Below are 72089 nucleotides of genomic sequence, written 5' to 3' on the forward strand. Positions count from 1 at the left end.
AAGAAGCGCAAGCTTGGACCAAAGACCCTGGATTGTGTTTTCCTGGGATATGATTTTCATAGCATTGGTTATAGATTCCTGGTTGTAAAATCTGAGGTACCTGACATGCATGTCAGTACGATCATGGAGTCGAATGATGTGGCTTTCTTTGAAGATATCTTTCCCATGAAGGATATGGCTACCTCATCTAATCAGGAGATGCCTAGTTCATCGAATCAGGAACCATCTACAATTACCGAACCTGCCATTTCGATGGAACACTTTGAAAGTCCAGTGGAGGAGAACAATGAAGTTCCTACTAGGAGCAAGAGACAGAGGACTGTAAAGTCCTTTGGTGATGATTTCCTTGTGTATCTCATAGATGATACTCCCAGTTCTATTTGAGAGGTCTATGCATCTGAAGATGCTGACTACTGGAAGGAAGCGGTTCGTAGCGAGATGGATTCCATCTTGGCAAATGAAACTTGGGAGATAATTGATCGTCCTTAGGGGTGCAAACCTATAGGATGCAAACGGGTATTCAAGAAGAAGCTTAGGCCTGATGATACTATTGAAAAGTACAAGGCTCGGCTCGTGGCTAAGGGTTATATCCAAAAGGAAGGTGAAGAATTCTTTGATACTTACTCACCTGTGGCTCGACTGACCACTATTCAAGTTCTACCTTCACTAGCTGCCTCACATGGTATTCTCATTCATCAAATGGATGTTAAGACTGCTTTCCTAAATGGAGAGTTGGATGAGGAAATCTATATGGAACAACCGGATGGGTTTGTACTAGATGGTCAGGAAGGAAAAGTGTGCAAGTTGCTAAAGTCATTGTATGGACTCAAGCAAGCACCGAAACAGTGGCATGAGAAGTTTGAAAGAACTTTAACAGCTGCATGCTTTGTTGTAAACGAAACTGACAAATGTGTGTACTACCGCCATGGTGGGGGCGAGGGAGTTATCCTTTGCTTGTATGTTGATGACATACTGATTTTCAGAACAAATCTGAATGTTATTAAGGAGGTCAATGATTTCTTATCTCGTTGTTTTGAGATGAAGGATTTAGGAGTGCCTGATGTCATTCTAAACATCAAGTTGTTGAGAGACGATGATGGTGGGATTACTTTGCTTCAATCTCACTATGTGGAAAAGATCTTGAGTCGCTTTGGCTATAGTGACTGCAAGCCCTCTCCAACACCATATGATGCGAGTGTGTTACTTCGAAAGAATCGAAGAATTGCTAGAGATCAATTGAAATATTCTCATATTATTGGCTCGCTTATGTACTTAGCCAGTGCTACAAGACCTGACATCTCTTTTGTTGTTAGCAAACTGGGTCATTTTGTCTCAAAACCAGGAGATGTGCATTGGAAAGCTCTAGAGAGAGTTTTGCATTATTTGGAAGGCGCTGCGAATTATGGAATTCACTACACCGGGCACCCAAAGGTGCTTGAAGGGTATATTGACTCAAACTGGATCTCAGATGCTGATGAGATAAAGGCCACGAACGGTTATGTATTCACTCATGGAGGTGGTGCTGTTTCTTGGGAGTCTTGCAAGCAGACCATCTTAACGAGGTCAACAATGGAAGCAGAACTCACATCACTAGATATAGCTACGTCGAAGCAGATTGGCTTCGTCGGCTCTTGAATGACTTGCTGGTTGTTGAGAAACCTGTACCAGGTATCCTTATGAACCGTGACAATCAAACTGTGATCACGAAAGTGAGCAGCTCAAAGGATAACATGAAGTCATCAAGACATGTTCAGAGAAGGTTAAAGTCTGTTAGGGAAATGAAAAACTCTGGAGTTATTGCATTGGATTATATCCAAACGTCTAAAAATCTGGCAGATCCTTTTACTAAGGGTCTATCACGTAATGTGATAGACAATGCATCGAGGGAGATGGGTATGAGACCCACAATATGAGTTGTTCATAGTGGTAACCTATTCTTTGTGATCGGAGATCCCGTGAATTAGATGTGGAAGACAAGTTGTTGATCAACTAAGAGGAGAGTATCCTTACTATTAACAATACCACTCCATGAAGATGCAATACTCTTCTAATCTGCATGGCAGGTTGATGTATATCTTCATGTGTTCTAAGTGGCTCTTTTAAGCAGAGATGTTGTCCTGCAGAACATCTTTTGAAGAACACACCTATATGAGTATGATTGTTAAACATCGCAATCTATGAGAGTAGGGTTCTCTCTAGTAAACTCATTAAAGGTCTCGGAGTATGACGCATAAGCTCCACCCGCGGGGAAGACCCATGGTAGCCACGTATCGGTCAAGGCTTTATGTGAAGCTAGATTCGCAGAAAACTTGCAGTTCAAGGCCCAGTCCACTGTTCAAGTTGCTTACTAGTGTAGCATAGAGTTCTAGGTTGAAGTTCAACTTAACAGTCTCCACTGTAGTACCGGTATATAAAACAGTGTTTTGGAACCAGAGGAAATTTTGTGTGCCTCTGGGATCTGGTGGGGGATTGCTGGAATTTTGTCTATTTTTGGGCCTAGCATAATAGCAGTTTCAGAAATTCCTAATAAATCAAAGAGGCCCACGCAGCTCATTCGTGCAAGGCAAGAGGTGGAATAAAGTTTAGTTCCACATTGCTAGTTTAGAGGGAGTTGGACCTCTTTATAAGGGAGGCTCTTTCTCCACATGTATGAGGATGAGAATAAGAGGGACATCCACGCGCGCTCCTCCTCCGCCGCCCGCCTCGCCACGCCACGCCTCGTCACGACGCGGCGCGGGTTGCGGGAATGAGCCGAGCCGATGTCTAAATTTTTGCCATGCATGATGGGTATACAAAAGGTCACGCGGGAGCTGAAACGTTTTCTGATGTGGACACTGAATTCGAACTGCGCGCCTCTTCGGCCGCTGCCTGTTCGCTTCATCTCCCTCCGTTGCTTCATCTCCCGTCGCAGCCTGTTCGCGTCCCTCTCCTGAAAAAGAGGTTCTTCTGGCAATATCACAAATGAAGCCGAATAAAGCACCGGGACCGGATGGGTTTCCAGCTGAATTCTATAAGAAATGTTGGCATATTATTAAAGATGATCTTATGCCTATGTTTCATGATTTTTTCAATGGTCATTTAGAGTTGTTTCATCTTAACTTCGGTACAATAACGCTGATACCTAACAAATATGAGGCAGTTTGGATCTAACAATTCCGGCCTATATGTCTGTTCAATGTGAGTTTCAAAATTTTCACAAAGGTTGGAACCAATAGATTGACACAAATTGTTCATTCAGTGATCCAACCCAGCCAGACAGCGTTCATGCCGGGGCGACACATATTGGAAGGGGTGGTCGTGCTGCATGAAACGCTTCATGAGATCCACTCGAAGAAACTAGATGGGGTTATCTTCAAAGTGGATTTTGAGAAGGCATATGATAATGTAAAGTGGCCTTTTCTTCAGCAGGCAATGCGCATGAAGGGTTTTAGTGAAGCTTGGAGGAACCAAGTGGATACCCAAGTCCAGAAGGGTAGTGTCGGAATCAAGGTGAATGATGATATCGGTCACTATTTTCAGACACATAAGGGGCTGAGACAAGGGGATTCCATGTCTCCTATTATGTTCAATATTGTGGCAGATATGTTGGCCATCATTATTGGCAGGGCCAAGCAGCATGGCCATGTAGAGGGTTTAGTTCCTCATCTAGTCGATGGAGGAGTATCCATTCTACAATATGCTGATGACACTGTCTTATTCATGGAACATGACATGGCAAAGGCACGTAATATGAAACTTATCTTATGCCTCTTCGAACAATTATCTGGTTTAAATATTAATTTTCATAAGAGCGAGTTATTCTGCTTTGGGAAGGCCAAAGACGAGGAACACACTTACAGACAATTGTTCGGATGTGAAATAGGTGCTTTACCATTCAGTTACTTGGGTATTCCGATCCATCACCATAAGCTATCCAATAAAGAATGGAAGTGTATTGAAGAACTAATTGAAAAAAAAAAACGTAGCTGCTGGAAGGGCAAGCTTATGTCATATGGAGGTCGGTTAGTCCTGATTAACTCAGTACTGACTAGTATGCCGATGTTTCTACTTTCGTTCTTCGAAATTCCAAAAGGGGTTCGGAAGCGACTTGATTTCTTTATATCTTGTTTCTTCTGGTAGTCTGATGAGGCCAAGAGGAAATACTGCCTCGCGAGATGGGGTATCCTTTGCCGACCTAAAGACCAAGGGGGTCTCGGTATTGAGAACTTTGAAATTAAGAATAAATGTCTTATGAGTAAATGGTTATACAGGCTAGAGACTGAGCCGGAGGGTATATGGTCACAAATCCTGCGCAATAAGTATTTACACTCGAAGACACTAGCTCAGGTTACCATGCGATCGACTGACTCGCCATTCTGGAAGGGACTTATGAGAACGAAGGACTTGTTCTTTCGTAGGGCAAATTCTTGGTGGGCAATGGGATGTCAACAAGATTTTGGGAGGATACATGGTTAGGAGAGATGCCCCTGGCCGTCCAATACCCTACCCTATATAATATTGTGTAACGTAAGGAGGATTACGTAGGCACAGTCCTTCAACGTAGGTCTGGTGGGGATGGGGTGGCGGCGGCGCTGAGAGAGGAGGAGGGGAAAGTGGGAACCCTAATCTCCTCCCCCCCTTTGACGATTTTTATACCACTCCACAGCTGGCTATATCTGAGCTCCGCTTCGTCACCATGGCAGGCTGGAAAGCTCCCCCGAATTTTGTACACCTTTTTGGCGCCCACGCTTCTCTGAATCACTCTGAACCCGCTCCATAACCACCATGGCTTCAGTTTCACCAGAGACCATCAAATCCTTTCTTGGTTGGAGCTCAACAGCCTCTCCATGAGATCCATGGTCTCCTGTGATTAAGCACGATAGAATGCTTCCCATCGCACTCTTCTGGATTTGAGTCTTGAAGTTCTCCCCGCCAGCGCCCACGCAATCACTTTCGATGGCGGGGTGGCTTAATTTGGCGCAATCAGAGGTATCTCTTCCTCCTCCGCGTACACCAAAATGCGCGTCACTAGCTTCTGGGTTGATTCTGCACCCCTCCTGGGCAGCCTCAACACTCTTCACAGCTTCTCGCCCCTCTCCATGACCCGCAATTCTTCTTCCTCCAGATCTGGTGTTGCCCCTCTCACACTCATGGCCGGCGTGGTAGGCGAAGCAAGCACGAAACTCTCCTTCCATTCTCACTGCGGGCCTCTGACTGCAAACCACACCATGAACACCTGCAAGCCCCGGATCCAGCCAAAAGTGCACTGCCCACTCGTGATGCTCGGGGCCATGTGTGCCACTGTTGTAGGATGCCCCTGGGCTCAGTCCATGGCTGGTGCAGGCGAGAGGTATGGCCAGGGGTCGACCTCCTCGGAGTCCGAAGGCGGCGCCGATGGTAATTTGCCCTCGATGCACTCCCATCTCGCCCGCCTCTGTGGATCTGCGCTCCTTGCCTCCGCCCTCGCCCAATTGACGAAATCCTTCGGGGAAGCCGTCGGGTGTGGCATCCTCCTCTTCTCGCCTCGATTCCCCTCGAAATAGTTACTCCTCGCCAGATTGAGGAGTTCCTGATCTGTGATGTCGTTGTAGGTTTTGATCCCCCATGACGCCCAGACCTTCATCTCTGGATCTGGCTCTTCCTCCGCTTTCTGCTGCAGCGCCCTCCACTCCCGCACACAAAGGAGGTAGGAGGACGCGTCGTCACGGATCCGCATGGCTTGCTCCGTCCACCTCCGCATCCGCGTCGCCCGCAGCGTCTCCGGCGACACCAACCCAATCGGGCACAACATCTCCGAAAATGCCCGGTACACAAAGGGGGGAGGCATGTACGGGATCGTCGAGCCCGGGCGGGGCGGCGAGCAGGTAGATCTGTCGACTCTCGGCATGGGGCGGGGTGTGGGGTGGGGGGGCTCGCCGTCGCGGGGAAATCGGCGGCGAGGGGGAGTAGGTGGGGAGGAGTCGCGGTCGCGAGCGAGAGCATGGGTCGCAGCCTATGCGGCCAAAAGTTGGTCCTACTTTTGCTTAACCGGGTCAAGATGTAAATTTACTCGTCTACGTTCATCGAAAATAAAAACATGCAACACGAAAGTCATGTGGAACTTCGAGATGAAAATATTGGTCAAAGGAAATTTCAAACGATCGACCGTGCATGATAAATTTGACAAAAGTCATCCAAAATAGCTCCAAACATGAACACGAAATTGAATATTTACAATTAACCAAACATGGATGTGCTTCCTTTTATATATGGACCTTATCTTAAATCTAAGCACCATCGTGTACATTAGACGGAACTAATAAGTGGGCGAGATTAGGTGTTAAATCAAACACACCACATACAACCTCACATACAACTAGTTATCATAGAGGTCGCATCTCTGGACACATCCTTTTTTTTGCATTGCTCGAGCTTGCCTCACTGAAAACTGTTGATTCGGTCGTTTCTATCGTGTTTGGCTCAATGCACACAAGCAAACAATACAATTTCATCCCGTGCAGCAGAACTGTTTTTGTTGGCATCACAGCCGTCCATTCAGCTCCCGATCCAGCCGTCCATTGCACGTTCACGCGGATCCATGGGCCCACCGCCACTTCCTCCTCCTCCCTCCCCTCGAAATAAATACTCTGCAAATCTCGTCTCCTTGGCCACCAACGCACTCGGCAATCAGCAGCCAAGCAATCCCCACACACATCTCTCCACTACCCGATTCCTTTCTCCAGCTCGCCATGGACGCCTCAGCCACCGTAGCCACCGGGAAGGGGAAGAAGGGCGCCGCCGGTCGCAAGGCCGGAGGCCCCAGGAAGAAGTCCGTGTCGCGGTCCGTCAAGGCCGGGCTCCAGTTCCCCGTCAGCCGCATCGGGCGCTTCCTCAAGAAGGGCCGCTACGCGCAGCGCGTCGGCTCCGGCGCCCCCGTCTACCTCGCGGCCGTCCTCGAGTACCTCGCCGCCGAGCTGCTGGAGCTCGCCGGCAACGCCGCCAAGGACAACAAGAAGAGCCGCATCATCCCCCGCCACCTGCTGCTCGCCATCAGGAACGACGAGGAGCTCGGCAAGCTGCTCGCCGGCATCACCATCGCGCACGGCGGCGTGATCCCCAACATCAACCCGGTGCTGCTCCCCAAGAAGACGGCCGAGAAGTCCCCCAAGGAGCCCAAGTCGCCCAAGAAGACCGCCAAGTCCCCCAAGAAGGCGTAGATTCCTTGCTTAGTTAGGCTGTAGCTGGGATGTATGGATGGGTGTGTTTCAGGATACTTCAGTTCGAAGTAGACTGTTCTTGCTTTGTCGTTGTATTTTCTGACTGCGATTTCAATGAAACAATAAGTTGCTTTCATACATTTTATTCGATCTGTGTTTCATCTGCCCTTGGCCCTTGTTGTCGATTTTCTCAGAATTGTTATCACCCATGTGCTTTGAATTACGTCCATCCAGGGGCCTGGGCGGGCAACTGCGAAGGTAGGTGGGAATCAACTTCTTTGGCGCGTGACTAAAAAAAATTGGTGTTGGGGTTTCCCGCCCCAATTTCGTGTATCATTAATTGAAAACGAAAAATTGAAAATCCGCGTCTATTTCCCCGCTCCAGTTTCGCGCCCAGTAAGATTGGACGAAAATTTCGATTTGGCGGGGAGACTGAAAACTCTATTTCCCCACTCGTTCTGAATTTCAGTTCTGGGAGTTTGGCGGGCAACTGAAAACTGTATCCTCTGAATTTCAGTTCTGGGAGTTTGGCGGGCAACTGGACGAAATTTTCGATTTGGCGGGGAGATTTGCCGCTCGTTCAGAAATTCAGGTCTGGGAGTTTGGCGGGCAACTGAAAACTGTATCATCTGTTATTTTTTAGCGGTGAGATTTCCCGCTTCAGTTTCGTGCCCATCTAGCACATCCTTTTGCAATCTTGGAACCATCTACCAGGTCCTCATGTCCCGGATGGATAGTTGGATACATGGAGGAAGAAAATAATCAAAGACTTTTGAATTCCATATTCAGGCGCTCCAAGAAACTCACGGTGGCGGAGGGCCTGCCGTGGCAACCGCCGGGTAGCTGATCTGTACCCGGACATGTCGGAGCGGGGGCCGGGCCATTGAAGCACTATTCCTTGGTCACATTTTCAGTTAAGCGAGGGCGGAGATCGCCTTAGATGGCCGTGGAGGACAAACTCAGGTAAATTCTCTACAAAATCAGAATATAATGCCTTCTCAGTGGTGGATACATTGTGTAGATCATCACCATCTGTTTCCATGATACTAATCTGTACAATGAATCTCCTAAAGGGGCATAATGATCTGTTTAACTATGGAAGTATCCGCCAGCGACTGGTCTGGTGCCACAGCACAAGAGAAATCCAGACTTGCGAATTTCATCCAGATTCGGGAGAGTTAGCTCTTAAACCCAGTTAACAGCACTAATAAACCATCGGTAGAAGTGGTCAAAGGAACACTGCATTCCAGTTGCAGATTCAGGTAACAGCTCAGATGGTACAAGGTCCATTTTTAAGAAACAAGAAATGACCCACCAAATAGCTTATATCCATGACATTCGATCCATGCATGAAACATGGTATAATGCTTATGAATACAGAATGTGGCAACAAGATGAACATGGTACTTGGTACAGATACAGGGTTAAACTGGTATTACATTGCATAGTTATACAAACGCGTAGCTCTTCACATCACCTGCTCTTCTTGCTGTTCCCAGATAACCATGAAATCCGCACAGCATAGGCTAAGATCAAAGCATTTCCATTCAAAGAATTATGTAAGTTGCAAGGCAGAAATTATCAGAGGAATGCACAGAACAAATGGGCAGGGAGAAACTATGGTTCGCGGAAGTTCAGGTGATAAACACACGTGGTTCGACAGTTCAACAGCTTCCCAGATAACCGAATCATCTACTCTACCCACAACCTACCACTAGCAGTTGGCTGCTAATGCTATTCGCGGTGAACCAAGAGAGTATCTTGCAAAAATACATTAATAGCATGGCAGTGATAATGAATTTCTGATGATACCAATTACACATCAACACTATATGGCCATACTACATGAAGCAATTTTTGTGTTTACAAAGACAGTCATCGTTTCTCCATTTTCTAGAAAGCACAGACTACTAAAGGGGATTCGTAACCAACCTAGAATTATCGCAAATAATCAGTGAAACTGACAAATCATTCCGCCATCACAGAACAGCGAATAAGATTGATTCTTACCTAGTAATAATTTCTGAAAACAACTTAACAGGCAGAAGGTGCGCATAACCCAATAAATGAACCACCTTGCTGTTTCTGAATACGAGGTCCCGGCTGTTAATATTCCCACCATGAGACGATCTTACAATTCCATTCGGATGAGACCAGTGCAGGCTCGCCTCCAAACATAGCAGCAGAAGTTTTGATTAAAATGACAACCAAACACCTGATCTACAAACAGAGAATTATGCAACAAAAACAAAACCTCGAGAGTTCATAGGAGCATCTGCACTGAGAAGAGTACAGTAAAGCAAAAACGGAAGCGGTTCGAAAACCAGCACTCAAACCTTACAAACTTTTGTATGTGAAAAGATGATTGATTTTTCAATACAAGCATGTTTTGCAGTCAGCATACATTTTACATCAGTATATAAATTTGCATCCATGATGAGCGGTAATGGCTTTGATAAACCCTTTTTGCATTCATACATTTTGCAGTTTCAACATAGATAACTTAGTGAGACAAAAACAGGAAATAAGTTCTAACCAGAGATCGAGCAGCCATAAATTGAGTCTGGACAAAAGCTAATACAATTTTCGAGCATATCTTCTAGAGAAGGGGCAAAGACTACACAATATTCGGGCATTAACCCTGTCTATGAGACAAGGATTTGAAAAGATCGGCCATTGACGAATCATGGACATGCTTCACCTGAAAGAACATTGCATTTAATTCTAGAACACGAGCAGTCGAAGGGATTATCCAATAAATCATGAATCTGTTTGGTTTTACCCAAACAGCTAAACTCACTTCTAAATTCAGGTTCAGCATCTCGAGAAGCTCTATCTTCCACTTGTAGCAGCCTGTGTTGATCGTCCACCCATTGAATATCGTTGCCCTTAGGGCTTGAAATTTTGATTTCCTTCAGCACTTTTGCGTTCAAAATAAAGAATTTGGCAAAGTCAGCATCTTGGTCACGGCCTTTGTAATTTTCAAACACCAATTTTTTTAGATGGATTGCGAGGCATTCGATTGGATCTAGTGGGTCACACAGGCGCACATTTTTCATATCCATCTTTGGGTGTTTCAACTGAAAAAAAGAAGAGAAAGGTGCCATATGTCAGAGCCATTTCTAACCAGATTAGGTTACTATCAGCTAACTTACCTCAAAATAAAATTTCACATTGACAAGGCAATCAAAGACGAATACTCACAGTGAAATAGAGCTTTTCCAAGCGGGGAAAGCACCTGAGGATGTTTAGAACTGCATTCAACTGAGAGCCAGAAGAGTAGAGAGCCAGAACCTTCACAGTGCATATTGAGTTTGCCAAGCTGACTGGGGACACTCCCTAAAGAAAACAATGAACATAAAAAATAATGAAATGCATGTAGGTACAGCAAATGCAAGATTCAAGAAGGTTGCTACTGCTACCTTGATGACTAGAGTTGCAATCTGGAGTGTGGATACACATGGTGAAAAAAGGCCCAATATTTTCAGTTTAGGCGCACCAATTACGCGGATAGTCTCAAAACTTATGTCCGGAGAATAAAGTGACACAAATCTTTCGAGGCTGGGAGCATCCTCAATGACTAGTTCTTGCGTGCAAGCACTACGAGCACGGAAGCCAATGCTCCTAAGAGTTAGTGAGCGAATGTGGAGGCGACGCGCAGTAAGAATGTCCCACAACTGAAGGCTCTCCAAGGCACGGCATCCAGAGAGCACCTGGTCGAATACATCCTCCGAGATGGAAACGCACCGTAGGATGAGCTGCTTGAGGAGGGGGAAACTCAACGATGGTGAGATCTCACTGGGGAAATTGCACGAGCCGATTTTGAGCACGAGGAGGGTGGGTGCAAAGCGGGGCGCAGATGACGACAGCAGGAAACTGAGGCGGTTCTCTCGACCATCTCCCGTAGCAGATATTGAGCTCCTGGAGTCCGTCAAGGGCTCGGGATTGGCACCAGCCGTCGAGCTCAATGTGCCGGCTGTCTATGTCGCCGGGTGTGAACTGGATGAATGGGAAGTGGAAGCGACGGGCGGGGCCAGGGTGGTCGGAGAGGATCCTGTTGATGATGGTGGGGCGCCAGCGAAGGTTGCTGCAGAGGCTGCTATTAGCCTGAAGGTGGAGGGGCGCGGAGCACTAAAGGTGGCGCCATCGGCGGGAGAGGGCCTGCGTGCGTGCGCCGTCCTTGGTGGGAAGAAGGGAGATGATGGTACCGATGGCGTCGGGGAGGTGGCTGATGGGATCCTCGGCCACCTAGTTGCCATCGTAGTTGCCACTGCGTGCCCGATTCCTTGGCCTGCTGCCAGCGATCCCATCGGATTCACGCTTTCTTGCCACGGCGGTCGGTGCCGCCTTCTCCATGGCTGGCGACCGGGAGATCTAGGGTTTGGGCAGTGGTGGCGGAGGGACGCGTTTATTTAGAGCATGGCTAATAATAGCCGGATGCTGGCTCTGTCACATTGCCATAACATTTAGAACCAATTTGATAGCTCGCCCATAGGAGAGATAGATACTATGTCATTAATACCTGACAATCAAGGCTGGGCTATAAAGGAAAAAAGTTAGGAAATTGCAAGTTTGCCACAAGGATTCATTTTTCATTTCACGTGGCATTATTGCAGTTAGAAATTAAAAAAACATTTATGTAATTGAAAAAGACATATGATCTGTTGCCAAAGAAAAGAGGGGCATCTGATCGGTGGTTAATTTAAGTGTGTCATATGATCAAATTCCCATGTATTCAGCCCTAAAGTGTATTCAGTGACCTATGCTTTTTTTGTAAAGGTGTGCTGTAACGCCCTCGATGCGGCTATATCTCCCACGTGTCGAAGCACGACTTAGAGGCATAACCGCATTGAAAGCAATGTCGCAAGTGAGGTAATCTTCACACAATCCATGTAATACATAAGGGAAAGAGATACATAGTTGGCTTACAATCGCCACTTCACACAATTACATGAATAAAGCATTACATCATCCAGATACAATCAAGGTCCGTCTACGGAACCAAAATAAAAGAAGAACCCCAAATGCGACAAAGGTCCCCGATCGACCCCAACTGGGCTCCACTACTGATCAACTAGAACGAAACAACACAAAGGGCAAGATCTTCATCGAGCTCCTCCTTGAGCTTGGTTGCGTCACCTGCTCGGTAACATAGGCACCTGCAAACTGGTTTTGGAAGTATCTGTGAGCCACAGGGACTCAGCAATCTCGCACCCGCGAGATCAAGACTATTTAAGCTTATAGGAAGGATGGAGTAATGAGGTGGAGCTGCAGCAAGCGACTAGCATATATGGTGGCTACAATCGCAAAAGAGAGCGAGAAGAGAAGCAAGGCACGGTCGTGAAGCTAGTAGCGATCAAGAAGTGATCCTAGAGCAACCTACGTCAAACATAACTCCAACACCGTGTTCACTTCCCGGACTCCGCCGGAAAGAGACCATCACGGTTACACACACGGTTGATGTATTTTAATTAAGGTCAACTTCGGGTTTTCTACAACCGGACGTTAACAAATTCCCATCTGCCCATAACTGCGGGCACGGCTTTCGAAAGTTCAACTCCCTGCAGGGTGTCCCAACTTAGCCCATCACAAGCTCTCACGGTCAACGAAGGAATAGACCTCCACCCGAGACATTCCGATCAGACTCGGTATCCCGGTACAACAAGACATTTCGACAGGGTAAAACTAAACCAGCAACACCGCCCGAATGTGCCGACAAATCCCGATAGGAGCTGCACATATCTCTTTCTCAGGGCACACTCAGATTGTCCAAGGTACGGGTAGGCCAACCCAGAGTTGCCCCTGGTGGCCACCGGCAGCTGACAGGTTGGACCAACACTCAGAGGAGCACTGGCCCGGGGGGGGGGGGTAAAATAATGATGACCCTTGAGTCCGCGAAACCCAAGGGAAAAAGAGGCTAGGTGGCGAATGGTAAAACCAATGTTGGGCATTGCTGGAAGAGCTTTACTTAAGGCGAACTGTCAAGGGGTTCCCATAATAGCCCAACCGCGTAAGGAACGCAAAATCCGGGAACATAACACCGATATGACGGAAACTAGGGCGGCAAGAGTGGAACAAAACACCAGGCATAAGGCCAAGCCTTCCACCCTTTACCAGTATATAGATGCATTAATTAAATAAGATATATTGTGATATCCCAACAAGTAACATGTTCCAACAAGAAACAACATCTCCATGTTCCAACAAGGAACAAACTTCAATCTTCACCTGCAACTAACAACGCTATAAGAGGGGCTGAGCAAAGCGGTAACATAGCCAATCAACGGTTTGCTAGGACATGGTGGGTTAGAGGTTTGACATGGCAATTTGGGAGGCTGACAAGCAAATGGTAGGCATCGTAGCATTGGCATGGCAAAAGAGCGAGCAAACTAGCATAGCAAAGATAGTAGTGATTTCGAGGGTATGATCATCTTGCCTGAAATCCCGCAAGGAAGAAGAACGAGTCCATGAAGAAGACAAACGGACGTAGTCGAACGAATCCTCACAACTCCGGAACGAAACTGAAGCTAACAAGAGAAGCAAACCGGAAAGAAGCAAACAATCATGGTAAACACACAAGCATAGTCAAGGCATGATGCACAATCAAGTATGATGCATGTCCGGTTTAATGAGGCATGGCATGGAAAAATGAAGCAAACAACACTACAATTTAAGTGGAGCTCAATATGCACGAGTTGCATATTGACGGAACACCACATCAATTATTTAGTTCTCTCTCGGTTAGGTACTCAACAATATTAAGTGTTGTTAAACATGGCAAAGGGTGAAGCATAATTAAACTACATATCTAGTCAAGGTTAAATGAGGCCGGAAGCAACAAACAACAATTCCGGAGAATCCCCATGTCATTTAGCAGTTTAATGCGAGCAACAATTTTAAACATTTTAAATGTTGTTATCATGATGCGGATGACATATACAAGTATTATGCAATTTTTTTTTAAGAAAATGTTGACATGAGCATGTTATGAAGCATTTGGTCACCATGGCGGAACAAAAAGGGTGCCACGGCGATGAAACGGAAAATGACGCCACGACGACATATCAGATCCGGTAGCTTACAGAGATACCGGTGCAAAAGGAAGTAAGCGAGTCATGCAAGATGGTGGGGTGCCCCCGGATTCCGGGTTCCCACAGGATGGCAGCATGGAAAACGAGTGACAATTCGGACACGGTGCAAACATACGGTTCATCTCATACATGCAAGGGCATCTCATCGCGGTCGTCTCGGGTTATACCTTTGAAGCGAGCGTTTTCGGACGGAACGAGTTCGTAGTGGAAGTAGTCGTTCACGGAGCGGTCGTCGTCGGAAGTAGTTGTACATGACGTAGTGGAAGTCGTGGTACACGTTCGGAGAGGAACTTGACGCCCACGGGGTCGACGGTAGAGGTACTTGACGCATCATGTAGTCGAACTTGGCATATCCGAAGGGGTACTTGACGAAATCCACATCGAATGTAGTCGTGCACGTCGTAGTCGGACTTGACAAAAATCACACCGGCGGTAGTGATACACATCTCGTAGACATCCAGGGTCATCGTAGAGGTACTCGTCGTCCACGAAACTAGCAGTGGAGCACACATGCCTCGGGTTTGATCTTCAGGAGCAGCAGCGACTGCAAGTACATGGGGAGGCTACATCGGGGCCCAAGGCAAACAGGCGGGCAACGGCAACGAAGCACCAGAGATGGCAGCAGTGCCATCGGGGGTGCCAGGAGGTGGAGCTCAAGCAGAGGAGGCTCGGGGTAGCGTGGTGGTGTGGTAAAACAGCAGCAGGAGGATCTGCGGGGAGGGAGAAGGCGGAGGATGGAGGTCCGGTGAGGCAGCAGAGGGATGGTGGCGCGCGAGAAGAGCAACGGCAGGATGCGGCGAGGAGGAGGCCGCAGGTGAGGGAGGAGGTTGGGCACGCGGCGCATGGTGGTGGAGGCGAGATCTGGGCGCGGGGTTCCGTTCCCGGCGCCGGAATGGAGGGGGGCGCACCGGCGAGGAGAGGACGACGGCTTGACACGGCTCCGACGACGGGGCGTGATGCAGGGGACTCGGGCAGGGGGTTGAAGAAGACGACGCGAGGCAGGGGCGCCGGAGTTGGACTCCAGTTACGGCGCAGGAGGCCCGACGCGGCGCTCGGAGGAGAGGGGCGCCACGCGGCCATGGCAGGGAGGCGATGGTTGCGGGCGCACGAGGAGAAGGGAGGAAGAGCATCTCAGGCGCTCGGGGTCGAGCTCGCACGCGAGGCCCTCCGGCTCGAGGAGCTGGGGAATCGGGCGCGGGGACTCTCCTCTCCTGGCGGCGCTCGAACGGGAGACGAGGGAGAGATCAGGGGAGATGGGGATCGAGGACGATCCCGATCGGGACGAGTGGCTGGCGGCGGAAGGGGACGAGGAGGGGGAATGATCGATGGGAGCGCTCGGGCTAGGGTTAGGGTAGCGGTTGCGGCTGGGCCTTGGGCCTAGGGAGACTGGGCCGGCCTGGTGGGGAGGAGAATGGCCAGAGGCCTGGTGGGCTGGCAGAGGCCTAGCTGGGTCTCTCCCTCACTCTAATGAAAAATAAAATAGAACAGAGAAAAGAAAGAAAAGAAAGAGAGGTTAGTGGAAAGATTTGCGCATGGGGATAATTTTCCCGGACTCGCAAAAATGCGCTTGTTCCAAGAAAAATAGAAAGGCCACGATTGAAAGATTTAAATTCAAATTCATTTGAATTTAATTCAAATGATTTGAATAGGAAGTGAGGGTTGGGAAGGTCCAAAAATGTTCGGATTTTTGGTGGAGCTCCGGAAAATGATGAAAGAAATTATGGGCAAGGTTGGAGACCAAGAATTGAGATAACAAAGGCATTGGGATTTATTTGCAAGTGGGTTATGGTTAATTCCAAATAAATGGAATATTTACTATAGCTCTCTAAATATCGAGAGGATATGTTTTAAAGAGAAATCACCATGTGAATATCCCTCGATTTAAATAGATCAACGATCTATGCAATTTATTTAGGTGAGTTTTTAAAAATTAAATGACATGATGGCATGATGCAATGCAAATGATGTAACAAACAAAACAAATCACACGATGAAACTTGAAGTAGCTGGAAGTCTTCTGAAGCATCGGTCTTGGGGCGTTACATGTGCATTCTGTATATCTTCATTGTTCTATCAAGCCCAAGTCTTATATTCTAACTAAACAACGCATGTTTCTGGCGAGTTTCGCCAGGCAGAAAGAATCAAAATCTTTTGTTTTTACTTGACACAACTGCTACAGAGATTCAACTCAAGCCGCACCTATCCCATATCAGAACTATGCAACCTTTGGCTTTTATTAGACACAACCGCTACATAGATTCAATTCACTACAGCAGCAGCTATCCCACATGAAACTATGTGGATATTTCACATCCCAATCGAAGTGAGAAGCGCAAGCGACAATAAACAAATCAATACTGGATGCAGCAACCAACTGTTAGAGGACCATAGCTTTCAAGTGGAGAGTTGACTTGTACGTGCACAAAACGTAGCAGTCATTAGATTACATTGCAGCTTTTGGCAGTAAACTAGTGTTGCATAGCATGGCCCATCAGGATTTACAAAAGGACCTGAGATTATATTTATATATATAGCAGCCATGTCAAATTTGGGGTTTGGACAAAGAAATAAAATCATTGGGCATCAATCTGATCTATAAAACAAGCAAAAGACAATACAATCTTCAGATACCAACCCATGTCTTATGGTAAAACGAGCAGTCAAAGCGATCCGCCACTGTCAAACCATGGATATGGTATTCTGAAAGAGAATCAACCTCATCTATAAAACGATCAGCGGAAGGAATAGGTTTTTGAAAAGTCATGGATATCCATGTAGGCATCAACATTAATGGAACTACTTTTAATTTCGAATTAGCAGCTCAACAAGATCTGTTTCCCACTTGTAGCAGCCCATGTTAATAAACCAAGCGTTTGCCGTTGTAGTTTCTAGGGACTCCGAATTTCATTTCATTTAGCACTTCTGCATTCAAAATAAAGAAGCTGATTTGTGCAGGGCGACCGCCCCCCATCTCCTCTCGACCGCAACTGCACCGCCCACGCGGGCGGCCGGCCGCGCCTCCCCCCTTCCTCGCGAGCCCTTCCCCTCTCTCCACCTCCTCCCTGCCGCCGTCGCCGGCGCCCGCCGCGGGCCTGGCCCGGGCGACGTTGGCGGCGGCGGCCCCTGGCCCTTACCCGTCTAGGGTTTCTCCGGCGTGGGACGGAGCGCTCCGGGCGGTGTCTTCAGGCGGCGGCGGTCCTGTGCGGCGGCGGGGACGAGCTCTGGGCGGCGGCGGCGCCGTTGGCGGCGGGGCTGCGCGGGCTGGCGGCGCCCGCCCGACCCAGATCTGGGCCCTTCGGGCCCCATCTGGGCCTGGACGGGCCGACGCCTGGCGTGGCGTTGGCGTGGCCATCAGGAAGCGGTGGCGAGCGGCGATGATCGGCGGGGGCTGGTGGCGTCGACGCCAGCCTGCTGCAGCATGGCCGACGGGGCTTAGCGGGCCCATTTCGGGCCTGGCCGGGCCAGGGGTGGCCTGGTATGCCCCGCTGCCGTGTCCGGACGGCTACCGCAACGGTGCCGGAGGCGCGAGCCTCCCGCACGACGGTGGTGGAGGTGGTTCCCTCCCGCTCGGCCTCGGTGCTGCTGCTCCCGTCGCTTGGATCTTCTCTCCGGTCTTCTTGGCCTCGTGGTGGTGCTCGCAGCGAGACGACGTTGGTGGCGGCGCAACCGTGATGGCGCATGGTTGGGCGGTGATTTGGCTGGTCGGCTCCGATTGGCCGGTGGGGTTTGGCGTGCGGGAGAAATCCTTGCCGGTTCGCTTGGCTCCGATGCGGTGACACCGGCAGGTGCCACTATACCTTCTTGGACAGCACGAGTATGTGTAGATTGGGTTCGTTTTCCCATATGCTTTGCTCCGGATCCGACGCATAAATTTCGTCAGTGCCTCCCCTGTTGTTCTCCGGGTACACATCATCTCTGTTTATTGCAGAGACGTGTATCAGGAGAACATCGGGGAGGTGCTGCCGAAATTTTGCATCGGATCCGAAGCATAGCATGGGAAAATGAATCCAATCTACACATACACGGGTGGGATTAGGACCTATCATTACCTATTAGAGTGTAGGTTGCATGGACATAATAAAATTGACAAAGTAGATCAACTGATGAATATATACATGGTGAATTACATATATAATTGTTGTGTGTCCAGTAGCTCTGAAAGTCAAGATGAGTGACCGTGCGTGGATGTATACCGGTCACACTGGTCAGAACAAATGGAGCGCTGAATGGTTCACAAAAACCAAGGGGTTTGTGCAAGCCGCATTTGCAAATGGCCAGAAGAAAACCTGGTGCCCCTGTTTTCGGTGCGGCAATTGGGAAAAGAAGACAGAGGCTGAAATGGGCAAACACCTGCACAAGAGTGGTTTTACGCCCGGTTATACGGTGTGGACATTTCATGGTGAGTCTGCCCAACGTGACCGAGCTGAGGTGGATCGTCGTCGCACCGACGAGCATGGTACCGGGATGGAAAACATGGTGCAAGACTATGATGATGCTCGGGATCCGGACGAGGAGATGGAGAAATCTGCAAAGGCCTTCAATAAAATGTTGGAGTCTTCAAAACATCCGCTCCACGAGCACACTGAGCTTTGTCAGTTGGATGCCATCTCACAAGTAATGGCTCTGAAGGCTCAGTTCAACTTGGGCAGAGAATGCTATGACGCAATTATGATAGTATTTGGACGCTTTCTACCCAAAGGCCATGTAATGCCTACAAACCTGTACCAATCGGACAAAATCCTCCGTGCACTGAAGATGCCCTATGAGAAGATACATGCCTGTGAGAAAGGATGTGCCTTATTTAGGCTTGACTATGTGGACTTGAACTATTGTCCCATTTGCAAGTCTTCTAGGTATATTGTGGTAGACAACGGTATGGGTGAGAAGACACAGACCAAAATCCCCGTTAGTGTTCTTCGGTATATGCCAATCGTACCAAGACTTCAACGTATTTTCATAGTCGAAGAGACGGAGGAGACTAGAAGTCCGGTCAGACCGCTCCGCCGATGCCAATGATTGCTCCTGGGAGCACAGTGAGTTTAATTTGAATGAACATTACTTGCTAGTCTTAACATTTGAGTGTCATAATGCTAACAAGACATTGGAAATGATCTTTGGTGCAGCTTAACTCCAGAAACGCATCACACGATCCTTCTCCAACTACCGGCGCGAGCCAGCCCGCTCCTACACCTCCGTGATCACGGTAAGTTTCTCTAGTGTTTTGCTTAACAAATGCATAAAGACCTAGACTTGGCTTTATTTCCTCCAATATGCTTACCATAATGACCTAGAGTTAGCTTCTTTTCCTCTAAAATGACTTAATAAGCTTACTGACCTCATAAACCATCCATTTTACCTAAGTTAGCTCTAAAACGATATGTACTTAGCTTACTTATGTCAAAAATTGCATAATTAACTTAGTTAGCTCATAAACGATCCATTTTACCTAAGTTAGCTCTAAAATGACTCATTTTACCTTAGTTAGCTTATAAGTGATCCAATTTATCCAAGTTAGCTCTAAAATGACCCATTTTACGTAGATTAGCTCCTAAATGATCCATTTTACCTACGTTAGCTTTAAAATGACCCATTTCACCTAGGTTAGCTCCAAAATGACCCATCTTACCTAGGTTAGCTTATAAATGATCCAGTTTATCCAAGTTAGCTCTAAAATGACCCAATTTACCTAGAGTAGCTCCTAAACGATCAATTTCACCTAAGTTAGCTAAAAACGATCCATTTCACCTAAATTAGCTCTTAAATGATCCATTTCACCTAAGTTAGCTCAAAAACGATCAATTTCACCTTAGTTAGCTAAAAAAACGTGGCATTTCACCTTAGTTAGCTCATAAACGACCCATTTCAACTAAGTTAGCTCATAAATGATCCATTTCATCTAAGTTAGCTAAAAAACGATCCATTTCACCTTAGTTAGCTCAAAAATGATCCATTTCACCTTAGTTAGCTCATAAACGACCCATTTCAACTAAGTTAGCTCATAAATGATCCATTTCACCTAAATTAGCTCATAAATGATCCATTTTACCTAAGTTAGCTCAAAAACGATCCATTTCACCTTAGTTAGCTCAAAAACGATTCATTTCATCTTAGTTAGCTCAAAAATGATCCATTTCACCTTAGTTAGCTCAAAAACGATGTCCTTCACCTTAGTTAGCTCATAAACGACCCATTTCAACTAAGTTAGCTCATAAATGATCCATTTCAACTAAGTTAGCTCATAAACAACCCATTTCAACTTAGTTAGCTCATATATGATTCATTTCACCTAAGTTAGCTCATAAATGACATATACTTCTTGTTCTAGTCTTCTTCTTGTTCTATTCACCTATTTCTAACTTTCTTATTTACCATTTTGCAGATTTCACTCACTTCATGGAAGTTAGCTTCCTATGATGGAGTGCTTGCTTTTTCTTTGCTAAAACTTTGCATTGTATCTAGCTTGCTATGATAGAACTTGCTATGTTGATGAAACTTTGCTATGTAATATGTATATGGAACAATGTGTATGGATGGAACTTGATGGAACTTGTTGTGTTGATGAAACTTTGCTATGTAATATGTATATGGAATTATGTGCTGGATATGTGATATGTTTGTTGTTAAATATATCTATATATATCATATATATTTGCTGTGAAAATTGTTGGATTAAAAAAACAGAAAAAGAGACAATATGCAGGCTCTTTGCCGTCTGTCACTGACGGCAAAGGGCTCTTTGCCATCAGCAGCCGACGGCAAAGAGGCCACGTAGCAGGCAACTGTGCTTCCTGGGAGGCTGACCAATTTGGCCAGTTTGCCTACAGTGACTGACAGCAAAGGCTTTGCCGTTGGCGGCGGACGGCAAAGAGTAAAAACTTTGCCTACAGTGGCGGACGGCAAAGGCCTGCCGTGTAGTGACGTCGGCTGACATCATTCGGCGGGCGACAAAGGCCTTCCGAAGTTTGCCGTCAACGGCGGATGGCCAAGGCCTGCCATTAACCACCTAACGGAGTAACATCGCATTTATTGCCGTCTGCACTCTTTGCCGTCCGCTGCTGATGGCAAAGACCCCTTTGCCGTCAGCCGCCCGAAGCAGACGACAAAGTAGCTCTTTGCCGAACCTTACTTTGCCGTCCCCTTTTGCCGTCCACGGCAGACGGCAAAGACCTTTGCCGTCAGCCATCCATGCCTTTGCCGTCTGCCGTGGCAGATGGCAAAGTAGCTGATTCCTGTAGTGAGTAATCTTTTCACATGATATTTCATATTCTGTGTATCCGTGGCAATGCACGGGCATTCAACTAGTATTTTCTAAATTACAGTTCATAAATATTATTTTGGTTACACAAACGTTTGAATAATTACATGCACAATTTTATGTTTAATAAGTATATTGTTTAAGAATGTTTTAATAATATCAAAATATTCATAAATATGCAAAAAAATCACTACCGACTATATTTGAATTATATAAAATTACAAATATATGACACAATGAAAGTTATACACATGTGAATATTAATAAAAATTATATTAATAATTTTGTGTAATTTAAGCATAAGCCAAGAGTGTATACTAATTCTTTTGAAAATTTACTAAACAAATAACTATTTTTATAATTGTTTTTGCATTTACTAAATAATTTAAATTTTTTATTTGCTAAAATCATTAACTTTAATTCACATGTAGATAACCGAATCTTTTTCAAAATTACATGATTTTTTAATATTTAATTTTATTTGTAAGTATAATATTTGAAATGTGTTTTATTATTGTGATTATAATTTAGAAACTTCTTACAAATTTCTAAAAAAAAACTAACATGCGTAAAATGGGCTGCACTGACTGTTGCCCATTAAAACCCACGAACGTGTTTTTACCTAACAGTAGGGACTGTTATCCCTAGCATCCTCTACAAAACGAATGGCCTATTGGCTTGCATTATGTGCTCGCTAGCGCGTGCTCGCCTGTTCGACTCCCAGCGCCCACCATTTCTTAATGGCACAATTTTCCCATTGTATTGTAGGTAGGACCCATGGGCCATAGAGAGATTTTCCCATTGTATTGTAGGTGGGACCCATGGGTCATAGAGAGATATGATATGCATCATGCTGGCGTGCTAACCAAAGTGCCACGTCATCATATTTTATGTCTACTAATGGGATTAGCACTGTATTCGCACACTCGTGCCAAGTTTTATGATCAGTTTGGTGTATTTTTCAAGTTCAGATACTAAAGTGAACATCGTTGACAAGTTTAAGCACCACATGTGTATTTACCTCATTGAAAAATTGGGGTAGATGGAGGTGATGGTGTTGATGTATATGGTGATGGTGATGATCATCACAATGATGAATAGAGTGTTGGTAATGATGACCATCTTATTCAGCGAGTCCCACGTCATGCTGGCGTGCTAACCAAAGTGCCACGTCATCGTATTTTATGTCTACTAGTGGGATTAGCACTGTATTCGCACACTCGTGCCAAGTTTTATGATCAGTTTGGTGTATTTTTCAAGTTTAGATACTAAAGTGAACATCGTTGACAAGTTTAAGCACCACATGTGTATTTACCTCATTGAAAAATTGGGGTAGATGGAGGTGATGGCGTTGATGTATATGGTGATGGTGATGATCATCACAATGATGAATAGTGTTGGTAATGATGATGGCTTCGAATTCCCCTACTCAGAGGGATGGAATTCGTTTGCGGAAGGTGAAAAGTGCTCCCCTCGTATGTAATTAGGGGTTTCGGGGTAATATAGAACCAGGGGTCCCGGGAGGTAGCCGAGAGGTGCCCTATGGGCCCCACACACACCCTATTGGCATGGCCCAAGGGCTGGCCATGTGGTGGGGCCGCATGGGCCCCATAGGGATCTCCCCAAGTGGGCTCAGCCCCTGGCTCTCTTCCCGCATGAAAACTTCTCTAGTATTTTTTTGTCTAAAAAAAACTTCTCTAGTATTTTTTTGGTCTTCAAAATAAATAAATTCTTCATTGTTCCTGTTTTGGTGCTTTTCTATAGCTTTTCCGACATCTCCCCTCCTCCGGTACAATATGCAATATAAGAGGAAAAAAGGTATATGATTGGTGTGATAATGCAGAAATCATCAATAAAAATGAGCAAATTATACTAAAGAAATATGATGCAAAATGGATGTACCAGGCCCCATTGCTTGTCCTTGGATTCGAAGGCCGTCGTGGACATGGAGGATTAGAAGAGAAATAGAGAGAAGGAGCTCGCTGATCGGGTTCGACCTCATCATCAGAGGCCTTCAACGTTGTGCAATTAATGGCGTCCGCAACCTGGTTGATTGCAGACTTTAGCCAACCTTTCCTTCAAATCGGGTTGACCTCGTTCTCCGGCATGCTTGGCTGCAAGAGGCGAAGCTATAGAGGCGCCATCATCCCAAGTGACATATTCCCTAGTGACGGTGAAGTTGCAGCTGAGCGGAAGTGGATGAAAAGATTGAACCATGAAATGATCCAAGAGTCCAACACATATACTATCCATGCATGACAACACAAAAAAATTACTTAAATGTTAAAAAAAATGATGTTAGCCTTTTGAGCATGAGCATGGCAAAGCAAATGTTTTCATAGGGCAGTTTATATCGAGGGTGACAATTTCAGTTAGCAAGCACAGCAAAACCTGACAAAAAACTGAACATGGCGGATTTTCCACTCTTGCTAAAAGAAATTGCTATCCTCAAGATAACATAATTTGCCATAAAAAATATTCGTTCCGACATAATAAAAAAAATCTGACATTCATTGGTTATCAAAATCCAAAAATTAATGGAAAAACATAACTGACATGCATGACTTGTTGATGTGGCATGATTGCATGGATAGATTAGTGAAAAAGAAAATTATGGCTAACATGCATGATTTGTTGATGTGACATTGCTACATGGATAGAAAAAAAATAGATAGTAGGTTTAGGAATAGAGGATTCCATGTTTATATCCACATTCCGTGGCCGTACCAGCTTACGATATGTCCACACCTTTTTTTCCTTTCTAGAAACAAGCATTTGGTCAACTTAAAAAAATAAACAAGTAGCGGTGACCACTGACCACCGCACCGGAGACCATCTTAGCTCACCTCAGGTTACAATACTGGTCAGTCCATTTGACCAACTAGTGACTACGCTGAGTCGCTGGCGCAGCGAACAAAAGTAGGCTGTGAATCTTGAATTGCGGCAGCAAATCACCACATGCCAACGATAAATCTCGTGCAAATCCACACAAAAAAAAGTTGATAAATCCGTGGGCAAAAAAGTACTTTTCCATTGCAAACTTTCCCGGTCCCTTCCTCTGCTTCGGAGCACCCAATCAGCCCAAGAACAGTCAAAACACCCCGTCTTGGGCTCTGGGCGACCGGCGAAATGCGTATATACAGTGCTCCTCCAGCCCCGGGGACAGGGAACCACACGGCACAGTGCAGGCTGGGTTCGTCGAGCACACCAGCAACGCAACCAGTAGCTGCCAGGAAATGAACGCGACAGCAGAAGCTCGTAGTGGAGAAGGAGCACGCCACGGCGGCGAGCAAGAAAAAGATGACCAGACGGAGAAGAAGGTGTCGTTGCTCGGCATGTTCAGGTACGCCGACAGTCTCGACGTGCTGCTCATGGTGGTCGGCTCGCTGGGGGCGGTGGGCAACGGCGTGGCGGGGTCCCTCATGCTGGTCGTCTTTGGAGACGCCATCAACTCCTTCGGCGAGAGCACCACCAGCACCGTCCTCCCCGCTGTCACCAAGGTGCGCCCCAGCTTACGGTGATCAGATCGCTTAACCTGAAGATTGGCTAGACGAGTTAACCGAGAATGTTCTTTTGATCTCCAGGTTGTTCTCAACTTCGTATATCTGGGCATTGGGATAGCAGTTGCTTCCTTTCTTCGTAAGTGCAGCTCCCATTCTATTCTTGGAATACATGTTTCCTGTCATTGAAAATTTAGATGTCAAGCAATAGTACACAGGAAAAGATAGTAATACATTCAGTACATACCACTCTCAATTAGACTTAACCACAGAGGATTGTTTTTCTTTTTCCTTTTCGAAGAGGAAGTTTAACCCTCGGTCTCTGCATCATCGCTAACAACTATACCTAAATGCAGAGAATAATTAACAAGGTTATATAATATCAGATGGAAACCAGCTTCTCCGCGAAAACTCAAAACTCCATCAGAAGAGTACTCTATAAACTTGTAAATTTTCACATCAAACTCAACTGCAGTTCAAAGATACAAAATTCACAAGCAGTGAGCAATGAAACGAAACAGTGATGTGCACCACATTTGCGGTCAGACGTTTAGTCAGATATTGGGTGAGCTTTGTTGTTTCCACCTCCTTCTCGGTGTCATCTTTTTAAGACAAAATGATACACACTTTGGTGCATGATCAAGAAAAAAAAACAGTGTAGGAGACACAAATTTGTTCTTGCTTGGGTGAGGAATGCAATCGTCAATTCGTTATCAATTATCATGTATCCATTCCATGAGAAGTACCAACTGCATTCCTAAAAACTGAATATGTCTGGTTAAATTTATGCTAATGGCAAAGAAGTTACCCCACTATAAAAGGCTCACCCTTCATTATCTTCCAGAGATGTCATGCTGGACAACGTCAGGAGAAAGGCAGTCAGCCCGCATCCGTTCTTTGTACCTGAAATCAGTTCTGAGGCAAGATATTGCATTCTTCGACACAGAAATGACAACTGGTGAAGCAGTTTCTAGAATGTCTAGCGATACGGTCATAATTCAAGATGCTCTTGGTGAGAAGGTAATACTTCCTCTGTAGTACTCCCCCCGTCCTAAAATTCTTGTCTTAGATTTGTCTAAATACGGATGTATCAAGTCACATTTTAGTATTAGGTACATCCGTATCTAGATAAATCTAAGACAATAATTTTGGGACGGAGGGAGTACTAAATAAGGAAACATAGTATTTTTCATCACACTGCAAGTGTGCGCAGATCTGCAGGTGCAAGTCAATGACAAGCATCAATATTTCTATTGCTACTGCATAAGCTTTTGTGTTACTCACCTAAGTGTATTTCATACTTCATACATTCTATGCAGCCCATCCAGTGCTACAAGTGCTGACATTCCTGCATTCTGATTTACAGGGAGGGAAGCTTGTACAAGCCATATCTGCCTTCTTTGGGGGTTTTATCATAGCATTCACAAAAGGCTGGCTCCTGACTCTTGTCATGCTAACGTCACTACCATTAGTTGCTCTCGCTGGTGCAGTGTCTACACAGCTGCTAACCCGGGTTTCTAGCAAGCGACTAACATCGTATAGTGATGCTGCAGACACAGTTGAACAGACAATTGGATCTATACGAACAGTGAGTTCAAATTATATTAGTCATTCGAAATTATATCAATTATCTCAACTAATACAAATGATAGCAAACATTAATTTAGCAACCCTCGTGTAATCAGGTTATATCCTTCAATGGAGAGAAGAAAGCTATAGAAATGTATAATAAATTCATAAAGAAAGCCTACAAGACTGCTGTTGAGGAAGGCCTTGTCAATGGTTTTGGCATGGGCTCCTGTCTTCTGCATCATATTTAGCAGCTATGGTCTAGGGTTCTGGTATGGTGGAAAGCTAATCATTGACAAAGGATACACTGGAGGGAAGATCATCACTGTTTTGTTTGCCGTAATGTCTGGCGCAACGTGAGTTTCTGAAACCTCAACATTGCAAATACCCTGAAATCTTAATATTTGCCGTATATAATCCTCAATTTATCGAAGGACGTCTTGAATGAATGGAAATATAAAACATTACATAATAAAATTTAAAATTCTAAATAACCTTTTTCTTATGCATGACTTGCGAATACATATATTAGGAACTTTCCATGGAAGTTTGATGTTCCTTTCAAGGTGTGTTCAGAGATTACCTTTAGAGAGTTAACATTTGCTTAACAATTCATGTTTAGTGGTAAATAATGTCAATTGGTATGAGCTCAAGGCTAATAATTTTGTTATAAATACAAATGGCCCACGAGATTCAAGGTGCCTCCTTCCCTTTGAGGGAAAAAGAAATCAAACAATAATCCTAAAAAGTATCTACCATAAATTCAAAAGAAAAATAGAATGGGGTACATTTCTACTTTTTGGGATCAGATTATATATAAAAAAATTCTCTAAAAAAATCAACCCAATCGACCACACGAAGCACAATTTTGAACCAGATGTAAATTGCAACTATTGCACCCTCACAGCAGGGTGCCATGAATCCTGCGGAAGTTATAACGGCAATCGCTAGATATTGTCGAAGCTACTTGAAATAGCAACCATTATGTTTGAAGTATTAAATTAACATTTTGTCAAACAATAAATATGACAAGCTTATATATTGAATATAACACTATCAGTAGATGGATTATTAGTTGATTCACATTTTCAGTAGATGGATATAATTCATCGAATAACCAGCTTGCAACCCTCTGCAGTACGCTAATTATTCTATTTACATTGCTCTATCTTCTTATGTTACCTCAGCAGAGCATACCTATATGAAGTACTAGTAGTTCCTAAACTGTACTTCATGACAAGAAATAGAAAAGGTGACCATTAAACATGTTATGTTAATGTCGTAAACCTGGCGCTTAAATTTTTGTAACAGTTCATTAGGTAATGCAACACCATCAATTTCTGCAATTGCGGAAGGTCAATCTGCAGCATACAGACTGTTCGAAACAATAGAGAGGAAACCTGAAATAGATTCAGATGATATGAGTGGCATGGTCTTGGAAAATATCAAGGGTGATGTTGAGCTAAAGGATGTGTACTTTCGCTACCCTGCAAGACCTGGGCAGTTAATATTAGATGGATTATCATTACAAGTAGCCAGTGGAACAACAATGGCCATAGTTGGAGAGAGTGGAAGTGGCAAGTCAACTGTTATCAGCCTTGTTGAAAGATTCTATGATCCACAGGCTGGCGAAGTTTTGATAGATGGAGTCAACATCAAGAATCTGAGTCTTGATTGGATAAGAGGGAAGATCGGCCTTGTTAGCCAAGAACCATTGTTGTTTATGACCTCCATTAAAGATAACATAATCTATGGTAAAGAAAATGCAACACTTGAAGAGATCAAGAGATCAGCCGAGCTTGCAAATGCAGCAAATTTCATCGATAAGTTACCAAATGTATGTAAATAAAGAGTGAATGCTTCAAATGACTTATTGGAATTTAAGCTAACAACATTTTAATTTCATATCAGGGCTACGATACATTGGTTGGCCAACGTGGCACTCTACTTTCTGGAGGACAAAAGCAAAGAATTGCAATTGCGAGAGCCATCCTTAAAGATCCAAAAATCCTTTTGCTAGATGAAGCAACAAGTGCATTGGATGTGGAATCTGAGAGGATAGTTCAGGAGGCAATCAATAGGATATTGGTAGAAAGAACCACACTTGTCGTTGCTCATCGTTTGAGCACTGTAAGGAATGTTGACTGCATCACGGTCGTTCATCAAGGGAAAATAGTCGAACAAGGTTAGAATCTCTTGAATATGCATTAATTTTCCCATTCTATGATATGTTTATTGTCAACCTATGATGATTCATTCACCACACAAAAATATCCTATATGTGCAGGTCCTCATCATGCATTGGTAAATGATCCCAATGGAGCTTACTCCCAGCTTATTAGGCTACAAGAAACTCGTGGTGATGAAAGACGTAAAATAAAGGATTCGGAAGTGCCCAATTCCTTATCAAAAAGCACTAGTTTGTCAGTTAGACGGTCAATGACTAATGTTTCTTTTGGCAATAGCAACAAACACTCCTTCAAGAACACATTAGGACTATCAGTTGAGTTGCATGAGGATGCAATCACAGGTGAACAGAACAATGAGGACCTTCCCGATGGGAAGACCCTTCAGAAAGAAGCAGTTGGACGCCTTTTTATCTTAACAAGCCGGAGGTACCATTTCTTCTGCTCGGCGCTATAGCGGCATCAGTGCATGGAGTCATTTTGCCATTGTACGGCCTACTAATGTCTGGCGGCATAAAATCATTCTACGAGCCACCAGATAAGCTGCGAAAAGATTCTAGCTTTTGGGCATTGATATTTGTAGTTCTGGGGGTTGCATCTTTCATTGCAATCACAGCAGAATATCTTTTGTTTGGAATTGCTGGTGGCAAGCTTATAGAGCGTGTTCGTACTCTATCATTCCAAAATATTGTGCATCAGGAAGTTGCTTGGTTTGATAATCCCTCAAATTCCAGGTACCATATTCAAATGATCTCAGTTATTTTATCTTCTTGTGCATAGATATACAGAGATACTAAGATTTTGCTTTATCACTTACAGTGGTGCACTTGTGCACTTGGTACACGACTCTCAGTTGACGCATTAAATGTTCGGCGCTTAGTAGGAGATAACCTGGGCCTTATAGTGCAGTCTACAGCTTCATTAATCGCTGGCTTTGTCATAGCGTTTACGGCGGACTGGAGGCTTGCACTGATTATCACTTGTGTCATTCCTTTATTGATTGCACAGGGCTATGCTCAAGCGAAGTTCTTGAAGGGGTTTGGTGAAGAAGCTAAGGTGACACACAACAACTCTAAAATTTATTTCATGTTTGTTTCAGGGTGACAATCCTAACACCCTAGAATCAATTATCACAATAATGTGATCATGATATTATTGTGCAGGAGATGTATGAAGATGCAAGTCAAGTTGCAACTGACGCTGTTGGTAGTATCAGAACGATAGCATCTTTCTGTGCAGAGAAAAGAGTGGTTACAACATATAATAAGAAATGTGAAGCTTTAAGGAAACAGGGAATTCAAAGTGGAATCGTTGGAGGGCTTGGTTTTGGTTTCTCATTCTTGGTGTTGTATTTTACGTTTGCTCTATGCTTCTATGTTGGTGCGCAGTTTGTACGTCAGGGAAAAACTACTTTTGCAGATGTTTTCAGAGTAAGAATTGCTAAATCATTTCAAGTAACTATTTGTATATGAGAATTAACTTTTAATAATCGTTCACAAATTTATTGATTTTTTTCAGGTTATCCTTGCCTTGTTTTTTGCAACTTTTGGGGTTTCGAACGCAAGTGCATTGGCATCTAATGCGACAAAAGCAAAAGTTTCAGCCATTTCTGTTTTCAGTATTCTAGATCGGAAGTCAAAAAACGATACAAGTAGCGATGAGGGCATGATGCTGGAAAATGTCACCGGCGACATTGAATTCAGTAATGTCAGTTTCAAGTACCCATCACGCCCTGACGTCCAAATATTCAGTGACTTTACTTTGCACATTCCTTCCAGAAAGGTATGATTTGCAATCTTTTGTAGTCTTGTTTAATTGTCGCGCCCAATTGTTTTCATTCGGATAACTAACTTTATGTGCCACCTCTTAGCATAAAACCAAGAATAATACTTAAAATAGGTGATGCATGATCTAGTTACAGTGTTATCATATATAAGAAGCTTTCAGCTGATTAATTTCACATATGATGATTGACAACCACAAAAAAATGCTATGTTGAAACCTTTTCCTTCCCTTTTCAGACCATAGCACTAGTTGGAGAGAGTGGTAGTGGAAAGTCCACAATAATTTCTTTACTGGAGCGTTTCTATGATCCTGATTCTGGTAGTATCTCAGTAGATGGAGTCGAAATTAAGAGCTTGAGAATTAGCTGGTTAAGGGACCAGATGGGGCTGGTAGGCCAGGAGCCAGTGCTTTTCAACGACACAATCCGTGCAAACATAACAAATGGGAAACACGGGGAGGTGACAGAGGAAGAGGTTACAGGTGTGGCCAAGGCAGCAAATGCTCATGAGTTTATATCAAGCTTGCCACAGGGATACGACACTCTGGTTGGCGAGAAAGGAGTGCAACTATCTGGTGGACAGAAGCAGCGGGTAGCCATCGTAAGGGCCATTATAAAGGACCCGAAGATACTACTGCTTGACGAGGCGACCAGCGCCCTCGACGCGGAATCGGAGCGCATCGTTCAAGATGCATTGGATCGAGTCATGGTGAGCAGGACCACCATAGTGGTGGCGCACCGCCTCTCCACAATCAAAGGGGCTGATGCAATTGCGGTCCTCAAGGAAGGCAAAATTGCAGAAAAGGGAAATCATGAGGCCCTGGTGCGGATCAAGGATGGAGTCTATGCTTCGCTAGTAGAACTTCGCTCAAATTCTAAGTAGAACTGTGTGTATTTGTCATTCATTATTTTCCTTTTGATTCTTACGACATCTGTTTGTTCCTAGTACAATTATTTTGCCAGGCAATACAGTGATTTGTGATTTGAGCAGTGGATACAAGAAGTTACCCGTATGCAAGCCGACATCAATAAATAATTGCTTTTAAATAGTACTACCAACTAAAAACTGCAGCAATGTTGGTAGTCTATAGAAGAAACGCCTAGAGACAGAGGGAAACAGGATATCGAGCTCTGCCCCTTAAAGAAAATCTAGATCTGAGCCTCTACAGCTCTATTTCACAAAAACTGCAGGTTCTACGCAAAGGATTCGCACGCAGCAGTAGGGATAGTCGTCTTGCGGCATACCAAATGACTACGAACACACAAGGTTACTTGGAAAGAGCGACATTGGCTAAACTGATAAACGCGCCTGCCTTTGGGATGCGCGCGTTCTGAAACGGGAAGACCCAGAATCCATGCAAATTTTGGAGCATCGAATACCTCTGGGCCGGCCGGCGACCGCGCTGCTGCCGTCGGCCGCGCCGCCATCTTCACCGTCGAGTTCCTTTTTTCCCTAGGGCATCTCTCTTTTCTGGTTTGTGCTGCTGGGGTGGGCTGGGCTAGGGCCGAAATGGACTTGCATAACTTAGGGCATCTCTCTGGTCCTAAACCGGTTAAAGGAGTAAAAATATTAGCCTGAAATCTAAAAAGCGGCCGGCCACTAAATAGACAGAACGAGCGGCCGAACGAGAGCCGCTCGATCTCGCCCCGATCGACGCCGCGCGGTGTCCAGGTGTCCCCTGGTCGGGAGGTGGGGCCGCGCCGCTCAGACCCGCGTGTGGACCAGTCGGCTGGTCCGATTTGCGCCGCGCCCGCGAGATAAATCGTCCGTGGGACCCACATGTCATCGAGGATTAGGCAGTTCTCCAGCGTTTTAGCCGTCGTGCGTAGTGGGCGGCGGTTTCGAATTTCGTGCCATTACCCCGTCCACCCCCACCTCTCGCCGCCCATTCCTCCACTTTCCCCTTTGCTTTCGCCGTTGGTTGGTGCTCGGAGGCGGTTCCAAATCCGCTGGGTTGTGGTCGACGGCAGGGCGCGCCGCGAGGGTCGTCGTCCGCGGCGGCTCTGGTACTGCTCCTACGCGCGCTCCTCGTCTTCGTCCCTGCTTGTTTCTCCACTCGCCCGTCCTCCTTTTTCCGATGAGGTCGCTCGTTTTCCGGTGAGGTCGCGGCCGTTGTCAGGGAGGTCGAGGTAGAGGTCGAGGTCGCGGTCGGGGTTAGGGAGGTCGAACTCATTTTCCGGCGAGGTTGAAGTCACCCCAGCGGACTACTTCGTTTGGGAAACCGCCGGATTGGCAGGGATGGGTTAGGGTTGTGCTCATCCTGTCGTTTTTGAGTTGCAGTAGGGGGTGAGCTCGTGCATATGGTTCAGGGAGGATGAGTGGTTCGCGGCGATAGTGCCTCTTCTGTGGATTGAAGCCTCGCGGTGGATCTGGTGTTTTTGATGAGTGTTTTCCCCCGCGGTGTGCAACTCTGTCGCCCCTTGCGTGCAAATTAGGAGCAGCAGTAGACAATTTTTGAGATAATATAGCCAATCTGCCAGCCTTCTGGTGGTTCTCGTGGGTCATGTGCAAATTAGTACCTGTGCAAATTAGGGACCATTACCTGTGCTAACCAACTAAGAGGGTGAAACTTGTATCACGGCCACTTTTTAGTTGGTAGACACTTGTGTTCCAGTTGCACAAAATTCTATCCAGTTGGCTTCATTCATATAGTAGTTGGCTGTCCCTATGTTCTGCAGTTGCACCAATTTTTTGCTAGTTGGGTTTCTACATACTGTTCAGTTGCACAAGTTGCCTGCTCAGTTGGCTACATCACTTTTACTAGTTGGCTGTCCATATGTTCTACACCTGCACATGATTCTTTAGTTATTCTGTAAGTTGTATTAGATGTGCGCAATGTTGTGTGCAATGCATTGGCTGATTTCGTAGTTGGTGTTCAGAGATTTAAGTGGTTAGTTGCACAAAATTCTCCTCAGTTGGCTACGTCCATATAATACTTGGCTGTCCATATGCTCTGTAGTTGCAGCAGTTGTTTTGGTCAGTTGGCTCACTATTTTTGTGTGCAATGCATTGGCTGATTTCGTAGTTGGCGTTCGGAGATTTAAGTGGTTAGTTGCAAAAAATTCTCCTCAGTTGGCTGCGTCCATATAGTACTTTGGCTGTCCATATGCTCTGCAGTTGCAGCAGTTGTTTTGGTCAGTTGGCTCACTGTTTTTGTACTAGGTGGTTGTCTATACTGTGTTCAGTTGCACAAGTTGCCTGCTCGGTTGGCTGCATCACTTTTACTAAGTTGGCTATTCATATGTTATACAGTTGTGCCAGTTGCTCTACTTAGTTGGTTTTACTTAGTTGCATATGTTATACACTTTTACTAGTTGGCTGTTCCCCCCTCTGCTGTGTGCAACTAGGGACTCTTGTTTGTACATTTATAGCACCAATGCTTGCCAATTTTCCAATATAATCTACCCAATCCACCAGCGTTGTGGTGGCTGTGGTGGTTTATGTGTTATTCTCCTGCTTTTGTGCAACTAGGACCCCTTGATTTGTGCAAATTTAGTACCAATGCTTGCCAATTTTCCATTTTAATTTTTCTCAATGTGCAAGTCTTTTGTTGTGGATGTGGTTGTTTTCATGTGTCTCCCTTCATGTTCAACTATGGACGCTTTTTTCAGAATAAGTTATCTCACTGAGCTTGTTGCCTTTACTTAACTTTTTTCTGTCTAGGTATTACTTGTCACAGTTGGCAAGTAACAATTAGGCAGAAAAAAGTTAGTTGGCTTATTTGATGTCCAGTTTGCACAAGGTTTACTGCCCAGGTGGCTGCATGATTGTAGTAGTTGGTTGTCCACATCTTCTAACTATGTTTTTTTGTTGTATTTCCTTCCGCAGGGCAAAAATGGTTATAATAGGAGGAGATGCGGGTGGCAATGAAGGAGATGTATTTTTATTCACTTTTTTTTCTTTTGTTTTTGAGTTGTTTTTCAACTTATGCATGTATGCTAATGTCTTTTTTTCATGTTTTCTTTTGGTTGCTTAATCAGCGTTCTGGAAGTCAACCTCTTCGCCGGAACTCGAAGCGTCCTGCTAATCGCCAGCCACGACTTGCGCAGAATGTTGAGCAGGGAGAGGATGTTGAGGTAAGTGGCATGTTGATGACACAAGTCCATTTTTTGGTTTTGTTTGGGTCATATAACATTTTTTTTTATTTTTTCCCATGCTCATGTTTTTTTCTTAGGATGCTGATCAGTTCCGTGTTGTAAAGCGGACTAGACGTGCAGCACTTGGCAAGGGAGCTGAGTCATCTTCTAGGGTAAGTAAAATCTCAAATATAAGTGTTTTTTCTCGCCTTTTTTTAGATAGTGATGAAATTATGCAGCAGTTCGGAACACTATTTTTTGTTTTTAGTCTGTCAATAACAACCTTTTGTAGTTGACATCTCTAGTCATTTTGATTTAAATACAGTTGACATTAGTTGGCATTAGTTGGCATCTTGTAGTTCACTAGTTGGCATGTTTTCATAGTTGACATCAGTGGTCATTTTTTTGTGCAGGCAGCAGTTGCTGGAGAAGCTGTCGCATCTTCCGCAGCAGATGCTGAGGTATGTGGGTTTTTTGTGTTTTTATGAGCTATTTGAATAGTTCTTTGCAAACCTTTTTTTTTAGTTACTGTTTTTCTTGTGTTGCAATATCATTTCTTATTGTTGCACATACACTAGAACTTTTTGTAGCTGCCAGGTCTCGTTCTTTTTTTATTTACTGTTTTATTGTTGCACATTCAGTTGCACACTGGCAGTCTTTTTGCAGTTGTCCTCATGAGCTTTATTAGTTGCACAAATACATCATGATGATTGCTAGTTTTTTTTCATTCTTGTTTTTTCTCTTGTGTTTAATGTTTGTGTAATGCTTTCATTTTCTAATCAACAGGGCAGCGGCGAAGGAGTTGAGGTGGCTCCAGGGGAAGATGTGGAGCGACCATCACAAGCAGGCAGGATAAGGGCATCACCAGCGCGCTTTGCAAATTTCAACGCCTCTCTAACTCCACTACAGAAATCAGAGCTAGTTTCGAGGTCGGTCGGGGGGCTATTGAACTTATCAGACACACTTCCAGCGGACCTCACTAAGTTCCTGGTGCAGTCCTACCAGCCACAGACCTCTGAAATGGTTTTCCCAGGAAGGGGAAGGATCCGTGTTGATGCTGACAGTGTTCAGAGGGTATTTGATCTCCCAAACAAGGGTCCAAAAGTCAGATATTTAGTTGACAAGGATGCCACTAGGAGATTCAGACAGGCTTTCAACATAACTGGAAATTCTCATCCCCAGATCACTACATGGCTCAAGATGATTGAGCATATGGCTGGAAGAACGGATGACACATTTTTTATGGCCTGGCTTGCGGTTGCCTTCAGTACTTTTCTAGCACCAACCACGGCCTTGAAGCTCAGCCCAAAGTGTTATGGACTTGTGCTAGATCATCAAATGCTAAAGAATACAAACATCTGCCTCTTTGTAGCAGAACACATTAACGAAGCTTTCCGGAACATGGACCAGGAGAAGCAAACTGTTTGCTGCTGCTTGTATCACTTGATGGTTAGTGAAAACGACCACTTTTTTCCATCTGTTCTTGTTCTTTCTGTGCAGTTATAGTTTGCTGAAATTCTCATAACAATAACTGAACTTGGCTTTTTCTTTTGTTTGGGTCTGGTGTAGATACTATACCTTGATGCGCTCGTACATGACATCCCAGTAAGCAACTGCGCGATATGATCGAATGCATGGGATAGTACTCTAATTGCCAAGGTGATCAAGAAGGATACTATCTCTCCTGGTGTGTTCGGCAAATTACAAGTGAGTTCTTTTTTGTTTTTTTTCCAACAGTGTCTTCCTTCTATGTTCTTTTGATGTCTGGTCACTCTTTTTGGGAATTGCACAGAAAACTGTCATCAGTTGGCACAACAATGCATGTAGTTGCACAGATTATAGCTTTAAGTTTGGCAATCTGCACACATGTTTATTTTAAATTGGCACACCATCTTTTTTAAGTTGCACAGTTTTACTAATCTTGTTGCACAGATGTGTTGCATCAGTTGGTAGGAACTTTTTTTAGGTGCCATGTGTGTTGCACAGTTTTTGTGTCTTTGTTCAGTTGCATATATGTATAGTTGAATTTGTCTACCCCAGTATCTTGTTTGTAGTTGCACAGGTTGTAATGTGTGGTTTCATTCAACACACAAATCTATTTTGATAACCTTGTTATTTTCTGTTTCTCTTTTTTTTACATCAGCTTAAAGAGGAGTATAGAGGCACGGAGCAGACACCACTGTTTGGTGGAATTTTGCAAGCTGAAGCATTTGTGGCATCCAAGTTACCAATAACATACAATCCACAGGTTAGTGTTTTGCATACATAAACTTGTATCACTTACCAATATTTTTTCTATTGGCTGGGATGTATGTTCAGTTGGACATGTATAACTTTTGTAGTTGCGAAAATTCAGAATTTAGTTGGTTGTGATGTATGTTCAGTTGCACATATAAGGTTTTGTAGTTGCACATGTTCTTTTGGATAGTCAAAGTGTTCATTTACAACCATTGTCATCAACTTTTGGCAGAAATGCATGGTTTTTACTTTGTGCCACAGTGCATGTGTAGTTGGCTAGAATCATGTTTTTAGTTGGCCAGAAAGTGTGTATTAGTCGTTTTTGCTTATCACATCATGGTCAGTTACAGACATTGTTACTTTTTATTATTTTTTCTAACTGAATCAGTACTGAGTCTTTTTTGTGTTGATGCAGAAAAAGGCAAAAATTGCGAAAGTGGTCAATGAGCTATGCAAGGCTGTAACTGAACAGGTTGGCACCTTCATTAAAGAAGTTGCCAAGATTGATGACGAGGAACCAGATATTGATCCTTACGTACAACAGCCATCAATGCAAACTGGGGCATCACGCCGTGCTCCAAAAAGAAAGAGAGGGCGGTCAACTATACAAGAAGAAGAAGAATTTGTTGAGGATGATTCAGAAGAAGATGAGGAAATGGGAGCAGCGATAGATGCTGACGACGATGAGGAGACAGATGCGGATGAATCAGAGGAGGAGGACAAGGATGAGGATGACAATGAAGAAGATGCAGAGGAGGAGGAGGATGAGGAGGAAGAGGAGGAGGAGGAGGAGGAGGAGGAGGACAAACAAGAAGAGGACAAAGGAGAGGAGGAGAACAAGGAAGAAGATAGTGATGCAGAGGAGGAGGAAGAAGAAGGTGAGGCCAGAGAGGGGGACGGGGACAAAGGGGCAGCAGTTGATGGCAGTGAGAGGGGAGAAGACAAAGGCGCAGCAGCTGATGGCAGTGAGAGGGAAGAAGACGAGGATGAAGAAGACGAGGATGATTATGGTGATGATAAAGGGGGATCCAATGGAGGCAGCGACAGCAGCGATGACGATGATGATGACAATGCTCCTGGTTCTGGTGGTACATGTGGCAACACATCCAGGAGGACTAGCACTCACGCCACCCCTGCGAGCAGCAGCAATTCATTGAGTAGCAGGAGCACACTACAGTTGTTGATTGACAAGACTTGCTGGAAAGACAAGGATTTGCCAAAGTCAAAGAAAAATGACGAAGCAGAGTCTCAAGGAAGCATTGATATGTTCAAGCTCTGCAACTTGAAGCCAGCTTTGCCAACCACCTTTCCCGTGCCAGATTTCAGCGACAAAGATATGTGTGAGAAGATCAACTTTTCCATTGACAAGAGCCTGTTCTTATCAACTGATGCTGAAAAGAATCAAATTGACATGGAGGAAGCAGGGAAGGGTCTTGACTGGGTTCATTCAAAGCAAAAATACAAGGAATATTTAAAGCAGCTCCCAGACCTAAGCTCCAGCAAGAGCAAGGCAGCATCCACGGCAAACCCTCACGTGGTCCAGAAGTGTAAAGCAGTTTCAATGAAGAAGAATCTGCAGTTGCCTCAAACCAAGGAGAAGATGGTGAGTGAAGATGCTGAAGTAAATATGGTCAAGGAAGCTGTGCTTCAAACTGATATGCCAACAGTAGTGAGCAGAGAGCCAACCAATGTCAGAGAAGTTCAACAGATCAAGGGGAAGACTCCCCTTTCAACAGTCCCACCAAAACCACCTAAGCAGAAGATTGTCAAGTTTGCCAGGGGCGCAAAGGGGGAACAGGCCACAAAAGATTTGGGGTTCAGAGACGAGAGAGAGCTGCGAGCCGCAGCCATTGATGCAGGGGTGCCAAGTTCTGCCAGGTTGCTGCCAACTCAGACTGGAAAGATGCCAACTACAGATACCAGTGTGCCAACTGATGTGTCAGTTAGCAGTATGGTCACAGTCAAAACCACCACAGCTGGTCAGGAAGGCACCACTGCAACTGCAAGTCCCAAGGTGCCTACTGATAGAGATGCTTCAATGCCAAACACAAAAGGAGGTGATCCAACTATCAAAGTGCCGTCCCCAAGAGTTGTCTTTCAGCAACCATTAACACAAGAGGAGGTGTTCGACATTATAAGTAGGTGCAAGCCTCCAAGGCCGCCAACTACAACACTATTGCGAACCAAGTCAGTGAATGATGCACCCATGTTTGTGCCGCAAGGAGATGCCCTGGTCCTTGAACCCTTACGAAGATCAAACTCTTATCATGGTGACGGGTTTTGTGATGCACCATCTTTTGACCTCGGCATAGATGGTGATGCTCCAGCACCTGCTCGAGCAATAGATACAGCGGAAGCCGGTGTGATTAGCATTGACGAGTGTGAGTTAGACCCAGCAGCTGTGAATAAAGGATGTGATGCTGCTGATGCTGGCAAGGCAATATCTCAAGAACTAGATGTTGGTTCACCAGAGAATTGCCACACCCCGATATGCGCAGAACCAGAACTTGGCACGAGCAGTTCTTCGGGGCCACCTCTTGCACGAAGACAGAGGAGGGTAAGAAGGCCTGGAGCATCTCAAAGGTCTCCATTCATCGACTACAACAAGAACAAGACTTTCAGCACCAATGAGGTAGTGAACAAGCTTTACGCTGCCCTCTTGTATTGGGTCAGGCATCACAAAGGAGCAAATGATGGAGCTACCAGGTAAACTAACTCCCCACATCCTTCATACATATCTTTTTCAGTTGCATAGCACCAGCCACTTAGTTGCACAGAAAGCATAGTATGTTGCACAGAACAGGGCTTTTAGTTGCACACTGTTCTTTTTTCATTTTCATGCACATTTTTTTGCTGCTGTGACCCTTCGAGCTAACTTGTCTTTTTATTGCTTTCAAAAAAAATCAGCCCTGAGATAATCAGGTATGGTGCTTTCTACATTTCTTTAAAGGAGTTAGTTGATTCGATGAAGCCGGTTCAATGGTTGTCAAAAATTGTTATTGAGACTGGAATCTTACACATCACGGATAACTTACTAGAAGGGTCAAAGAAGGTTGTTATGCCACTGAGGTTTTCTGTAAGTTTTTCCAAAACCTTCTTTTTACCCTCATCTTTGTTCTGTAGCACTTTTCGTTGACCATTTGAGGGAGGCCTTTCACCTACTAAGGAGTTTTGAGCCATGTTTTATAATCTCTGCAGATAAAATTACAGCAAGGGATCCACAATGTGGATGAGATGAACAAGAAGTTTGATTACAAGAACCGTCTCGACAAGAAAGACTTGGTGAGTGTTGTGCCCACATCATCAATCTTTTTTTAGTTGGCACCCACAGCATGTCCAGTTGCACATGACACATCTGTTAGTTGGCAGATACTTGTTGCAACCCATTTTTAACTTGACAAAGTCTTTTTACTGTTTTTCTTAGCTACATCTTGTATTTGTGTCTGAAATCGTTCACGCTTGCAGGTCATGCTGCCAGTGCTCGAGTGCGCAGATGTAACCGATAAGGACGGAGGGAGGCATTATTGGGTCTTCAGTGTCAACTTGAGGGACGGACGCTTCGAAGTTCTTGATTCAAGCAGGACGCTGGACAACATTGAGCTGATGAACAACGCCTCTACCATTGCGGGGGCAGTACGCCAGCTATGGAGGAAGCATTACCCAAAGTTTAGCATCGAGCACTTCCAGATTATTGACATTGACGTACCGAAGCAGCTTGGCAAGTAAGACAATAAGCATTTCATTCCTTCTCAATCAAATACAATCATTTTGTAGTTTTTAAATTTTTCTACATGTGCAATCTTTAGTATTTTTAAGACACAGTACTAGTCTTCAATCTGTATTATCATTTTTATGAGTTTCTAATGGATTATCTAGCTAGTTGCAGAGTGGCGCGTAAGTAGTTGCAAAGTGGCACATAATGAGTTGCAGTAGAACACAAGCAGTTGCACAGTAGGACATAAGTAGTTGCATAGAGTGCATTACCTTTTTTTGGTTTTAATTTTATGTGACAATTTTTTTGCCCATTTTTTGCAGTAATGAGTGTGGGTTGTTCGCACTGCTTAACGCCACCGAGTGGAATGGTAGCCAACTGCCCAACTACAACCCCAAGGAAGTACTCAACATCAGGAAGAAGCTGACGTATGATTGGGTCACCAGCGTGCACAACACCGCCCCATGGAGGAAGTTGGTGAGATACGACAAGGAGTAGGTCAGTACTATTTTTTTTCTGCTCCATGGAGGAAGTTTCTGGTTTGTACAATTTTATTAAGTAGATTTTGTAGTTGCACACTGCTAGTAATTGCGTTTGCAACTCAATATCATCACTTTTGTTGATACATTAGGAGCACTGGATATACAATTGTTCAACAACTAAATATTTAACCAGTTGCCAACAAAGGCACAAATAGCAACTTTTTTTACACAGTGCATGAACTAATTCAAGCAGCATAAATTAGATAAAGAGGAATCATAGATGCCGAATGTGTCCACTTGGTCCCAACATTGCTAAAAAAGACATCATTATTTTTCCTTTTTTGTTCCAAAGTTACAAATGAGGAAACAGAATCATAGGAGCCTCTGTGGACACACACCAGCAGTGTGCTCTGTAGATTGGCACTGGCTGCATTTGTTTTTCTTCTTTGGGTGTAGCTCCAGCGCCGATTTGTACCGTCGACTCTTTGCCCTACCCTTTGTAGTAGACCTTGGAGGATCCCTGGGCACAAAATCATCAGAAGCTTGTGCATGGGATGTAGCCTCCAACGGGGCAGTAGGACCGTCACGATCACCTGTGTAATAATCATATAAAAAGTTTAGTATTTTTGTTATTGTGCAACCAGCACTGATGTTCTGTGCAACCACACAGTACATTTTTGTGCAACTAACTGGTTGCTGTGTGCAAGTTAAGTTGAAAAAAACACCTGCAGTAGCACGACCTGTCATGGTACTTGGATTGTAGTCGCCTATGGGCAGAACATGAAAAACAAGTTAGATTTTTAGCTTGATCCTCAAACTAACACAGCGCACGCAACTAGGCAGCATGTTTCTGTTCAACTGGGCACTATGATATGTGCAACTAAAGTCACTCACCCTAGTTTTTGTTTTGGAGTCGGTGAAGGTACTAACCTGGGTTATGAGCCCCCTGAGTCCTGCCTGTAGGTCCATTGGGAGTAGCACAAAGGGCACTGCTAGTTGGGCCTGGCGGGGGAGGAGGTCTTTGAGGGTTGGCATCACCTATAGGCAGAACAGGACAAACAAGTCAGTTGTGTTTATCTTTTTTATGCTCGAACTAACACAGCATGCGCAACTAGGTAGCCTGTTCGGTGCAACTGAGCACCATGATGTGTGCAATTGGTGTTACAGACCTAGTTTGATGGGGAGTTGGGGGAAGGTAATTACCTAGACGACGAGCCCCCTGAGTGCTGCCTGTAGGGCCATTGGGAGGAGCATGCGGGGGAGGAGGTGGTGGAGGATGCCGTGTACAGCCAGGAGGGGGAGGAGGTCCTTGAGTGTTGACATCACACATATGCATAACTGGAAAAAATAAGTTAGCTGTGTTATCTTTGATGCGTGAACTAACACAGCGTGCGCAACTAGGCAGTATGTTCTTGTCCAAGTGGCTACCATGGTGTGTGCAACTAGGCACAATGATGTGTGCAACTGAAGTTACACACCTAGTTAGATCAGGAGTTGGGGCAGGTAATTACCTGGATGATGAGCCCCCTGATTGCTGCCTGGAGGTGGAGGAGGTCCTCGAGGGTTGCCATCATCTGATGGCCCCGTTGCAGCAGTCGGTTTTTTCATTTTCTTGGACTTGTTCAGGTGGCCGATCTCGGTACGTGCTGCACGCATATGCTTGTATACAATAGCTTGTGCTGGATCAGAACCACTCGCAAACTTTGCTAGTTTCCGAAAATCGTATATCATGTTCCTCTCCCTTATCTGCTTCTTTGATTGAGGAGGCATTTCATCCGGTTTCTCATAACCAGTCCCTGACGCACTAGGTACAGCAGTAGGTGTCCACCGTCTTAGCAGGTACCTTTCCGGTATGACATCAACGCCAACATGGGTGAACACCTTGAGGATGTGGCAACAGAGGATGCCGTCCTTGTCCATTTTACAACACTCACACAAATAGGAACGCTCCTCCACCCTTGCCTGCACCAAGTAGTTTCGAGAACCATATTTCGCAACAAATTCCTGGTTCGGTCTGAGCTCAAACACATCAGCACCAACTTGGAATGCATTATAACGTCCAATCAGCTCAAACTCTTCTCTAAACTTGCGGTAAAGGTCTCTAGTATAGGTTTTGTAAGCTTGCTTCTCTATTGGGAAGTTGGACCACAACTCAATCTCAAGGTGTTGTGTCCTGTAATCATTGCAGCCTTCCTTGGCAAGGATGTGGTTCTGTATTTTTTCATATTGCTTGACGAAGTTCAACATTGAGTTGTGTGGGTTCACATATCTTTTGAGGACGGCGTTGAACCCCTCACTACGCTGTGTAGACTGGAGGAAGGGAAAGAACCTGTGTTTGAAGTAGCACGGCACCCAAGTTGACCTGTATTCGTACAACTTCTCAAAGTGCGTGTGTGCCATAGCCTCATACTTGATCATTAACCCAGCCCAATTCTGCTCAAACTCGTCTATAGTGAAGCTGAAGTCAACACACTTGTTGAAATCATCAGAGAGTCCTGGATTCCGGCACAGCAACCAACCAACCTTTTCCTGAGCCTTTTTCATGATGTGCCATCGACAACAACGGTGCACGGTGGTTGGAAAGATGCTCTGTATTGACTGCCTCATCGCACCATCCTGATCGGTGATGAAGTTGTCATGAGGTTTGCCATCCATAGCCTCTAGGAATGCTCCAAAGACCCAATCAAAGCTCGATGCCAACTCCTGCCTCACAAATGCGCAACCCAGCATGAAAGATTGGCCATGTTGGTTTATTCCTATGAAGGGCGCGAACGGCATATTGTACAAGTTGGTCATGTAGGTGGTGTCAAACGATATGCAATCGTGGTACGCCTCCACATAAGCTTTTTGAGCTAAGCCGTCCACCCAAAATATGTTGACAACTCTGTCCTCTTCATCATATTTCACCTTATAGAAGAAGTCTGGATCGGTTTTTTGTATATCCTTGAAGTGCGCAATTGTCTCAATCAGATCACCCTCCTTTGTGTCATCTCTACGGAAACTTGTACAAAGATTTGTTATTGCCTTTGGTCCGAACGGCACCATCATCTCAGATCCATAGAACTCTGCCATTACATGCATCATTCGTCCTGCATAATACAAAAACAAACAGTATATCCTTTTTTTAGTTGCACAAATGCGCACATCCAGCTGCACAGTAATAGGACACGTGTTGGCACAGAAGATAATCACAGGAAATGGACACCTAGCTGCACCTTTTTAAAAACACTTTGCAGTTTTTGCATACAGGACATTGTGTATTTGCACAGTAAAGACAATCTAGTTGCACAAGAAGCACCCAAAGTGATATATAAAAAGCATGGGAAGTTGGACAGCAGTTGCATAGTTAAGCCATTTCAGTTGCACAGTAGTACCATAACAGTTGCACACTGGACTGCCTAGAGGGAAACTTAATTCTTCAAGGGATATAGAAAAACACCACACCTGTAGTCAAGTTGCAGTTATACAAGATGCGCAGAAACTCCTTTTCATCAGGTGAGATGCCTTGGTGGGATCTCAAGTATTTGGACAATGAAGGTTTGTTCACGAGCGGATGATTGTGGTCACGAACAAAGTGCGTCACCTCCCATCGCCCATCTATCAGCTTCACCAACATTTTCACCTTGCATTCAGTCTGCTTTATTGTCTCACGTTTGCGCTTCTTCTTCTTCTTACTAGTACCAGCATCCTCTTCAGCAAATATTGGAGGTTCTTCTTCCATCTCCTCATCACTGTTAACAGATGTTGGATCTGGAATAGGGTCCAGGTAAGGAGGAGCCTCAGCTCCTCCATCATCAGCTTTGGGCTTCTTGAACTTGTTGCAGCAAAACTGTTGTTTTATCAATTCATTGGTGCGGGGTGTCCGTCTAGAGGTGTTCATCTTGATAGAGAAACCCATCCGTAGTGCGTAACTGTTGTAGTGATCCTTAGCAATTTGAAGGCTGTCAAACCTCATGCCAACATAGGGTTCCATAGGTTGAGAACCAGCCTCATCCTCTCCTTCTTCTACTTGCACAACTCTGTCAAAAGCCCCAGCTTCTAGCTCAGTCCTGGTTGGACCAGGAACATTTGCCTCGGTTCCTGTGTCATCAAGAGTATGGCTCTCTGACTGCAAAGACATCACTACAGGGGCACCACGGGTTGATGACTGGCCTGCCACATTGTCATGGCCCGTAGGGTTACCATCACGACTTGCCTGCGTGTAGTAAACAGATCGACCATTTTCTGTGCAGTTTCCTTGTTCTATGCTGGGTTGCTGCTGATCCATATCATGAGGAAGCTCATTGAGATCTGGAGGCAACTCATTGAGATCAAGCATTTTTTCCCTTGTTTTTGGATGCTGCCACACACTCCCTGCACATATAAAAAAAGAAGAAATTGATGCCATCAGTTGGTAACCACAGAAAAACTGTGTTTCAAAACAACCTAAATGTTGGAAATATGCCCTAGAGGCAATAATAAATTGATTATTATTATATTTCCTTGTTCATGATAATCGTTTATTATCCATGCTAGAATTGTATTGATAGGAAACTCAGATACATGTGTGGATACATAGACAACACCATGTCCCTAGTAAGCCTCTAGTTGACTAGCTCGTTAATCAATAGATGGTTACGGTTTCCTGACCATGGACATTGGATGTCGTTGATAACGGGATCACATCATTAGGAGAATGATGTGATGGACAAGACCCAATCCTAAGCCTAGCACAAGATCATGTAGTTCGTATGCTAAAGCTTTTCTAATGTCAAGTATCATTTCCTTAGACCATGAGATTGTGCAACTCCCGGATACCGTAGGAGTGCTTTGGGTGTGCCAAACGTCACAACGTAACTGGGTGGCTATAAAGGTACACTACGGGTATCTCTGAAATTGTCTGTTGGGTTGGCACGAATCGAGATTGGGATTTTGTCACTCCGTGTAAACGGAGAGGTATCTCTGGGCCCACTCGGTAGGACATCATCATAATGTGCACAATGTGACCAAGGGGTTGATCACGGGATGATGTGTTACGGAACGAGTAAAGAGACTTGCCGGTAACGAGATTGAACAAGGTATCGGTATACCGACGATCGAATCTCGGGCAAGTACCATACCGCTAGACAAAGGGAATTGTATACGGGATTGATTGAGTCCTTGACATCGTGGTTCATCCGATGAGATCATCGTGGAACATGTGGGAGCCAACATGGGTATCCAGATCCCGCTGTTGGTTATTGACCAGAGAACGTCTCGGTCATGTCTGCATGTCTCCCGAACCCGTAGGGTCTACACACTTAAGGTTCGATGACGCTAGGGTTATAAAGGAAGTTTGTATGTGGTTACCGAATGTTGTTCGGAGTCCCGGATGAGATCCCGGACGTCACGAGGAGTTCCGGAATGGTCCGTAGGTAAAGATTTATATATAGGAAGTCCTGTTTCGGCCACGGGACAAGTTTCGGGGTCATCGGTATTGTACCGGGACCACCGGAAGGGTCCCGGGGGCCCACCGGGTGGGGCCACCTGCCCCGGGGGGCCACATGGGCTGTAGGGGGTGCGCCTTGGCCTACATGGGCCAAGGGCACCAGCCCCTAGAGGCCCATGCGCCAAGATAAAGGAAAAAAGGGGAGAGTCCTAAAGGGGGAAGGCACCTCCGAGGTGCCTTGGGGAGGATGGACTCCTCCCCCCTCCTTAGCCGCACCCCTTCCTTGGAGGAGGGGGCAAGGCTGCGCCTCCCCCCTCTCCCCTGCCCCTATATATAGTGGAGGGGAGGGAGGGCATCCATACCTGAGCCCTTGGCGCCTCCCTCCCTCCCGTGACACCTCCTCCTCTCCCGTAGGTGCTTAGCGAAGCCCTGCAGGATTGCCATGCTCCTCCATCACCACCACGCCGTTGTGCTGCTGCTGGATGGAGTCTTCCTCAACCTCTCCCTCTCTCCTTGCTGGATCAAGGTGTGGGAGACATCGTCGAGCTGTACGTGTGTTGAACGCGGAGGTGCCGTCCGTTCGGCACTAGGATCATCGGTGATCTGAATCACGACGAGTACGACTCCATCAACCCCGTTCACTTGAACGCTTCCGCTTAGCGATCTACAAGGGTATGTAGATGCACTCTCCCTTCTACTCGTTGCTGGTCTCTCCATAGATAGATCTTGGTGATTCGTAGGAAAATTTTTGAATTTCTGCTACGTTCCCCTACAGTGGCATCATGAGCTAGGTCTATTGCGTAGATTCTTTGCACGAGTAGAACACAAAGTAGTTGTGGGCGTTGATGTTGTTCAATATGCTTACCGTTACTAGTCCAATCTTGTTTCGACGGTATTGTGGGATGAAGCGGCCCGGACCGACCTTACACATACTCTTACGTGAGACAGGTTCCACCGATTGACATGCACTTGGTGCATAAGGTGGCTAGCGGGTGCTAGTCTCTCCCACTTTAGTCGGAACGGATTCGATGAAAAGGGTCCTTATGAAGGGTAAATAGCAATTGGCATATCACGTTGTGGTTTTGCGTAGGTAAGTAACGTTCTTGCTAGAAACCCATAGCAGCCACGTAAAACATGCAAACAACAATTAGAGGACGTCTAACTTGTTTTTGCAGGGTATGCTATGTGATGTGATATGGCCAAAAAGGATGTGATGAATGATATATGTGATGTATGAGATTGATCATGTTCTTGTAATAGGAATCACGACTTGCATGTCGATGAGTATGACAACCGGCAGGAGCCATAGGAGTTGTCTTTATTTATTTGTGACCTGCGTGTCAACTTAAACGTCATGTAATTACTTTACTTTATTGCTAACCGTTAGCCATAGTAGTAGAAGTAATAGTTGGCGAGGCAACTTCATGAAGACACGATGATGGAGATCATGATGATGGAGATCATGGTGTCATGCCGGTGACGATGATGATCATGGAGCCCCGAAGATGGAGATCAAAAGGAGCAAAGTGATGATGGCCATATCATGTCACTATTTGATTGCATGTGATGTTTATCATGTTTATACATCTTATTTGCTTAGAACAACGGTAGTAAATAAGATGATCCCTTACAACAATTTCAAGAAGTGTTCTCCCCTAACTGTGCACCGTTGTGACAGTTCGCTGTTTCAAAACATCACGTGATGATCGGGTGTTTTATTCAGACGTTCAAATACAACGGGTGTTGACGAGCCTAGCATGTACAGACATGGCCTCGGAACACACACGAAACACTTAGGGTTAACTTGACGAGCCTAGCATGTACAGACATGGCCTCGGAACACGGAGACCGAAAGGTCGAACATGAGTCGTATAGAAGATACGATCAACATGAAGATGTTCACCGATGATGACTAGTCCGTCTCACGTGATGATCGGACACGGCCTAGTTTGACTCGGATCATGTAATCACTTAGATGACTAGAGGGATGTCTATCTGAGTGGGAGTTCATAAGATGAACTTATTTATCCTGAACATAGTCAAAAGGTTTTTGCAAATTATGTCGTAGCTCACGCTATAGTTCTACTGTTTAGATATGTTCCAAGAGAAAATATAGTTGAAAGTTGATAGTAGCGATTATGCGGACAGTAGAAAGCTTATGTCCTTAATGCACCGCTCAGTGTGCTGAACCCCAAACGTCGTTTGTACACGTTTTGATAACTACGTGATAGTTCAGTGAAACGGTTTAGAGTTGAGGCACCAAAGACGTGTTTCGAAATGTCGCGGAACATACGAGATGTTTCGAGGGCTGAAATTGGGATTTCAGGCTCGTGCCCACGTCAAGAGGTATAAGACCTCCGATGACTTTCTTAACCTGCAAACTAAGGAGAAAAGCTTAATTGTTGAGCTTGTGCTCAGATTGTCTGAGTACAACAATCATTTGAATCGAGTGGGAGTTGATCTTCCAGATAAGACAGTGATGGTTCTCCAAAGTCATTGCCACCAAGCTGTTAGAGCTTCGTGATGAACTATAACATATCAGGGATAGATATGATGATCCTTGAGGTGTTCGCGATGTTTGACACCGCGAAAGTAGAAATCAAGAAGGAGCATCAATTGTTGATGGTTGGTGAAACCCCTAGTTTCAAGAAGGGCAAGGGCAAGAAGGGATACTTCATGAAACGACAAATCAGCTGCTGCTCTAGTGAAGAAACCCAAGGTAAAACCCAAACCCGAGACTAAGTGCTTCTGTAATAAGGGGAACAACCACTAGAGCAGAATTACCCTAGATACTTGGTAGATAAGAAGGCTGGCAAGGTCGATAGAAGTATATTGGATATACATTGTGTTAATGTGTACTTTGCTAGTACTCCTAGTAGCACCAGGGTATTAGATACCGGTTCGGTTGCTAAGTGTTAGTAACTCGAAATAAAGGCTACGGAATGAAACGGAGACTAGCTAAAGGTGAGCTGACGATATGTGTTGGAAGTTTTTCCAAGCTTGATATGATCAAGCATCGCACGCTCCCTCTACCAAAGAGATTGGTGTTAAACCTAAATAATTGTTATTTGGTGTTTGCGTTGAGCATAGACATGATTGGATTACGTCTATCGCAATACGGTTATTCATTTAAGGAGAATAATGGTTACTCTGTTTATTTGAATAATACCTTCAATGGTCTTACACCTAAAATGAATGGTTTATTAAATCTCGATCGTAGTGATACACATGTTCATGCCAAAAGATAGTAATGATAGAACCACCTACTTGTGGCACTGCCACGTAAGTCATATCGGTATAAAACGCATGAAGAAGCTCCATATTGATGGATCTTTGGGCTCACTTGTTTTTGAAAAGTTTGAGACATGCGAACCATGTCTATTGGTGTATATGCATGAAGAAACTCCATGCAAATGGACCGTTTTGACTCACTTGATTTTGAATCACTTGGGACATGCAAATCATACCACACGGGCAAGATGACTGAAAAGCCTCGTTTTCAGTAAGATGGAACAAGATAGCAACTTGTTGGAAGTAATACATTTTGATGTGTACAGTCCAATGAGTGCTGAGGCATGTAGTGGATATTGTTATGTTCTTACTTCACAGATAATTTGAGTGGATGTTGAGTACATTTACTTGATGAATCACGAGTCTGAATTATTGAAAGGTTCAAGTAATTTCAGGGTGAAGTTGAAAGATCGTCGTGACAAGAGGATAAAATATCTATGATATGATCATAGAGATGAATATCTGAATTACGAGTTTGGCACAGAATTAAGACATTGTGGAAATTGTTTCACAACTAATACAGCCTGGAACACCATAGTGTGATGGTGTGTCCAAACGTCATAGTTGCACCCTATTGGATATGGTGCATACCATGATGTCTCTTATCGAGTTACCACTATCGTTCATGGGTTAGGCATTAGAGACAACCACATTCACTTTAAATAGGGCACCACATAATTTCGTTGAGACGACACCATATGAACTATGGTTTGGAGAAACCTAAGTTGCCGTTTCTTAAAAGTTTGGGGCTGCGACGCTTATATGAAAAAGTTTCAGGTTGATAAGCTCGAACCCGAAGCGGATAAATGCATCTTCATAGGACACCCAAAACAGTTGGGTATACCTCCTGTCTCAGATTCGAAAGCAATAAGGGATTGTTTCTAGAATCAGGTCCTTTCTCGAGGAAAAGTTTCTCTCGAAAGAATTGAGTGGGAGGATGGTGGAGACTTGATGAGGTTATTGAACCGTCACTTCAACAAGTGTGTAGCAGGGCACAGGAAGTTGTTCCTGTGGCACGTACACCAACTGAAGTGGAAGCTTATGATAGTGATCATGAAACTTCGGATCGAGTCACTACCAAACCTCGTGGGATGACAAGGATGCGTACTACTTCAGAGTGGTACGTAATCCTGTCTTGGAAGTCATGTTGCTAGACAACAATGAACCTACGAGCTATGGAGAAGCGATGGTGGGCCCGGATTCCGATAAATGGCTCGAGGCCATGTAATCCGAGAAAGGATCCATATATGAAAACAAAGTGTAGACTTTGGAAGAACTACTTGATGGTCGTAAGGCTGTTGAGTGCAGATGGATTTTGAAAGGAAGACAGACAATGATGGTAAGTGTCACCATTGAGAAAGCTCGACTTGTCGTTAAGATGTTTTTCGACAAGTTCAAGGAGTTGACTACGATGAGACTTTCTCACTTGTAGCGATGCTAAGAGTATGTTGGAATTATATTAGCAATTACTGCATTATTTATGAAATCTTGCAGATAGGATGTCAAAAAACATTGTTTCCTCGACGATTCTTGAGGAAAGGTTGTATGTGATACAACCGGAAGGTTTTGTCTATCCTGAAATATGCTAATAAGTATGCAAAGCTCCAGCAATCCTTCTGAGGACTGGAGTGAGCATCTCGGAGTTGGAATGTATGCTTTGATGATGATCAAAGATTTTGGGTGTATACAAAGTTTATGAGAAACTTGTATTTCCAAAGAAGTGAGTGGGAGCACTATAGAATTTCTGATGAGTATATGTTGTTGACATATTAATGATCAGAAATGACGTAGAATTTCTGGAAAGCATATAGGGTTATTTTGAAAGTGTTTTTCAATGGAAAACCTGGATTAAGCTACTTGAACATTGAGCATCAAGATCTATAAGGATAGATCAAAACGCTTAATAGTACTTTCAAATGAGCACATGCCTAGACGTGATCTTGAAGGTGTTCAAGATGGATCAGTCAAAGAAGGAGTTCTTGCCTGAGTTGTAAGGTATGAAGTTAAGACTTAAAGCTCGACCATGGCAGAATAGAGAGAAAGGACTAAGGTCGTCCCCTATGCATAAGATGTAGGCTCTACAGTATGCTATGCTGTGTACCGCACCTGAAGTGTGCTTTGCCATGAGTCAGTCAAGGGGTACAAGAGTGATCCAAGAAGGGATCACAGGTCAGCGGTCAAAGTTATCCTTAGTAACTAGTGGACTAAGGAATTTTCTCAATTATGGAGGTGGTAAAAGAGTTCGTCGTAAAGGGTTACGTCGATGCAAGCTTAACACCTATCCGGATAGCTCTGAGTAGAGATACCGGATACGTATAATGGAGCAACAATTTAGAATAGCTCCAAGTAGAACAGTTATTTGGAATAGCTCCAAATAGAACGTGGTAGCTGCATCTAGGAGATGACATAGAGATTTGTAAAGCACACACGGATCTGAAAGGTTCAGACCCGTTGACTATAACCTCTCTCACAAGCATAACATGATCAAACCCAGAACTCATCGAGTGTTAATCACATGGTAAATGTGAACTAGATTATTGACTCTAGTAAACTCTTTGGGTGTTAGTCACATGGGGATGTGATCTTGAGTGTTAATCACATATCGATGTGAACTAGATTATTGACTCTAGTGCAAGTGGGAGACTGTTGGAAATATGCCCTAGAGGCAATAATAAATTGATTATTATTATATTTCCTTGTTCATGATAATCGTTTATTATCCATGCTAGAATTGTATTGATAGGAAACTCAGATACATGTGTGGATACATAGACAACACCATGTCCCTAGTAAGCCTCTAGTTGACTAGCTCGTTGATCAATAGATGGTTACGGTTTCCTGACCATGGACATTGGATGTCGTTGATAACAGGATCACATCATTAGGAGAATGATGTGATGGACAAGACCCAATCCTAAGCCTAGCACAAGATCATGTAGTTCGTATGCTAAAGCTTTTCTAATGTCAAGTATCATTTCCTTAGACCATGAGATTGTGCAACTCCCGGATACCGTAGGAGTGCTTTGAGTGTGCCAAACGTCACAACGTAACTGGGTGGCTATAAAGGTACACTACGGGTATCTCTGAAAGTGTCTGTTGGGTTGGCACGAATCGAGATTGGGATTTTGTCACTCTGTGTAAACGGAGAGGTATCTCTGGGCCCACTCGGTAGGACATCATCATAATGTGCACAATGTGACCAAGGGGTTGATCACGGGATGATGTGTTACGGAACGAGTAAAGAGACTTGCCGGTAACGAGATTGAACAAGGTATCGGTATACCGACGATCGAATCTCGGGCAAGTACCATACCGCTAGACAAAGGGAATTGTATACGGGATTGATTGAGTCCTTGACATCGTGGTTCATCCGATGAGATCATCGTGGAACATGTGGGAGCCAACATGGGTATCCAGATCCCGCTGTTGGTTATTGACCAGAGAACGTCTCGGTCATGTCTGCATGTCTCCCGAACCCGTAGGGTCTACACACTTAAGGTTCGATGACGCTAGGGTTATAAAGGAAGTTTGTATGTGGTTACCGAATGTTGTTCGGAGTCCCGGATGAGATCCCGGACGTCACGAGGAGTTCCGGAATGGTCCGTAGGTAAAGATTTATATATAGGAAGTCCTGTTTCGGCCATCGGGACAAGTTTCGGGGTCATCGGTATTGTACCGGGACCACCGGAAGGGTCCCGGGGGCCCACCGGGTGGGGCCACCTGCCCCGGGGGGCCACATGGGCTGTAGGGGGTGCTCCTTGGCCTACATGGGCCAAGGGCACCAGCCCCTAGAGGCCCATGCGCCAAGATAAAGGAAAAAAGGGGAGAGTCCTAAAGGGGGAAGGCACCTCCGAGGTGCCTTGGGGAGGATGGACTCCTCCCCCCTCCTTAGCCGCACCCCTTCCTTGGAGGAGGGGGCAAGGCTGCGCCTCCCCCCTCTCCCCTGCCCCTATATATAGTGGAGGGGAGGGAGGGCATCCATACCTGAGCCCTTGGCGCCTCCCTCCCTCCCGTGACACCTCCTCCTCTCCCGTAGGTGCTTAGCGAAGCCCTGCAGGATTGCCATGCTCCTCCATCACCACCACGCCGTTGTGCTGCTGCTGGATGGAGTCTTCCTCAACCTCTCCCTCTCTCCTTGCTGGATCAAGGCGTGGGAGACATCGTCGAGCTGTACGTGTGTTGAACGCGGAGGTGCCGTCCGTTCGGCACTAGGATCATCGGTGATCTGAATCACGACGAGTACGACTCCATCAACCCCGTTCACTTGAACGCTTCCGCTTAGCGATCTACAAGGGTATGTAGATGCACTCTCCCTTCTACTCGTTGCTGGTCTCTCCATAGATAGATCTTGGTGATTCGTAGGAAAATTTTTGAATTTCTGCTACGTTCCCCTACACTAAAAGCAACATGACCATAGCATAATCTTTTATTATAACAGTTATGAATTTTTTTGTTTGCACAGAGTTGTTATGTTAGTTGCACAGTTTGCAGTAAATAACTGGCAAGAGCATGACTTCTTTTTGCTACAGGGTTTTTCTTACCCTTTTCCCTTTTTGTTTTGTTGCAATGATCTGTAGGTTTCCGTTTCGCAAGGAGCTCTTTTCAGATTTTTCTGCACATAATTGGATGCTACATTTGAGAAGGAAAATCCAGGTGAAAGAAGAAAGAAGAATTGGAGGACAGATTATAGTTATATGTTTTTCATCGCCGTTTATGTTTCTAGATCTGGTATATTTGAACATATTAATATGGTTTGCAATAGGTGTGGGACCAGAATATATGCGTGGGACAAGATTTGTGTGTGAATATGTTAATATGGTTTGTGGCTTCATTAGCCATGGACAAAAGTTCCTATGTTTTTCCTGTTGCACTACAGATTTCTGGTTTTCGCTAGAATAGACGTCTCAATTTTCAGGATTTCCACTTGGCCAGCATACATATTCAGTTGGACATTCAATGCTTTTAGTTGGCTAGAATAGATGTCTCAGCTGGCCAGGTTGCATTTTTTCAGTTTTGTGGCCAACATGCATGTTCAGTTGGACAGTTAATGCATTCAGTTGGCTAGAATAGATGTCTTAGTTGCCTAGAATAGATGTCTTAGTTGGTCATCAGTTTTTGGCCAACATGCATGTTTAGTTGGCCAGAAAACATGTTTTTTATTTTCACATATACTACATTTTTTCCAAAGTGTTCACTCAGAAACATGTATTGCCAGATATATGTTTTTAGTTGGCAGGATACATGTTTAGTTGGCCAGGATACATGTTCAGTTGGCTGGGATGCATGTTTAGTTGCACATTTATGAATTTTTCGTTGCACATGTTCAACAAAGCATTGGGCAGTCAATTTTCTGTTCATTTTGCAAATAATAACTAGAAGTTGGCTTTTAATCATGTTTTAATTGGCCAGATAACTCGTTTTTAGTTGGCTTGTTTTTAACACATCCAGGTGGTAGTTTTTGGCATGTTTAACACATCCAGCATGTTTAACATCTGGTGTGATGTGCCAGATTCACCTCTTTTTTGAAGCAGATTCTCCATGGATCCATGGAGAAGGGGGAAGCGAAGAGGTGTAGAGGGGGCTTACCTGCTCGATCTTACTGCCTGGTATGGCTCTGACCACCCTGCCCTTTAGATCTTGAAGCAGCTCCTTCTACTTTGGGGCTCCCATGGCGGCTGTGTAGGAGGAGGAAGAAGGGCTGGGGGCGATTGCGTTTGGATCTGTTTCTGGCGTGCAGAAGAAGAAGAAGGCAGCGTCGGTGGGGCTGAGGCGTGGGGGCGAGAGATGGCGTGGATTCTGCAACCTGGGCAGATCCCGCGGCCAGCTGGTGCACGTGATCCCGCGGCCAGGAGGGTGCACGTTTGGCGAGGAGGGTGCACGTGATCCCGCGGCCAGCTGGTGGGCGGGGCAGTTGCCTTTTTGGCTCCAACGGGCAGGGACCAGGTGGACTGTTTCCTCTTTTTCGCTCGAGGGGGGACCAGGTGGTTTCCTTTTTTTGGGTGGCCGCTGGCTAGCGATCCCAGGGCGGCCGGCCGCCCACTAGACGCGTCCAAATATTAGTCCCTGGCCCCGTCAAGGAGTAAAAACACTCGGCCTCGAGCCGGCCGAGCTCCCCTCGAGTCGTCGCTGAAACCATACCTGGCCAAACGTGCCGGCCCGGCACGGCATGGCTCGGCCCATTGTAATTGTGCCTGGCCCGGCACGGCCCGTCAGGGCACGATTAATATACGGGCCGTGCCGTGCTGGCCCGCGTGCTGTGCCCCAGGCCCAGGCATGGCCTAGTTAGTAAACGGGTCGGCACGTTGGCCCGTTTAGCACGGTGGGCCGCATATTTTCAGCCTATTATTTAACGTACTGAGTGTTTTTAGTCTATTTTTACACATTGAACTATATATAGATGTATAAAAAATAAAAAATAAAAATCGGGTCGTGCCGTGTCGGCCCGCGTGCCCAGCCTCCAGACCCAGGCATGGCCCAAGGCATGCCGCGTGCCGGGCCCGGCCCGTTTAGCCCGTGCCGTGCCTGGCCCAAGGCGAGCCGTGTCGGCGTGCTCACGGTCCGGCCCAAAAACCCCGGCCCATTTGGCCAGCTATAGCTGAAACAACCTTCGGCTTCGCTTCAACAGCGTCTGCTGGTGTTAGTTGGTGCCTAGAGGTCAGCCACGTTGGTCAGTTGTAGTGTCTGCTTCACCGACACCAGGCACAGGCCGCGTTTTCGCATGTTGTAGTGCTCAAGGTCCCGCATCACCCATGGCAAAACGATTATACGAAGCATCTCTTCGATACAAAACAAGGCTATGGACGATGATATCGAATCACCATGTTGTAGTGCTCAAGGTCCCTTAGTTTTTGAGAACCAAGGTATCAATCCAGTAGGAGGCTACGCTCGAGTCCCTCGTACCTACACAAAAACAATAGCTCAACGCAACCAACGCGCTTAGGGGTTGTCAATCCCTTCACGGTCACTTATGAAAGTGAGATCTGATAGAGATGATAAATAATATTTTTGGTATTTTTGGTATAGAGATGCAAAGTAAAAAGTAAAAACAAAGCAATAATAAAGTGGTGTAGATTGATATGATGAGAAAGAGACCCGGGGGCCATAGGTTTCACTAGTGGCTTCTCTCAAGAGCATAAGTATTCTACGGTGGGTGAACAAATTACTGTTGAGCAATTGACAGAATTGAGCATAGTTATGAGAATATCTAGGTATGATCATGTATATAGGCATCACGTCCGAGACAAGTAGACCGAAACGATTCTGCATCTACTACTATTACTCCACTCATCGACCGCTATCCAGCATGCATCTAGAATATTAAGTTAAAAACAGAGTAACGCTTTAAGCAAGATGACATGATGTAGAGGGATAGTTTCATGCAATATGATAAAACCCCATCTTGTTATCCTCGATGGCAACAATACAATACGTGGTAAATTCAGGTAACGGACTCCCCTCCCCTCCCCTCGTCTCCCATCCTGCGACGCTCCCGTGAGCGCCGGGGAGGGGGGGGGGAATCCCTAGCGCCGCCGCGGGCAGCCCCCCTCCTCGCTCCTTCCTCCCCTCGCCGCTGCCTCGACGTACTGGCGGGCAAAGCCCGGCCAGTGCTTGCGGCGGCGGGGCGCTCTCCTTCCCCCGCTCGATCTGGTGGGCGCGGGCCTCCGGGACGGGCGGCGGCGCGGCGTTTGCTCGGGGTGCGGCGGCGCGGCGGCAGCAGCCAGTGGCGGACTCGCGGGCTGTGGGCGGCGGTGTGAAGGGGCTGCAGCGGTGGTGGTGCGCGGTGGGTTCCAGCGGCGTCTCGGCCAGATCTGGGCCCAGCCGGCGCGGGCGGCGCGAGCTGCGGGCGTCCGCCCCTGCCGTGGCCGCGGCTGGTGGTGGTGGAGGCGCAACGGCGGTGGTAGGTGGGCGTGTTGGTCGGGCTCCAGGCGTTCCGCCGGCTGGACGACGGCGGCAGCGCGGATGGGCTCCCCGGTGAGTATTCTTGGCGATTGGCGGTGGTCCGTGGGGATCCTCCTTGCCGATGGTCGGATATGCGTCGGTGGCTTTGCGCGGGTCTGCGTCGGCCGCGACGGTGGGGCGGCACAGGCGTGTGTCCGGTGGGGAGGTTGGCTGGAGGGATGGGCGGCGCCGACGTGCTTGGGCCACCCGTCACTGGCACAGGGGTGTGCCGGTCCGGATGCGTCCGCTCCCCCACCTCCCCCTTTCCCTGTCCGTGTGTGCGGGTCGTCGCAGCTCTGACAACGTTTAAGGCGGGGCGTATGCTACGGTTCGTCAGTCGGGGGAGTCCCTGTGGCTCAAAATTGATCTCTTTGGATGGTCTTGGGGGTGTCTGGATGCTGGGCGGCGGCCCTGGTGGCAGGAGGCATGATGTTCGTGGGCAGAACTTGCGCCTCAGGTGCGGGCGAGCGGCCATGGCCACGCGGGTGGGTGGTCGCTGGTGGTTGGCGGTGCTAGGATGCGTCGGAGGGGTGGGCATGCCGGGTTCATCACTTGCCCAATCTTGTATTGGCCGACGGCGGTGGCGTCCATGGACACCGTATCCTTCATGAAGGCTTCGTCGCGGTGCCCTTACTCCTTCGAGTTGCTCCGGGTGAAAACTTGACCTTTGGGATCGGATGGTGGCGGCTATCAGTGGTCGTTCCCTTCTAGGAGGCACCATCTTGGAGTCCTTGTCCCGTCGTTTTCCGTCTCACCTCTCCTCGGAGGCTTGGAGGTTTCCGTTGGCTCCAAGCGGTTCTTCCTCGCGCATGTGTAGTGGCTTGGTAGTCGTTGGGGTGGTGTGGCGGTGCTCGACACCTTTGTATCTTGCCTTGGGTGTGTGTGTCGTGTGCGGTGGTGGCGTGAGTTTGTATAGTGTTGCTTGTGGATCGTGCTTTATATGTAAAGCGGGGCGAAAGCCTTTTTCGGCAATACAATACGTGCCTTGCTGCCCCTTCTGTCACTGGGAAAGGACACCGCAAGATTGAACCCAAAGCTAAGCACTTCTCTCATGGCAAGAAAAACCAATCTAGCAGACCAAACCAAACTGATAATTCAAAGAGACTTGCCAAGATAACCAATAATACATAAAAGAATTCAGAGAAGATTCAAATATTATTCATAGATAGACTGGATCATAAACCCACAATTCATTGGTCTCAACAAACACACCGCAAAAAGAAGATTACATCAAATAGATCTCCACGAGAAAGGGGGAGACCATTGTATTGAGATCCAAAAAGAGAGAAGAAGCCATCTAGCTACTAGCTATGGACCCGTAGGTCTGAAATAAACTACTAACACTTCATCAGAGGGGCTTGGATGATGATGTAGAAGCCCTCCATGATCGATTGCCCCTCCGGCGGAGCTCCAGAACAGGCCCCAAGATGGGATCTCGTGGATAGAGAAAGTTGCGGTGGTGGAATTAGGTTTTTGGCTCCGTCCCCGATCATTTGGGGGTACATGGATATATATAGGAGGAAGAAGTACGTCGGTGGAGCTTCGAGGGGCCCACGAGGCAGGGGGCGCGCCCTAGGGGGGCGCCCTCCATCCTCGTGACCACCTCGTGACTTTCTTGATGGAGGGTCCAAGTCTACTGGATCTTATCTGATGAGAAAATCACGTTTCCGAAGGTTTCATTCCGTTTGGACTCTGTTTGATATTCCTTTTCTTCGAAACCCTAAAACAGGCAAAAAACAACAATTCTGGGCTGGGCCTCCGGTTAATAGGTTAGTCCCAAAAATAATATAAAAGTGGAAAATAAAGCCCAATAATGTCTAAAACAGTAGATAATATAGCATGGAGCAATCAAAAATTATAGATACGTTGGAGACATATCAAGTATCTTTAAAGAAATTCTCTCTTGATTCACTTAAATTATTTTGAGAGAACGAAATATTATGCTCATGATCTTCACTTATATTTGTTTGAGCTTATGAAAAGCAACACATGAAAATTAGTCCCAAGGTGATAGATATCCAAGAAGGATAAAGAAAAGAAAAATGTCATGAAGATCATTGGATAAAATAAACTTGATTCTTAGTAATAGTTTTGAGATATGATGATGTGATATGTGAGTTATGTTGATGAGTAATTATGCTCTAGTAGGAATATTGGTGTTAAGGTTTGTGATTCCCGAAGCATGCACATATAGTCTCTCGGTATGCTATGATGTTGGAGCATGATTTAATTTTGATTGTCTTCCTTATGAGTGGCGGTCGGGGATGAGCGATGGTCTTTTCCTACCAATCTATCCCCCTAGGGGCATGCGTAGTAGTACTTTGCTTCGAGGGCTAATAAACTTTTGCAATAAGTATATGAGTTCTTTATGACTAATGTGAGTCCATGGATTATACACACTCTTACCTTTTCGCAATTTGCTAACATCTACGGTACCGTGCATTGCCCTTTCTCACATTGAGACATGGCGCAAACTTCGCAGGTGCATCCAAACCCCGTGATATGATACGCTCTATCACACATAAGCCTCATTATATCTTCCTCAAAATAGCCATCATATCTACCTATTATGGCTTTTCCATGGCCATTCTGAGATATATTGCCATGCAAATTCCACCGCTTTCGTTTGATGACTTGATCATTTATTGTCATATTGCTTTGCATGATCATATAGCTGACAAAGTGTTTGTGGCTCAGCCACCGTTCATCATTTTTCATACATGTTACACTAGATCATTGCACATCTTGGTACATGCCAGAGGCATTCATATAGAGTCATACTTTGTCATAGGTATCGAGTTGTAATTTTTATTTCTTTTGAGTTATAAGTAAATAGAAGTGTGATGATCATCATTAATCATTTTTAGAGCAGTGCCCCAATGAGGAAAGGATGATCGAGACTATGATTCCCCCACAAGTCGGGATGAGACTCCGAACAATGAGAGAGAGAAAAAGAAAAAAAGAAAAAAAAAGAAGAAAAGAAGAAAAGAAAAAAGAAAAAAAATAAACAAAGAGAGAAGGGGCATTGCTAGTATCCTTTACCACACTTGTGCTTCAAAGTAGCACCATGTTTTTCATATGGGGAGTCTCCTATGTTGTCACTTTCATACACTAGTGGGAATTTTTCATTATAGGATTAGATGCACACACACTTAGTTTTCATATTGAGCTTTCATACACTTATAGCTCTTAGTGCATTCGTTGCATGGCAATCCCTACTTCTCACATTGATATCGATTGATGGGCATCTCCACAGCCCGTTGGTTAGCCGCATCGATGTGAGACTTTCTTACTTTTTTGTCTTCTCTATATTTACCCCTATCATCATACTATATTCCACCCATAGTGCTATATCCATGGCTTGCACTCATGTATTGCGTAAGAGTTGAAAAAGGTGAAGCGCGTTAAAAAGTACGAACCAATTGCTCGACTTGTCATCGAGGTTGTGCATGATAAATACTTTGTGTTAAGAAGACAGAGAATGACAAGACTATATGATTTTGTAGGGATAACTTATTTTAGCATTGATATTTTGAAATACATGGTTGCTTGTTGATATGCTTGAGTATCTAAATCATCATGTCAAAACTAGACTATTGCATTGAACCACATAAAAGTCCAATTGTCCATGCTATAAAGAAAAGAATGTGATATGACATGTTAAACAACACTCCACATCAAAAATTCTGTTTTTATCACTTACCTACTCAAGGACGAGTAGGAGTTAAGCTTGGGGATGCTGATACGTCTCCAACGTATCTATAATTTTTGATTGTTCCATGCTGATATATTATCAATCTTGGATGTTTTATAATCATTTTATATCATTTTTGGTACTAACCTATTGACATAGTGCCAAGTGCCACTTCCTGTTTTTTCCGTGTTTTTTTTACATCGCAGAAAATCAATATCAAAGGGAGTCCAAATGCCACAAAACTTTATGGAGATTTTTTATTGACCAGAAGGAACATCTTGGGCCCTGGTAGCACCTGGGGGAGTCTCGAGGAGGGGACAACCCACCACGGCGCGCTAGGAGGCCCAGGCGCGCCCTGGTGGGTTGTGCCCACCTCGGGTGCCCCTCAGACCACATCTTTGCTCTATAAATACCCAAATATTCCCAAAACCATAGGGGAGTCGACCAAATATTCATCTAGCCACCGCAGAGTCCAGAACCACCAGATCCAATCTAGACACCATCTTAGATGGGGTTCACCACCTCCATTGGTGCCTCTCCGATGATGTGTGAGTAGTTCTTTGTAGACCTTCGGGTATGTAGTTAGTAGCTAGATGGCTTCATCTCTCTCTTGATTCTCAATACAATGGTCTCTTGGAGATCCATATGGTGTAACTCTTTTTGCGGTGTGTTTGTTGGGATCTGATGAACTTTGAGTTTATGATCAGTCATATCTTTTTATATCCATGAAAGTTATTTGAGTTTCTTTGATCTCTTATAGCCTCGTATTTCTTCTCCGTTATTTGGGTTTTGTTTGGCCAACTTGATCTGTTTATCTTGCAATGGGAAGAGATGCCCGGTAGTGCGTTCGATCTTATGGTGCTTGATCCTAGTAACAGAAAGGGAATGGACATTTATGTATCGTTGCTACTAAGGATAAAAAGATGGGATCTATATCTACGCAATAGATAAACGGATATTATCTACATCATGTCATCATTCTTATTGCATTACTCCATTTTCCCATGAACTTAATAAACTAGATGCATGCTGGATAGCGGTTGATGTGTGGAGTAATAGTAGTAGATGCAGGAAGGAGTCGGTCTACTAATCTTGGACGTGATGCCTATGTAATGATCATTGCTTGGATATCATCATAATTATTTGAGGTTCTATCAATTTCCCAACAGTAATTTGTTTACCCACCGTTTGCTATTTTTCTCGAGAGAAGCCATTAGTGAAACCTATGGCCCCCGGGTCTTCTTCCTCATATATTTGCTTGCGATCTACTTTTCCTTTGCATTTTTATTCAGATCTATTAAAACAAAAATACAAAAATACTTTGTTGCAATTTATTTATTTGCGATCTATTATTTCAATCTAGTACAATTTTCTGGCATCGTTACCCGAAAGGGATTGACACCCCCTTTAACGTGTCAGGTTGCGAGGTGTTGTTATTTGTGTGCAGGTGTTGTTTACGTTGTGTTGCTTGGTTATGCTTGAGTATCTAAATTATTATGTCAAAACTAGACTATTGCTTTGAATCACATAAAAGTCCAAATGTCCATGCTATAAAGAAAAGAATATGATATGACTTGATGAACATCACTCCACATCAAAAATTCTGTTTTTATCACTTACCTACTCGAGGATGAGTAGGAGTTAAGCTTGGGGATGCTGATATGTCTCCAACATACCTATAATTTTTGATGTTCCATGCAGTTTTATTATCAATCTTGGATGTTTTATAATCATTTTATAGTCATTTTATATCATTTTTTGGTACTAACATATTAACATAGTGCCCAGTGTCAGTTCTTGTTTTTCCATGTTTTTTACATCGCACGAAATCAATATCAAACGGAGTCCAAATGGTACGAAACTTTACGATGATTTTTTATGGGCCAAAAGGAAGCAGATGGGCCCTGGTTGCACCTGGGGGGTGCCCCGAGGGGGGCACAACCCACCAGGGCACGCCAGGAGGCCCTGGCGCCCCCCGGTGGGTTGTGCCCACCTCGGGTGCCCCCCGGACCGCCTCTTTGCTCTATAAATACCCCAAAAATCCCAGAGCCCTAGGGGAGTCGATGAAATATTCATCCAGCCACCACAGAGTCCAGAATCACCAGATCCAATCTAAACACCATCACGGAGGGGTTCACCACTTCCATTGGTGCCTCTCCGATGATGCGTGAGTAGTTCTTTGTAGACCTTCGGGTCCGTAGTTAGTAGCTAGATGGCTTCATCTCTCTCTCTCTCTCTCTTGATCCTCAATACAATGATCTCTTGGAGATCCATATGATGTAACTCTTTTGCGGTGTGTTTGTTGGGATCGATGAACTTCGAGTTTATGATCAGATCTATGTTTTTATACCCATGAAAGTATTTGAGTTCCTTTGATCTCTTTTATGCATGATCTCTATAGCCTCGTATTTCTTCTCTGATATTTGGGTTTTGTCTGGCCAACTCGATCTATTTATCTTTCAATGGGAAGAGGTGCCTGGTAGTGGGTTCGATCTTACGGTGCTTGATCCTAGTGACAGAAAGGGAACCGACACGTATGTATCATTGCTACTAAGGATAAAAAGATGGGATCTATATCTATGTAATAGATAAATGGATCTTGTCTACATCATGTCATCGTTCTTATTGCATTACTTCATTTTTCCATGAACTTAATACACTAGATGCTTGCTAGATAGCGGTCGATGTGTGGAGTAATAGTAGTAGATGCAGGCAGGAGTCGGTCTACTAACCTTGGGCGTGATGCCTATGTAATGATCATTGCCTGGATATCATCATAATTATTTGAGGTTTTATCAATTGCCCAACAGTAATTTGTCTACCCACCGTTTGCTATTTTTCTTGAGAGAAGCCACTAGTGAAACCTACGGCCCCCGGGTCTTCTTCCTCATATATTTGCTTGTGATCTACTTTTCCTTTGCATTTTTATTCAGATCTATTAAACCAAAAATACAAAAATACTTTTCTGCACTTTATTTATTTGCGATCTATTATTTCAATCTACTACAATTTTCTGGCATCGTTATCCAAAAGGGATTGACACCCCCTTTAACACGTCGGGTTGCGAGGTGTTGTTATTTGTGTGTAGGTGATGTTTACATTGTGTTGCATGGTTCTCCTACTGGTTCGATAACCTTGGTTTCTTCACCGAGGGAATTACCTACCGCCGTTGTGCTGCATCATCCCTTCCTCTTTGGGGAAATACCGACGTATTCCTAGCAGACAAGAGCTTTTTGTTGGGGAATGTAGTAATTTCAAAAAAATTCCTACGTACACGCAAGATCATGGTGATGCATAGCAACGAGAGGGGAGAGTGTTGTCTACATACCCTCGTAGACCGTTCGCGGAAGCGTTATACCAATGCGGTTGATGTAGTCATACGTCTTCACGTCCGACCGATCCAAGTACCGAAAGCACGACACCTCCGAGTTCTGCACACGTTCGGCTCGGTGACGTCCTCGCCTTCTTGATCCAGCAAGAGGGGCGAAGTAGTAGATGAGTTCCGGCAGCACGACGGCGTGGTGACGGTGTTGGTGAAGAACAATCTCCGCAGGGCTTCGCCTAAGCACTACAAAAACTATGACGAAGGATAAACTAGAGGGGACGGGGTTGCCGGCACACGGCTTGGTGTTTCTTGATGTCTCTTTGGTGCTATCCCTACCCCTCTATTTATATGTTGAGCCCTGGGGATGAAACTTGGAGTAAAAGCCTCCTCAAAGTCGGTTTCACCCGAAAGGCAAGAGTCCTTCTCGGACTCCAGGGCTAGACGCCAGGGTTCCCGGCGTCTACCCCTTAGACGCAAGGGTTCCTGGCGTCTAGCCTCTGGTCTCCGCAAAACTTCCTTTTGCACTTTCCAAAAGCCTCGTGGGCTTTCCGCTTTGGCCCAGATAAAGTGTTCTCGTGCCCAAACATTTCGGGAAACATCCGGAACCCCTTCCGGTGAATTATGGAACCCTTCCGGAGATCAAACACTACTATCCCATATACCAAACTTTATCTCTGGACCATTCCGGAGTTCCTCGTCATGTCCGTGATCTCATCTCGGACTCCGAACAACATTCGGTCATCAACATACATAACTCATATAGTACTATATCATCAACGAAGTTAAGCGTGCGGACCCTACGGGTTCGAGAACTATGTAGACATGACCGAGACACCTCTCTGGTCAATAACCAATAGCGGGACCTGGATGCCCATATTGGCTCCTACATATTCTACGGAGATCTTTATCGGTCAGACCGCATAACAACATATGTTGTTCCCTTTGTCATCGGTATGTTACTTGACCGAGATTCGATCGTCGGTATCTCAATACCTAGTTCAATCTCGTTACCGGTAAGTCTCTTTACTCGTTCCATAATACATCATCCCGCAACTAACTTATTAGTTGCAATGCTTGCAAGGCTTGAGTGATGTGTATTACCGAGAGGGCCCAGAGATACCTCTCCGACAATCGGAGTGACAAATCCTAATCTCGAAATACGCCAACCCAACAAGTACCTTCGGAGACACTTGTAGAGCACCTTTATAATCACCCAGTTACATTGTGACGTTTGGTATCACACAAAGTGTTCCTCCGGTAAACGGGAGTTGCATAATCTCATAGTCATAGGAACATGTATAAGTTATGAAGAAAGCGATAGCAACAAACTAAACGATCAAGTGCTAGGCTAACGGAATGGGTCAAGTCAATCACATCATTCTCCTAATGATGTGATCCCGTTAATCAAATGACAACTCATGTCTATGGTTAGGAAACATAACCATCTTTGATCAACGAGCTAGTCAAGTAGAGGCATACCAGTGACACTCTATTTTGTCTATGTATTCACACATGTATTATGTTTCCGGTTAATACAATTCTAGCATGAATAATAAACATTTATCATGATATAAGGAAATAAATAATAACTTTATTATTGCCTCTAGGGCATATTTCCTTCAGTCTCCCACTTGCACTAGAGTCAATAATCTAGTTCACATCACCATGTGATTTAACATCAATAGTTCACATCACCATGTGATTAACACCCATAGTTCACATCGACATGTGACCAACACCCAAAGGGTTTACTAGAGTCAATAATCTAGTTCACATCGCTATATGATTAACACCCAAAGAGTACTGAGGTGTGATCATGTTTTGCTTGTGAGAGAAGTTTAGTTAACGGGTCTGCCACATTCAGATCCGTAAGTATTTTGCAAATTTCTATGTCAACAATGCTCTACATGGAGCTACTCTAGCTAATTGCTCCCACTTTCAATATGTATCCAGATTGAGACTTAGAGTCATCTGGATCAGTGTCAAAACTTACATCGTAATGGTGTGTTCGAACATTGTAACGTACTTTATTAGATATGGTATGTTCTATGATGTCTCTTACCGATTTGCCACTATTGTTTTGGGGTTATGCATTAGAGACAGCTGCATTCATGTTAAATAAGGCACCATCTAAATCCGCTGAGATGATGTCGTATGAACTATGGTTTGGCTAGAAACCTAAGCCGTCGTTTCTTAAAAGTTTGGGGATACGACGCTTATGTCAAAAGGCTTCAGCCTGATAAGCTCGAACCCAAAGTGGCAAAGTGCGTCTTCATAGGATGCCCGAAAGAAACTATTGGGTGTACCTTCTACCACAGATTCAAAGGCAAAATCTTTGTTGCTAAGAATGAGTCCTTTCTAGAGAAGGAGTTTCTCTCGAAAGAAGTGAGTGAGAGGAAATTAGAACTTGATGAGGTGCTACCTCTTGAGCATGCATTGGTTTTCCCTTGAAGAGGAAAGGGTGATGCAGCAAAGTAGCGTAAGTATTTCCCTCAGTTTTTGAGAACCAAGGTATCAATCCAGTAGGAGACAACACATAAGTCACCTAGTACCTGCACAAACAATCAAGAACCTTGCAACCAACGCGATAAAGGGGTTGTCAATCCCTTCACGGTCACTCGCAAAAGTGAGATAGTAAGATAAATTGATATGTCCATTTTGCATCATGCTTTTATATCAATATTTATTGCATTATGGGCTGTTATTACACATTATGTCACAATACTTATGCCTTTTCTCTCTTTTTTACAAGGTTTACATGAAGTGGGAGAATGCCAGCAGCTGGAATTCTGGACTGGAAAAGGAGCAAATATTAGAGACCTATTTTGCACAACTCCAAAAGCCCTAAAACTCCACAGAAGTCACTTTTGGAATATATTAAAAATATTGGGCGAAGAAAGCACCAGAGGGGAGCCAGACACCGTCCACGAGGGTGGGGGCGCGCCCTACCCCCCTGGGCGCGCCCCTGGCCTCGTAGGCCACCTGGCAGGCCCCCGATGCCCATCTTTTGGTATAAGGTGTCTTTTGCCCTGGAAAAAGGAGGAAGCTTTCGGGATGAAGCACCGCCGTCTCGAGGTGGAACCTTGGCGGAACCAATCTAGGGCTCCGACGGAGCTGTTCTGCTAGGGAAACATCCCTCCGGGAGGGGGAAATCGTCACCATCGTCATCACCATCGATCCTATCATTGGAAGGGGGTCAATCTCCATCAACATATTCACCAGCACCATCTCCTCTCAAACCCTAGTTCATCTCTTGTATCCGATCTTTGTCTCAAAACCTCAGATTGGTACCTGTGGGTTGCTATAGTAGTGTTGATTACTCCTTGTAGTTGATGCTAGTTGGTTTACTTGGTGGAATATTATATGTTCAGATCCTTTATGCATATTAATACCCCTCTGATTATGAACATGAATATTATTTGTGAGTAGTTACGTTTGTTCCTGGGGACATGGAGAAGTCTTGCTATAAGTAGTCATGTGAATTTGGTATTCGTTCGATATTTTGATGAGATGTATGTTGTCTTTCCTCTAGTGGTGTTATGTGAACGTCGACTACATGACACTTCACCATTGTTTGGGCCTAGGGGAAGCCATTGGGAAGTAATAAGTAGATCATGGGTTGCTAGAGTGACAGAAGCTTAAACCCTAGTTTATGTGTTGCTTCGTAAGGGGCTGATTTGGATCCATATGTTTCATGCTATGGTTAGGTTTACCTTAATTCTTCTTTCGTAGTTGCGGATGCTTGCGAAGGGGGTTAATCATAAGTGGGATGCTTGTCCAAGGAAGGGCAGTACCCAAGCACTGGTCCACCCACATATCAAATTATCAAAGTAATGAACATGAATCATACGAGCATGATGAAAACTAGCTTGACAATAATTCCCATGTGTCCTTGGGAGCGCTTTTGTAGCGACCCGACCTCAGACGGTCAAGTCTCTGTGCTTAAGTGTCATCCCTGGATCGGTATGGTGACACACACAGTACTCGAGGATTTATAACAGAGGTAAAACACATGTATAATATAACGTAAATACTATTACCTCAGTCCAAATAGCGGAAGTAACAACAAGGTTGTGGATTCCCATCAACACCAACGGCAAAGTTGAGTGTAGAAATTGTAACCCTAACGTATCACTTACTCGTCATAAGAATCCTGCAACATGAGACGTTGCAGCCACAAAGGGTCAGTACATTGAATGTACTTGCAAATTCACACCATTGGATAATGATGAATAATAGCTATCACTACATGCATATTTGGCTGGTGGAAAGCTCTAAGTTTAATTTTTTACATAAAGCCAATTTTTCCCTACATCAAAGGAATAAATTTTATTTAACTACCAAGTTGGTTGAAAAATATTGAGAAGGTATATCCCCAACTCAATCCCAATTAAAAGTTAACAACCCAACAAATTAATTAAGTAAAGTGATGAGATCAAATCAATAATTCAAGTACCAGATACTCAAGATGTCCATAACCGGGGACACGGCTAACCATGATTAGTTTGTACACTCTGCAGAGGTTTGCACACTTTTCCCCACAAGACTCGATCTCCTCCATTGGATTTCTCGCACTACATGGTGTTTGAGAAACGGATGACCGAGACATAGTCTTTCAGAAGAGGTCCCCTTAACCGATAGATAGGCCGGTACACCTACAATCCCCTACATCTGCTAGCCCATCATGGAAAGGTTTCCCACAACTTACTAAACTATGCCAGAGCCCATAATGGCTTGTGGCTGCACACGGAAGTTTCTAGCATGAATAATCTTATGATCCCTTTGAGCCTGGGTGGCAAACCATAGGATGATCACACGGTAACCCCGAGATCTCCTAGAACAACACTAGTAAATCCCCAGGTGTCCGGGCAAGTCCACTGGTATATCCCCAGGGTGCCCCAACCAATCCACCCAGATGTGTATTAAAGTAGCCACCTTAAGTTAAACCTTAGTTAACAATAATCTCTCACAACTTCCATGAATTCTCTCAAACCATTCCACGTCTATGAGCATAGCATAGCAGTATAAGCATAACGTATAAGTAACTCCCAAGGTTTGAGTGCAGGGCAATAAGTTCCTACCTCATCAACTACTTCCCAATACCCACATGTTATCAAATCCTACTCATGCAATGTTTGAAGGGTTGAAACTAATGCATAAAAACTGGGTAATGAAAGGTATGATCAAAGTGTAAACTTGCCTTGTACTATTGATGAAGATGATTCGCACTCATAACTCCTGACAGTTCTACTCGTCACACTTCGATCAATCTAGCGTAAGCAAGCAATAGTAACCATACATAAGCAATCACTCAAAAGATCGGGAAGAACGAAGAAGACAATTCGGAAAAGATCAAAACCAAGCAAATAACTCTTGCAACATAAAACAATTTCTAACAATACCAAAATTATGTGAATTTGGCCTTATCAGAAAGTTTAGGTCAAGAGCTTCGATTTGCAAAAAGAATCAACTCAAACGGAGTTATAAAACTCGAGTTATGAACAAAAGAAATTCAAATTCAAATCTGATCTAATTCAAAATTTAAAATTTCAAAAATATATTTAAGTTGGTTATCTGGATAGATGAGATCATAACGAAGAAGTGGGCGTTGGTTTCGTTGGATTTCGATAAACGAGTCAAAAGTAGTGAGAGTTTGAAGATTAGGGACTAATCTATAAATAAAATATTCACGGATGGGTCCCTGGCTGAAATTAAAAGGAAAAAGAAAAATCCTATCGAACGAATGTTCGCTACCGAACCTAAACCAACGAACTCCTTCGCTCCAGAGGCTAAACCAGCGAGCGTTCACTAATAAAAAGAAACGTTAAAAAAATTGATCTAGTCCATTGGATCCAAATCTGATGGTGAGGGAGGGGTTGGGAGGTACCGCGGCGGTGGAGGTCGACGTTACCGGAGAAGGAGGCCGCGGCGGCTCGGGCGTCGAGGGGACAGCTGCTCTAGTGGTCCTCCGGCGTGGCAGAGGGGTCACGGAGAAGCGGCGCGACGTGGGGACTCCGAAGGTGGTGGCGGCGTCGGGCGTAGGCGGCGGTGGAGCGCGGTGCAACGGCAGCGGATCTCGTCGGAGCTCGGACTCCAGCGAGGTTTGTGCGAGCCTACGGCGGTGGCGAGCTGGGGCAAGCGGGGCGAGGAGAGAGAGGGGCCTCGGGGCAATGCTATTTAAGGAGGAGGGGAGGCAAGGGCGGCGAGGAGAGACCGGGCGGAGCACGGCGGTGGCCGGCGTCGTACATGGCTCGGTCTCCTGCGAGAGGTCGGTGACGACGCGACTGGGCTGGGCCTGGCTGGCTAGCTGGGCCGGCCCAGTTGGAGGAAGGGTTTTTTAAGACATTTTTTACAGACAATAAAATATAGAAAAAACGATACAATAAAAATATAATATAGGCATATTATATATGAAAATTTTCAGAAAAAGATTTTCTACGACTTAAACATTTTTCAAGAGTCAAATAAAATCCACAAAAATTTAAATAAAGCAAAGAGTGCTACTAATGCAATAAAACCCAATAAAAATCATTTAAAAATACCAAAATGATTTCAAATTTATTTCTCTTCAATTTTATGATGTAGGGAATCATTTTACCCGATTTTCCATTTATTTATTTTTGGATAAAAATAATTTGAATAAAACCCAAATAACTCCAAATTGAAAAGTAATTTCAAAAGGACTTTAAATTTGATCCTTTTAAACTTCCAACTCATATTTCATATGTTTTGAAGAAGTCATTTTATCTTCTCTCATGAAAATCATTGAGTTGCTTAAAGTTTCTGAATTTGAAATATTTCCAAATGAAATTCAAATCTTTTCAAAACCCTTTTCGTTTATTTAAATGGAAGAAGTCATGTCATCTTCTCTCTAGGGTTTTGTATTTGAAAAGAATTTGAATTCACGGAGATCATAAATGCAAAATGAAAGTTTGGGAAAGTCCTTTTATTCCCTCTCATTTAATTTTCAAAAAAAGTTTCAAGTTTCACTCAATTTCACACAAGCAACCACACCACAATCAAACAATCAATCAAAACTATTTATTTATTATAAAATTCCAAAATTTAGAATTTTGGGATGTTACAGCTTTCCTTTATATAAGAGTTTGTCCAGGCTTGTCCTTTGCTACAAAAAGGATTGGTCCACCTTGCTACACCTTGTTTACTTTTATTACTTGTTACCCGTTACGAATTACCTTATCACAAAACTATCTGTTACCGATAATTTCAGTGCTTGCAGAGAATACCTTACTGAAAACCGCTTGTCATTTCCTTCTCCTCCTCATTGGGTTCAACACTCTTACTTATCGAAAGGACTACGATAGATCCCCTATACTTGTCGGTCATCAAGACTCTTTTCTGGCGT

General features: G+C 44.8%; 1 protein-coding gene, 1 long non-coding RNA gene and 2 pseudogenes across 3 annotated transcripts; 2 read left to right on the top strand and 2 right to left on the bottom strand.

Annotated features, from left to right (window-relative positions):
* The first annotated feature begins 6627 nt into the window (after positions 1-6627).
* Positions 6628-7320, top strand: LOC119315242 (histone H2A-like). The gene has a single exon (XM_037589912.1). The coding sequence runs from the start codon at positions 6708-6710 to the stop codon at positions 7173-7175; it is 468 nt and encodes a 155-aa protein (XP_037445809.1). The 5' UTR covers positions 6628-6707; the 3' UTR covers positions 7176-7320.
* A 16839-nt stretch (positions 7321-24159) lies between these two features.
* LOC119315244 lies at positions 24160-32040 on the bottom strand. Of its 2 annotated transcripts, XR_005152649.1 has the most exons (4): positions 31940-32040; positions 25849-25924; positions 25269-25367; positions 24160-25200 (listed from the first exon to the last, which is right to left on the bottom strand). It is a non-coding gene; the product is annotated as an uncharacterized LOC119315244 (long non-coding RNA). The 2 variants fall into 2 exon arrangements; XR_005152647.1 differs by lacking the exon at positions 31940-32040 and having other exon boundaries at positions 25849-25976.
* On the top strand, positions 24758-31680 carry LOC119315243 (annotated as a pseudogene).
* Positions 32041-41440: 9400 nt separating the features above from the next.
* LOC119315699 lies at positions 41441-45335 on the bottom strand (annotated as a pseudogene).
* Between the last annotated feature and the right edge of the window lie 26754 nt (positions 45336-72089).

Source organism: Triticum dicoccoides, chromosome 6A (genome assembly GCF_002162155.2).
Source record: "Triticum dicoccoides isolate Atlit2015 ecotype Zavitan chromosome 6A, WEW_v2.0, whole genome shotgun sequence".
NCBI classification, from domain to species: Eukaryota; Viridiplantae; Streptophyta; class Magnoliopsida; order Poales; family Poaceae; genus Triticum; species Triticum dicoccoides.

Bases quoted from the DNA above. Each gene is read 5' to 3' on its own strand.
- LOC119315242 (XM_037589912.1), top strand. From the start codon at position 6,708: ATGGACGCCTCAGCCACCGTAGCCACCGGGAAGGGGAAGAAGGGCGCC.